General features: G+C 39.1%; 1 protein-coding gene and 1 long non-coding RNA gene across 3 annotated transcripts; one reads left to right on the forward strand and one right to left on the reverse strand.

Annotated features, from left to right (window-relative positions):
- Positions 1 to 2,583: 2,583 nt before the first annotated feature.
- LOC134803477 (uncharacterized) lies at positions 2,584 to 60,324 on the reverse strand. The gene is made up of 3 exons (XR_010145988.1): positions 60,260 to 60,324; positions 57,387 to 57,632; positions 2,584 to 2,597 (listed from the first exon to the last, which is right to left on the reverse strand). It is a non-coding gene; the product is annotated as an uncharacterized LOC134803477 (long non-coding RNA).
- LOC134803253 (transferrin-like) lies at positions 3,021 to 46,103 on the forward strand. 2 transcript variants are annotated; one of them, XM_063775985.1, is made up of 17 exons: positions 3,021 to 3,099; positions 7,563 to 7,647; positions 8,168 to 8,304; positions 8,687 to 8,835; positions 9,830 to 9,974; positions 10,683 to 10,867; positions 13,860 to 14,002; positions 19,963 to 20,135; positions 20,962 to 21,089; positions 21,648 to 21,760; positions 22,817 to 22,974; positions 40,839 to 40,981; positions 41,465 to 41,522; positions 42,058 to 42,171; positions 42,761 to 42,902; positions 43,517 to 43,603; positions 44,632 to 46,103. In XM_063775985.1, the coding sequence occupies exons 1-17, from the start codon at positions 3,036 to 3,038 to the stop codon at positions 44,972 to 44,974; spliced, it is 2,367 nt and encodes a 788-aa protein (XP_063632055.1). In that variant the 5' UTR covers positions 3,021 to 3,035; the 3' UTR covers positions 44,975 to 46,103. The 2 variants fall into 2 exon arrangements, with proteins under 2 accessions (XP_063632055.1, XP_063632056.1); XM_063775986.1 differs by lacking the exon at positions 43,517 to 43,603.
- Positions 60,325 to 68,941: the final 8,617 nt, after the last annotated feature.

Below are 68,941 nucleotides of genomic sequence, written 5' to 3' on the forward strand. Positions count from 1 at the left end.
CGAAGCTGAAGCAGGTCCGCCGTCACACTGTCTTCCCAGCGATACCTGGGCCGACCCACCCGGACGGCTACCAGTCGGTCATCCCAAGAACGCCCGATCCTCTCCCATTCTGAGTAGGTGACCGAACCGGCGAACTACTAAATGTTTCATAGATGTTAAGACGAAGCAGGAGCTGAGTTTTAAATATTTTAGGTAAATATACCCGTCTCGCTAACGGAAGCGGCACCTAAAAGTAGTGCGATAAGGACAAGGCGAAAAATCCTGCGTAAAAATCTCAAAAATCGAGGTTTCGTACTCCTCTGTTTCCTCCTCCAAAACTTAACCAATCGTAACCAAATTTGGAAATCTAAATGATTATGAAATTATCTGTGTCGGACCGTTTTGCTTTTTTGGCTAATTGATATCAGTTTTGAATGCCACGCCTCTCATTGCGGCATAGTCAATTAGGCCATTTTGGCCATTTTTGAAGGGCTCTAGCGCCTTAAAAAACAAAAATATCAAAAAAAGCAAAACGGTCCGACACAGATATTGACAATATTAATCTGTGTTGAAAAAATCATTGCTCTAGCTTCAAAAACCACGGAGGAAAACGAGGAGTACGTTTGTATGGAGAAATGACCACTCCCGTTGGCTCTTAATTAACCGTGGTATGGTGGAAGGTTGCGACTATCTCTTAAGATATCTCCCATCTACAGAAGTGTTTCTAGATTTTATCAACACTCCCGTGTGCCCTTAATATAAGGTTATGACTGTTATGAGTGCATACTTAAACATACAAGTATTTTCTCAAATATACATGGAAATATTACAGGTTTTTATGTTATATTCCTTATAAATTATTATTAATTAGTCTGTAGGACTCAGTGTCTCTCGACTCCGGGATACCAATTAAGCTACCGAGGATTAACCTCTGACAGGAATTTCGTTCATATCCTACGTAATATGCCCTTTTTAGGGTTCCGTACCCAACGGGTAAAAACGGGACCCTATTACTAAGACTCCACTGTCCGTCTGTCTGTCTGTCTGTCACCAGACTGTATCATGAACCGTGATAGCTAGACAGTTGAAATTTTCACTAATTATGTATTTCTGTTGCAGCTATAACAACAATTACTAAAAAGTACAGAACCCTCGGTGGGCGAGTTCGACTCTCACTTATCAGTTTTTTATTTATTGTGTTTATTTTATATATGCATATTATATGAAAACACCAAATAAAATTGTTTTCTTCAGTTCCTTAAACACTATTAGAGACACCAAAGTTCAGTCACAACTGCTCCTACATAAGTATAATAAAATAATAAATTCTACGACAGTATTTTACTTATCACCTTTATTACCAAAGGCATAAAGCATAGATTGAGACGCATCTCCGAGGCAGTATAAGGCGTTTTAGTTTTATTCTCTACCTCTGCATTAGTTTCACCAGAGACAAGTTACTGAAAATTACTGGTAATATTGTTTTTTATTAACAATCAGTATTCTTGTCGGAATTGGAAATAGATGCCTCAATCTCACTGTCCAAAGCCCTAGATCACGCGGCCGCGGTAGGCCTAAGAAGCGCTGGCTGGACGTCGTGACAGCGGACATGCAAGAGAACAACTCACACCTAAGGATGCCGAAGACTGGGCAAAGTTGAGAAGACTGAGCAGGAAAGCGGACCCTGGCGCTAGGCCGGGAAAACGCTAGGTTGAAGAAGAAGAAGAAGAAGACAATCAGTATTCTTGTACAATTTAACCCAAAAAAAACAACATTTATAAGGAACACAGCATAAAAAGGGGCCCACTGATTAACAGTCCGCCGGACGGTATCGGCCTGTCAGTTAGAACAAAATTTTGACAGTTCCGAAGAACTGACAGGCCGATACCATCCGGCGGACTGTTAATCAGTGGGCCCCTTAAGGTACCTTCAGATCCACAGCACCCCTCTGCTATTAATTGCACTGGAAATTAATAGCATCCCTCGTTGTCATTGTAGAGGGCGCCACTACTTACCATAGAAGGTTTGTATAAGGCTAGTGTCAAACCACGTTAACTTTACATGGGATTTCCGTGGCTAAGTGTGACAATGTCATCACAAATGGAACGACGACGTCTATGAAAATATAACGTTTATAATGACGCTTCCGCACTTAAAATTAAAAACCAATACAAATTACATTACGCAGATTTACATTTTTATAAATATTTCCTAGTGAGAAATTATTCGATACCTACTATATAGTCTACTCGACAAACTGAAAATGGTGACAAATAGAGATACTACTCCTAAAAATACGTTTGATACCTTATTGGATTCGGAATGATGTATGGAAAATGAATTTGAAGCGTAGCGTGCTAGTAATACAAAAAAATCAGAATTTATGTGGGCGCAGCACGGTTCCATTTTTATCGTCTATCACTATGCGCGTCCCTTTCGCACTTACGTACTTGTTAAAACGTGATAGGCATGGTGACAAGGGATACAAACGCGACCGTGCTACGCCGCATGGACAAAAAACGCGATAAAAAGAAGATATTTCTTTTTTCGCCAATATCTCAAAAAGTATCATTGATATTTAAGAAATTTAAATAAAATTTTATTTTTAGGAGTAGTATCTCTATTTTTCACCATTTGTTTGTCCGCCCCTCAACAAGCCAAGTCTTAATTTAATTTTTAAAGTTTATAATCTAACTAGGTGCATCTGTTATTACTGCTGTAACACAAGCTCGCGCTGTACACCGACCACCATCGTCACAGTTCAAAGTCTAGTCAAAACTGTCAATAGTTATAAACAACTCCAGTCTTTATCACCTCACTTATCTCTAGGTTTACGTAGTATATCTATCTATAGTATACATAAATATACAGTTAATCGTTATCTACTCGATATTATATCACCTACATTTACACTGAATTTCGAAATAGATAAGATAAGGGTATTAGCAAGCTGAAGTCCTGAATTTCATACATAGTAGGCCGAGATATCGCGAGCTGTAGATGGTTTTATAAAGTAGTATAAATTTAAGATTTTTTAGTACTTTAAGTGTTGTGAAATGGCGCTGAAAAGTTTTATTTTGTTGTCTATGCTCTTGGCCTTCGCGGTCGCACAAAACAGATGTAAGTACTGTATGATTTTTTTTTTTGTTGATTATGTAAGACATTTTATCTTGAAGGTTGTTGCTACTTATTGATTAGAATGATTAGAGATGGTGACTTTTGTGTATGAAAAGTTTTAAGTATAAAATATACCGGGTGTGGCCTGTAACACGAGCTAAATTTAAACTGTAGGCTGTACTCCTCAAACTGACCAACATTCGTTCAGCTACTTTTAAAAATTGTATTTTTACCACTTATTATTATTGCTTAAAGCTTGCCACTTTAAAGTGTATTTTAAGCAATAATAGTGGTTTAAAGTAATAAAGATTTATTATTATTATTCTAAGACGCAACGTATTGCAAATTTTGTTACGTTTAAAGCGTGACAAGCAACTTAATTACACTGATGATGGCGTCCATTGAAGATAATATTTAATTTGTATAAAAAAACAGGAAGTTTAAAGATCTCATAATTTTTATAAGTCACACAAAGGTGTCATCGTTTGAGGAGTATAATCTATGTTTACATTATTTACTCGTGTTACAGGACACACTCTATATAAATAAAGCCTGGCCAGGAATATATGATGACGCGCCATGTTGCGGAATTTCACCGGAACTATTTTTTTCATACTATACTGAACGGTCACCCTATAGATGAGGATAACAGCGCCCTCTTGACAATGATCATATATTACTGGTCAGGCTTTAAAGATTTATAAAGATTTAGTTTGATACAAAATTGTTGACAGAATGGATTTGTAACTATTAGATAACCAACAAAAACATTATTTGCTGCCAAACAGAATAAAACAATACGAGCAGTTAGTAGTTCAAGAACTAAATTAATGAGTAAACTATGTCTTTTATGCAAGTAAGTGCAGCATTTTTCGCTGTCTGAAATGTTGATTCTCTAAAATTTTGGTTTGGCACCGACTTCAAAAACTAAGTAATTAGTATTACCGGTTGGTTATTAATTTTCTTTTTATTTGGTATTAATTAATTTTTGGTCGACGGAATAGGGACTGGACAAGGTTAGGGGTGAGGGGTGGGGTATATAAAAAATATTTTGTGCTTTTCAGTGGGTTGGTTTTTTAAGGTTCTCTGTTAAAAAAAAGAAATGGACAAAAGTTATTTTGTTTAAATGTTTTATTTTTAATTCTTCATTAAAGTTTTATTTATAATAATCGAACCAGTGGAAATATGTCTTTGATTATGTAAATATGTATACATAATACACTACACTTTTTGGTCCTTCGAACCGGATTGATTGAAATTTTATAATCCTACAAGTTTTTTGTCACGTGATGTCAATGAGTCACTGATCGATCGACACAATAATCATGATGACGATAATTCTCCGAAAGTCTTTCATGTGCCGTCAAAATAAAAACCGGCCAAGTGCGAGTCGGACTCGCGCACGAAGGGTTCCGTACCATTACGCAAATAACAGCAAAAAAACATCACGTTTGTTGTATAGGAGCCCCACTCAAATAGGTATTTATTATATTCTGTTTTTAGTATTTGTTGTTATAGCGGCAATAGAAATACATCATCTGCTATTACGGTTCATGAGATAAAGCCTGGTGACAGACAGACAGACCGCAGACAGTCAGACGGACGGCGTCTTAGTAATAGCGTCCCGTTTTTACCCTTTAGGTACGGAACCCTAATAAAAACCGACCTATTTAAAAAAGTACCCTTGTCACAAGTCACTGACAGTCTCAACACTGACATAAACGCTAACTTTCTATGCATCTTGCTCGTACTGACATACCAGAACTTAAACCTTCTTGAACTGTTAGGCTTAGTCAATTTGTGTCCGGTCTCTATTTCTGTTTACATTCAGTACAATGGTCGTATGGTTCTTAGAAGGAAATCTTAATCATTTTACTAGTCATAAAGGCATCATACACAGTGTATTATTACCGTCTGGATCGTGATTCAGCCGCCGCGCCTAGCGTTCAATAAATGTATCGCAAACTGATAGCGATAACTGTTATCAGTGTAAAGGACAGTGTAGTTAGGTACCTACCAGTGGCGGCGCGTCAAACAAATCCATAGGCAAGCCGGGGCTAATTTGGCTTACATATTTCCTTTACAACTCTGCTCAAACGTCCATAAACAGGCAAGCCGATGGGAATCGGCTTTTATGGACGCGCCGCCACTGGTACCTACTTACTTACTGGACATGTTTGTACTGGAAATGAACTAAAAATACTAGAGGACGTTTGTTGAATTGGAATGAGCTCCCGCCGAGGTTTTCTCGAACTTTTCTTGGGAAAATTCACAAAATTGGAGTCTTCTTTGTGAACAATGCGAAAGTTAGCAAATTGGGTACATTTTACTGAAGTTTTTCGCATTTTAACCTTAACCCAAACTAAATAGTTGACCCGACTAAATAAAGTTTGGGGTTCTTAAAAAAAGGAGTGTACTGTGTACTCATAAATCTCATAATAATACAGGATGGCTAAAAAATAACTACATTCCCGTTGCCAGGGAGGTTTTGGGATTATACTGAGCAACTTTTACTATGGGATCAACCCCAATCTCGCGAAAAAAAAATTGGGCTGTTTCATACATTTTGGCTGGTCCACAATTATGGGAGAGTACATTTTTTTTCAGGATTTCGAAGTTGGTCTCATAGTAAAGGTTGCTCAGTATAATCCCGAAACCGCCCTGGCAACGGGAATGCATTATTTTTTTAGCCACCCTGTATATTACCAGCCAACGTGAAGAAACCATTTGAAACTCGCTTCAAATTAATTTGCACTCTAAAACAAAACCTTTACCTCTTTTAGGAATGAATTAATTCCCCCGTATTAATGTAACCCACCATGTAATAATTGATCCAAAGTTAACATTACTTATCGAGTTATCAACGCAAGCCGTTATCAGATTACAAATAAAGGGGAGAAGGAACGGCATTTCGCCATGTTGCTATGCAAATATATCATGTAACATAATAAATATTTCGTGGCTTATATGTTAAGTTGTGTTAAGGTAAACGTATTGGTGCTCGACGCGGTCCCAGTACATGTCATCTTGAAACTTAAGTCATTGTAAACACTGGGCATAGGTGACAGCAAGGTGTCTTCTTATATTGGGCATTAGCATGTCGAGTACTAGTACGTTTACCTTAAATGTTTTTTTCTTTTCGTTTTGCCTCCAATATACGCTCTCTACTCTCTATTCTATTCAATTCTATATATACCTACCTATTTAAAGAGTCACAAGAATCTAGCTAACATTAAAGTAACTTATACCTATCTATGTCTGCTACTATATTTTTGACGCTAAAATAAATAATTAAAATCGGCCAAGTGCGAGTCGGACTCGGGCACGGAGGGCCCCACTTAAATATTTTTATAATCGGTTTTTAGTACTTTCGTATGTAAAAATTCTACTAATCGAAAAAAAACTATTCCTTACTTTCTGGAGCAGTTATATGCAATCTTAGAAAAAAGGGCGTCTTTGACCAATGCTAAGGGCGAGCAGATCTTCTATTACTATACGAATCCCTTGCCTTACGGGATTACCTCGGCATTTTCACTTAACTGTGTACCTTTAACGGCCGGTTAGCAATAATCACTAAACTGACGGTGAATGTTCAATCCCATACATTTTGACAGGAGGTTACACGTTACTAGGGAATGCAATGCCGGGATACCATCAGAATCACGAAATACCAGGATCCCGCATGCTATTTGCGGGATTAATCCCGCTCGTAAATTAAGCGGGATCCCGCGGGATTTGCGGGATTGAGGAGCGACGTGGTTCTTACGCGTTACTACAAGGAACACGTGCTCGGGCGCGTGCTGACTGGCAAAAAGTCTTCACGGAGTCTAAATGCATCTATGGAGGAAGGGGGTAATGACACGGAAGAGCATTTCGCCCGAATTTGTCTATTTATTTCATCACACTTACACGCTTGTACAAGGTGTTATTTCGCGTAGGCGACGCGATCCGTAATTCCTAAATTTGAACCCAGGACTGTCATGTAGGTACGTCCGAAATTAGGCAGTAGTTTTATTTTTTTCCCTCTTTTTTCCTCATAGGTGTGTGTGCCACGGGTGGTACAGAAATTACGAACTCGTGTTAATTAAGCCTTTCACACTCGATCGTAAATTCTTGATTACCGTAAATTATACCGTATGCCCTTAATACAAAATGGACTATTTCTAATTTTAGTTTACTTTTTGTTTTTAACCTTCAAATTCAGTACCCATTCGTAAATTTTTTTACTAAATTGCGGGATCCCGCAAATACCAGGATCCAGCGGGATTGAAAATGACAATCCCGCGAAATACCGGGATTGAATGCCTCATGCGGGATCGCATTCCCTACACGTTACTGAAACACGACTTGTCGCGCTTTAAACAAGGTAAAATGAAATTGCCCAACTACGATATAGCGAGAAAGATGGTGCTGCCATCTACCTATTCAATTTGGTACGATTTCTTATTGTGTGCTTGTCATTTCAGATCGAGTATGTGTATCGTCAACGAGCCAGTGCCAAGCTTTGGAGCTGGGGGACTCTCAAGCCATCTGCACCCCGGTTGAATCCAGGTTAGTTATATATATATCCCGGTATGACGAGTGCAATTTGGTTTGACGTTTAACCTTTTCGACGCCGTGTCAAACACAAAAGCTGTCACTCGGACGCACGTCACCGAAGTGTCAAAACTGAAATTGAACTTTATGCATATGCACGTAGGTCTATGTTGCTCTGTGGTTTGTGACCGATTAATCCGTCTTTGGCGTTGAACCTGCGGTGCGGATATATCGGTCATTGGCGTCCAAAAGGTTAAAAACTGCTAGAACAAAGTGAGAATCGTGACGTTAGTACGGTTAGATAGATAGATAGAATACTCTTTATTGGCACACCCCAGTAAAAAGATACAAAAGAAAAGTACAATACTACAAGTACTGTAAGTACAAGTACTGTGGCTTAGGTACAAACAGCAATACTATTAACTGTCCATCGGTGGACCTTATTACAAAAGGCATAAGGACAGGAAGGCACTGGATGGACAGTTTCTGTTTTAAAATCAGTGAAATTTAACGTATTTGTCCCGATTACTTTCAGAGTGGACTGCGCGTTGCAGCTAGCGCGCGGCACAGCTGACGTGGGCTTCTTCAGCGATGAGGAGCTCCTGGTCCTTGCGCAGACGCAGCCCAGCGACCATCGCGTCATTGCCACCGTCAGGGACGTCACTAAACCAGGTCAGAGACAGACTATACGTCCAAGGGCCATTTCCCACCTCCTCATGGTCTTTCCTGGCTCGCGTCGTACAGACCGTATCGCGGGAGCCGTGTAAAGGATGACTCACGTTAGACCGGGCCGTTTCCGGGCCGGAGCTTCCGGTGCATAGTTTTCTATGGAAAGCGTCACGTGATCGCCTGTCATGTCATAGAAAAGTAAGCGCCGGAAGCTCGGGCCAGGACACGGCCCGGTCAAACGTGAGTCATCCTTAACGGTCCGGCTTTCCGTCCCCCCTACACGTTGCTTCTTGACTCCCTACAAAATTCTTTAGCTCTTTCCGCATAGTCTCTACTTACACGTTTTATTCTATCCTCACCGTACTCATTGATCAACATCTTGCAGGTGCCGTGTCCTTCCAGGCAGTGGCGGTGGTCCGCAACACACACACTAATGGACTAGATGGACTGCGTGGCAGCAAGTACTGCCACCCTGGCTTAGGCGAGGCTGCGCTGCGCTGGTCGCCGCGCGTTGAGAAAGAACTTGAGACCAGGGTAAGATTTAAGGCAAAACCGCGCTCCGATGGTCGCCGCGCGTTGTCAACGAACTTGAAACTCGAGTTAAAGAATTAAAGGACGGCAGGCAGAACTTAAGTTACTAAAAGTGGAAGCCAGTGAGTTCTACTCCCACCTGGGGCTTAGGCGAGGCTCATACCAATGAGTTTCTCGAAAATTTATTGATTGAGTTATTTATTTATTAAAAATACATATAAGCATTACAGAGCATGTCTGAGTCGCTTACATACTATTTAGTTACCAAATAAAAATATATCAATGGAATTAAATTAAATTTAAATTTTTATGTTGGAAATTGATTTTCGAAATATCATTTTTGATACGTACCTACTACGTATATTTTTTCGGTGGAGGGAATCATTGTGAGATGACCTGCATGTATCTGCAAAGAAATAAGTAGTAGTAGTAGTAGTAGTAATCACTTTATTGTACACAACACAGGTTTACAAAAATAAATTACAGTAATGGAAGTACAAAGGCGAACTTATCCCTATAAGGGATCTCTTCCAGCTAACCTTCGATTAGATGAGAGGAAAACTCCAGTCAGGTCAGATAGACAAACTTACGGGATGTACAGTAATATTTAGAAAAAGTAAACTAACGTATTGTCAACTCATAAAATACATAAATAATATTATAGAATAAAAATACATAAAATACATACTAGCATACATACATACAATACAAGAAGTGTGTAGAAAGTAGAACGGACCAATAGAAAGTACTCTCTCTAAGCGGGTGTTGTGCCTGGGGACCGAAGTCCACTGAGAGTTGTTCAGAAGTAGTATTTATAGGAATTATGTAAGCGTGATGTAGAACGTGCTAACGCCATCTGTTACAATCTTGTGGCACGACGTTGCCAGTGATAGAGGAGACGTCAAATATATAATCCTCACTCTGCATTAGACCAGCGTACTGACTTTGGGCTGGTGAAGACAGAAAAGTTGAGAAAAGTAATATATTGTTGTTTCAGGCCGCCAACACGGACCGCTGCCCAGACGCAGACTACAAGTTCAAGACAGCCGAGGAGATGGAGGTGGCCGCTCTGAGCCACTTCTTCGGAGACTCCTGCCGCCCTGGAGCCTGGAGCGCTAACGCTACCGTTGACGCCGAACTCAGTAAGTCAACATAGTCCTTCTAAGATAAATCTGCCCCGGCTAAAGGATGACTCACGTCTCTCGTTAGACCGGATCGTGTCCGGGCCGGAGCTTCCGGCGCTTACTTTTCTATGACATGACAGGCGATCACATGATGCTTTCCATAGAAAACGAACAGTCTAACGTGAGTCATACTTAAACTAAGGAATGAGGTACCACTTCAAACGTCATATCTTCATGGGCATTTGACTTTGATTTGTGGCACTCTGTCGTTTTCCGAGTAGTTTCAGAGTTATCTTGGACTGACCCATTGTACGACTGTACTGTACGTAACAGTTTAGAGGTTGACAGCTACTTGCGTAGACGGACATTAAGCTAAGTCAGCACAGAATTTGCAGCACCACGTTAAACGACAAATTTCTATGAACATAGATATTGACGCTGCAAGTGCTGCAAAACGTTTTATCGTTGCAGAATTAGTTTAGTCTCTTATATTTTCTGGGCAACTTGAGGACTTGGTTAAGTACTACGTATTCCGTTTTAGAATTCTATACCCGAAGGGTAAAACCGGGACCCTATTACTAAGACTCCACTGTCCGTCTGTCTGTTACCAGGCTGTATTTCAGGAACCGTGATAGTAAGGAACCCTCGGTGGCGAGTCCGACTCGCACGTAATTATCCGGTTTTCTACATCTATTTCAGTTTATAATTTACTGCTTTCTTCTACAGAGCGTCGGTTCCCCTCCCTCTGCGCGCTGTGCGGCCCGAACTCCTCATGCGACTACACCATCGACATGGGCGTCACTGTTGCTGGAATCAACAACAACAACGCTCACGTCAAGGCCCTGGAGTGTCTCAGGACTAGCGGTGATGTCGCTTACGTGGCGTGGCAGCATGTTCGCGAGTTCTTCACGGTAAGCTTTATCCTGTAGCTGCTGCGCACATTCCCGCGCAGGGTTGTCTGCGCGGGGAAGAAAAGTCTGCGCAATTGTCAATTCATTACTGTCATAGAGAAATAAAACTATATTTCATAAGAATTAGCATGTTTTAATCTTGGGCCCTAAAGTGGTGACCCCGCATTCAGAGCAGCACCCAGCCTTCCAAAAACATGTCTGATAACGAAACGACCGAAAAGTTCGAACCTGCAGTTTCGAGCCCGTTGCTAGAGCTCTCAGGTATCGCGACCAACATTCGTATTCCGCCAATATGGCGCGACCAAATAAGACTTTGGTTTGTGCAATTTGAATCCATCGTCGCCCCCCTCAAGAAAGGCGACCAGGCAATTGTCTATATATATGTCTGTGAAACATTTTAGGAAAATGTTCGAAGGCCGTGAGTTAATCATTTTTACGGATCATAAGCCGCTGACATACGCACTTATGAAAACGTCATCTGAGTCAGAAACTCCTCGCCGTTCCAGACAGCTGTCATTCATTAGCGAATTTACCAGCGATATCAGGCACGTAAGTGGCCAAGATAACGTGGTTGCGGACGCATTGTCACGCATCGAGACTATCACCACACCATCCGTGTTCGACTATGATAAACTCGCACAATTACAGCAGAATGACAAGTCTATCAACCATTTGTTACTAAAAAAGAATATAGAATTAAAGAAAATCATCTTGCCAAACTCAGCAGAGCCGATTTATTGTGAAGTATCTACATCAGCCATTAGACCTTACATACCTGAAGATTTACGCCGCACTGCCTTCGATACCGTGCACAATATAAGTCACCCGGGTATCAGGACTACTAGGAAGATGATACAAGAGAGGTATTTTTGGCCATCTATGAACAAGGATGTCGGCATTTGGGCCAAAACTTGTATCCAATGTCAACAATCGAAGGTTCAGCGTCATACTTACAGCAACGTCGGATGTTTCACACCGAGCGCACGTTTCCAACATATACATACTGACCTCGTCGGTCCTCTGAGTACTTCATCGGCTGGACACCGGTATTTACTCACAATTATAGACAGGACAACGCACTGGCCTGAAGCAATACCTATTCGAGATATGACTGCTGAAACTGTGGCTAAAACTATATACGAAGCATGGATCGCACGTTTTGGGTGCCCATCAACTATAACAACTGATCAAGGCCGTCAATTCGAAAGTGAACTTTTTTCATCTCTGACTAAATTACTTGGCATCGAAAGAGTACGTACAACAGCATATCACCCAGAGAGCAATGGTAAAATCGAGCGCTGGCATAGATGCCTAAAGGCAGCTCTTATGGCGCGGCTGTGTGATCGAGATAAATGGGTCGAAGAACTCCCCACTGTCCTGCTTGGACTACGCTCAGCGCTGCGCAGCGACTCTGGTGTCAGTGCAGCCCAACTTACGTATGGCTGTTCACTCCGTTTGCCAGGAGATTTCATTTCATCGTCCATTTCTGTAAATCCTGTCATAAATTTTGATTACGTCGAACAACTTCGGCAAATCATAAATGATCTCAAGCCTACGCAAAAGGTACACTCTAGCAGTAGAAGGATTTTTGTGCATCCTGATTTGCAGAATTGCGAAAATGTTTTCCTGCGTGAAGATGCAGTGCGCAAACCGCTACAAGCTCCATATAAAGGGCCCTATCCAGTATTGAAGCGTAGTGATAAAGTTTTCACAATACAATTGCCAGGACGGGTCGTCGCAGTATCCATTGACCGCTTAAAGCCCGCCTATACAGTGAATCTGAGTGAACCTGGTAATGCTAATGAACCTCCGGCAAAGTGTACTCGGTCAGGTAGAACCGTCAGGCGACCAGTACGCTTCGCTTGAGGGGGAGCCCTGTAGCTGCTGCGCACATTCCCGCGCAGGGTTGTCTGCGCGGGGAAGAAAAGTCTGCGCAATTGTCAATTCATTACTGTCATAGAGAAATAAAACTATATTTCATAAGAATTAGCATGTTTTAATCTTGGGCCCTAAATCCTCAAATATACTCTGTATCTTTAGGTACTTATAAATAAAAGTAAACAAATAATTGGTACATTTTCGGGTAGTTATAACTTATAACATTTATTGATTAACCAACCAAATACTAAACCACCTGGATCTGTCACTGAACGACCTTACTACTAACCTACATTATTTGATCATGTAATGTTTTCATCTACCCTCAACTGGCTTACGAAGTAGATAGAGTAGATTAGTAGATTTTGTTTACTCTTTTTTAAATACCTAATAAAGATACAGCCTATAGCGACCGCACGGGTTAACAAATTATAGGTACACCTAAACCTTTCTAAAGAATCACTCGGTGAAAAATGCATGAAAATCCGTTCAGTAGTTATTGAGTTTACTCGCGAACATACAAACACACAAATATACAGACGCGGTGGGGGACTTTGTTTTATAAGGTATAGGGATAATTCTCTTAATTTATTCGCAACACCGGTTGTCTATTCTTGCTCAACAATTGATCCCATCATGCACATAAGCATCAATGTCAATCCTTTCAAGAACAACAATACTAATCTAAATATATAGGATCTTGAGCACTACCTTTTATCAGCACGTGAATTTATCTGATCGCAGTTTTCATTTAATTTTGAACATATTATCTGTGAAGTCCGGAGGATCTTGATATTTGCCTATGCTTATAGTAGATAATCTCTGACTTTGATGAATTTAACTACAACGATATCCATAACTTTAACAAAAATGGTCTCTCTTTGATTTAACTGAACGGAAAGAATTGAAAACACATATTTTTGCTAAATACTTCCTAAGCCCGCTCCACACTCGTGCGCGAATCGCGGCGCCAAGCTGCGACCGCGCGCGAGTGTGGACTCGATATCTCGTGAGTGTGGAGGGCCCTCGACAGTATTAGAAGTGTTAGAATACATTAAATTGTTTTCATAAAGTATTTTAATTTGTTTTTATTTCAACATTTTACTTCCTACAGGTTCGCAACAACGACATCACTGGTAACTTCTCCCTCCTCTGCCCCAACGGCACACTGTTAGCCCTCAACACCACAAACCTTGCAAATACCAGCGCGCCATGTGCTTTCGTCTCGCAACACTGGAGCGCCATCGTTGCTACTTCGTAAGTGCTTGATCAGTCCTCTCTTGACGCCTCTGTTTCTCTTTAATGCCACAGTTTTTTGTAAACAACGATCAAGAACCCTCGTGGTTACAATTTGTCTAAAGAGCATTGCGAAAGACCGACTGGCTAACATACGCAAATTTCTTAAAACGATATGACATTTGAGGTGAAAAAAATCATTTATTTACATACAAGATATATATTTACAGTGGTATTACTAAACGAAATTAATAACTAGCTCAAATCTAAAATAGGTCCCTGAGGCATTGTACCAAGGATGCTGGCGGCATTTCCACGCTGTATCGCAATGCTGATACGTTGTGCGAGGTACCCGCCAGCTCTACGGTCACCAGTTACGTCAACCAGGCGCTTCGCGATTTCTGGTATCCAGATTCTTTTGATAGAGACCAAATACCACCCTGGCCTTAGTTGGGGCGTGGTAGCAAAATACTGTCTTCTTGTTTAGGAACCAGCAAGGTCACCTTGGTCGCAATCTTTGTTAGCCTCTGTGTGGCCTTAAGGTCGATAATTGGGTACTTTCAACTACTTAAAAGAAATTATTTTACACTGTGCACGAAATAAAGCACCAGATAATTATTAGAAAAACATAGATAGCAGCTATATAACCTATAAGATAACGCACCTATATTCTTGCTCGAATACTAAACGTATCTTTATTTTTATAAAAATTACTAAAAATTTAGTGTTTGACGTTCTTTAAGTACGTAATCTTGACATTCGCATCCGCATCCGCGGACGTTTTTAGTAGGTAGGATATTTAAAGGGTCAAAAAATCTGTATCGGCAACATCCCTGGTTCGTATCCTACCGAGTGCGCCATGTAATATTAGAATTTAAATTAACAACAACCATGTCTAGTTTGGTCTAAGATTTTCAACTAAACATACGTAGATTTAGTTTTTAATTTTTTTAGGTTAGTTATTTAATTAAATGTTTTATTATAGGTATGTGTGGGGGTTTTCAGAAAAAATGGCGCCGTTTACTTTTTTTCAAAAACCATCAACTTTTGGGTTATTTAGACTCAGAATCACGAGTACTATTGAATGAGACAAAGAAAAAAAGTTTCCCCAGTTTTTCATATAAGGGCAATGAGTAATTTTGGTCCATATCCTCAATACTTATGAAACCTATGCCAAATGATAGCTTCAATGCTATGATTTATTTCATACTATGACAGTTAAGTCGAAGTCGCGGGCCAACATGGTCTTTTTTATATAAATAAAACCCAGTACGGCAACGGTTTCACCATAGTATGTTTTATTATAATTCTATTATTATTATTAAGAAAACGACATAGGTATTAATTGTAGATATTTAATATTGTAGGTAGGTAGATACCTACATAATACCTATGTTATTTTTTGATTAATATAAATACAATGATAATAAAATGCATAACGTGTCGTTTTCTTTCTATTATGATAAAACATACTATGGTGAAACCGCGCGTTGCCGTACTGGGTTCTATTTATATAAAAAAATCGGGCAAGTGCGAGTCGGACTCGCGCACGAAGGGTTCCGTACCATATAAAAAAAAAAACAAAAAAAAAAGCAAAAAAAAACGGTCACCCATCCAAGTACTGACCACTCCCGACGTTGCTTAACTTTGGTCAAAAATCACGTTTGTTGTATGGGAGCCCCATTTAAATCTTTATTTTATTCTGTTTTTAGTATTTGTTGTTATAGCGGCAACAGAAATACATCATCTGTGAAAATTTCAACTGTCTAGCTATCACGGTTCGTGAGATACAGCCTGGTGACAGACGGACGGACGGACGGACGGACGGACGGACGGACGGACGGACGGACGGACAGCGAAGTCTTAGTAATAGGGTCCCGTTTTACCCTTTGGGTACGGAACCCTAAAAAGACCATGTTGGCCCGCGACTTCGACTTATCTGTCATAGTCTGAAATAAATGATAGCATTGAAGCTATCATTTGGCATAGGTTTTAGTCCGGTGGCCGGCTGCATGAAACAAACCTCATCAAAAAATAGAATATACCTACCCTGTAGAGGTACCTGACATTTAGTAGCTTCCAACGCACTTGGTCGGCCTAGGCTTAACCTGGCAGATTTTGTACAAATGGCAAAAACGTTGGACAAAAATTCATCAAAAAAAACCTCATCGAAAAATAGAATGAAACTTGTATGGTAGGATACCTGACCTTGAGGACAGTAAAAAAAAATTGGTCGGCCTCATCTTAGCCTGGCAGTTTTTGCAGTCCGACCAGATTTATTGGGTCACGTGAGAGCTACAATTTACCTCATCGAAAAATAGAATGAAACAAACGGATTCTAATAGCTAAAATAAGCCTGTTGACGTATGTCTTGGTCGGCCTCACCTTAACCTGGCAGTTTTTGCAGTCCGACCAAATTTATAAAAAAATCATCAAAATTTTTTTATCGAAAAATCGTAAGAAACTGGTATGGTACGATGGCTGCCTTTGAGGACAGTAAAAAAAAAGTGGTCGGCCAAATCCTGTGTTGGCAGGTTCCTGTGTCCGACCAATTTTGTGGTACCACGTGAGAGCTACAATTTTACCTCATCGAAAAATAGAATGAAACAAACGGATTATAATAGCTAAAATAAGCCTGTTGATGTATGTCTTGGTCGGCCTCACCTTAACCTGCCAGTTTTTGCAGTCCCACCAAATTTATAAAAAAAACATCAAATTTTTTTTATCGAAAAATCGTATGAAACCTGTATGGTACGATAGCTGCCTTTGAGGACAGTAAAAAAAAAGTGGTTGGCCAAATCCTGTGTTGGCAGGTTCCTGTGTCCGACCAATTTTGTGGTACCACGTGAGAGCTACAATTTACCTCATCGAAAAATAGAATGAAACAAACGGATTATAATAGCTAAAATAAGCCTGTTGACGTATGTCTTGGTCGGCCTCACCTCAACCTGGCAGTTTTTGCAGTCCGACCAAATTTATAAAAAAATCATCAAAAATTTTTTTATCGAAAATATGTATGAAACTTGTATGGTACGATAGCTGCCTTTGAGGACAGTAAAAAAAAGTGGTCGGCCAAATCCTGTTTTGGCAGGTTCCTGTGTCCGACCAATTTTGTGGTACCACGTGAGAGCTACAATTTACCTCATTGAAAAATAGAATGTAACAAACGGATTATAATACCTAAAATAAACCTGTTGACGTATGGCTTGGTCGGCCTCACCGTAGCCTGGCAGTTTTTGCAGTCCGACCAAATTTGTGGTACCACGTGACAGCTACAATTTACCTCATCGAAAAGTAATCCTAGTAGTTACCACCAGCTCGGTTTGGTGGTACCTACTGGGAATTTTTATTCCCAGTAGTTACCACTGGTAAACGGTGGGAATTTCTTTTCTACAAACCGAGCTTCGAAGGAGAAATGCTACAGTTGATGGAAAAAAGGCTGATTTGATGCAAAGATAATCACTTAATATATGTGAGGTTATCTTGTGTATTTTACCGTTTATTAAAATTTTGGAAGGCTCACGTGCAGTTTTTCCTCTTATATTACAAGTGTTCGATTGAAAACTAAGCTTTGGTGTATAGTTGTATACCTGGATCACCTGCATGTACAAGAAGGCGTTTCATATACGCCCGCCCATCAGATAGGTACACAAAGTCATGATGCGTATGGAATACAGCATGTGTGGCCAAGCCATTATGCCCTAAATTATGTACTACTTCGTTAAAACTTAGCTTACCTGTGTATTTACTCTTTCCAAAATATTTATCTTCCTTAAAATGCAGCCTACACAAACGGTCTTTGTCATTTGCCTTAGTTTTTGGTACTCAAAGCTTTTTCTCACCGATTTATGCATATCGGGTCCTTGGGAAAAAAGGGAGATCCTATAGGTATATTTCCACAATTTGTCGCACACTATTGCAGTATTGTGGAGAAAAAAAAAAACATACAACCGAATTGATAACCTCCTCCTTTGGGATTTGGAAGTTGGTTAAAAAAGGAGAATGTTTACAATTTATTGGAAACAATGTATGTGATTTGACAGTGACAGCAACTCCACTATGGAGGCGCCACCTGGCGTGATAAAATGTCAGTTATGCCTCCTCATTCTATCTGTAGTGGAAAAGTAGGATATACGATTCAAAACTTGTCAAAAATCGATGAAAACCTTTTTATTTTTGACATCTGTGGGACATCATCTCAACGTAAGTGTTACTCTGAAACCACGTCAGTAGTTAGAAAACGTTATTTAGATATTAGATAGATTTATGAATAAAATTTGAACAGAATGTTTTCTTTTTTTTTAAAGCCCTCTAAGACCTCCATGGACTCATTTACTTATGACTTTTTTCAGTTAGCATTATTAAGTTAAGTCCAAGCTGCGAAGAAACCATATTTTCAATATAGAAATTATTATTCTTTATAAATGTGGTCGGACTGCAAAAACTGCCTGGCTAAGGTGAGGCCGACCAAGACATACGTTAACAGGCTTATTTTAGCTATTATAATCCGTTTGTTTCATTCTATTTTTCGATGAGGTAAATTGTAGCTCTCACGTGGTACCACAAAATTGGTCGGACACAGGAACCTGCCAACACAGGATTTGGCCAACCACTTTTTTTTTACTGTCCTCAAAGGCAGCTATTGTACCATACAAGTTTCATACGATTTTTCGATAAATTTTTTTTGATGATTTTTGTATAAATTTGGTCGGACTGCAAAAACTGCCAGGTTAAGGTGAGGCCGACCAAGACATACGTCAACAGGCTTATTTTAGCTATTATAATCCGTTTGTTTCATTCTATTTTTCGATGAGGTAAATTGTAGCTCTCACGTGGTACCACAAAATTGGTCGGACACAGGAACCTGCCAACACAGGATTTGGCCAACCACTTTTTTTTTACTGTCCTCAAAGGCAGCTATCGTACCATACAAGTTTCATACGATTTTTCGATAAAAAATTTTTGATGTTTTTTTTATAAATTTGGTCGGACTGCAAAAACTGCCAGGTTAAGGTGAGGTCGACCAAGACATACGTCAACAGGCTTATTTTAGCTATTATAATCCGTTTGTTTCATTCTATTTTTCGATGAGGTAAAATTGTAGCTCTCACGTGGTACCACAAAATTGGTCGGACACAGGAACCTGCCAACACAGGATTTGGCCGACCACTTTTTTTTTACTGTCCTCAAAGGCAGCCATCGTACCATACCAATTTCATACGATTTTTCGATAAAAAAATTTTGATGATTTTTTTTATAAATTTGGTCGGACTGCAAAAACTGCCAGGTTAAGGTGAGGCCGACCAAGACATACGTCAACAGGCTTATTTTAGCTATTATAATCCGTTTGTTTCATTCTATTTTTCGATGAGGTAAATTGTAGCTCTCACGTGACCCAATAAATCTGGTCGGACTACAAAAACTGCCAGGCTAAGGTGAGGCCGACCACTTTTTTTTTACTGTCCTCAAGGTCAGGTATACTACCATACAAGTTTCATTCTATTTTTCGATGAGGTTTTTTTTGATGAATTTTTGTCCAACGTTTTTGCCATTTGTACAAAATCTGCCAGGTTAAGCCTAGGCCGACCAAGTGCGTTGGAAGCTACTAAATGTCAGGTACCTCTACAGGGTAGGTATATTCTATTTTTTGATGAGGTTTGTTTCATGCAGCCGGCCACCGGACTATTTCATAAGTATTGAGGATATGGACCAGACTCCATACTAAAGTACCCATGGTCCTTTTGGGTGTCAGTTTTGTAACGGTCGTTAAATCGATAGTCCCCGTGATTCTGAGTAGAAATAACCCAATAGGTGATGGATTTTCGAAAAAAAGTACCTATATGGTACACTTTTAAGTAAAAATGCCCGTATATTGAATTTGTATGCATCTGTAATCTATAATAAATAAAAATTCAATAATTGAACCCAATAAAATAATATACGGTGTCATAGACAAACTAAACATACTCTACAATTCCCAGTGCCCGAGCCAACGAGATCCAGACCAACCTCCGCACCTGGTGGCCCACAGGCAGCAACCCCTCGGACAACTCCTGGCGCTCCACGCTCTACTCAGTTCTGGTGCCGCAGTCCTCAACCGCGCATGTCACCATGGAGGATACTCTGCTGTCACCCGCCAACTTTACTCAGACTAGTAAGTCCTCATCATCATCATTCTAGCCTTCAGTCGCCCACTGCTGAGCATGGGCCTGTCTTCGTGTACGCCGCTTATCCCGGTCCTGGGCTAGTCTCATCCAAAAGTGTCCTGCGATTTTCAGAATGTCATAGTAAGTAAGTACAAAGGCCGAAGAATCCTGAAGGGAGAAATGTCAGGTCCTTAAGCACTCTAGGCCGACCATTTAACTCAGTCCTCGCCTGCGCGGTACGGGGGCGACGGGGCGGGACGACTAAGGGTGGCGGGGAAGGCGCGAGCGGCAGGCGTACGGCGCCCGCACCTTCCCCGCCCCGTCGCCCCCGCACCGCACAGGCGAGGACTGAGTTAAGCGGTCGGTCCTAGTTAAGGACCTGACATTTGAACTGGACCTTCCATCTACGCTGTTGAGCTACTTTTAAGAGAATCAACGCGCAGGAAGGAACGGAGAATTAATGTGACGTCATTAAGGTCATATTTCTCGCCTCAAAGTAATGCAGCAAACGTTTAGTTTGCATTTATAATAACGTTTTGTCTAGTTGAGGTTTTTCATGTTTTTCTCCAGACCAATAAATGATATAAAGAACAATTAGCTACATATATTTGCTGAGTCCAGTTTATTCATCTTCAACTACGGCCCGTTCTATTTCGTTGCGAAAATCTAGCGTAACGGCTTGGCAGTAGTTTTATCAGGTGCAGGTGTTTCCTTCCTATGTGGTAGTGCGGGAATATCTCTGCGGACAACTCCTCACAAGCTGAAACTCATCACAAAAACGAAAACATGCAAAGTTGCAAACCTCGAAGAAATAACCTTAACTTTGTTACACAGGCCGCCCGCTAACAAGCATCGACAGCGCAACAACCTGCGTGCCTCCTCGCGTGTGGTGCACCGTCACAGCTCAGGAGCTAGCCAAGTGCAACTGGGTGCGAGCTGCCGCTTACAGCCTGGGAATCAAGGTTTGTGAACCACTCTACACTTACAAACCTGTTCCGTTTCACGTACAGTAGGAAACGAAATGTCACCCTAAAATCCTCTTTTCCCTTCCATCCGTCGCATTTTACACACGCCGGATATCAATTCGTTTCTAAGAACTCGAAATATTAGTTGATATTTACAACTTATAAGGAAAAATTCAGAAATCTGGGTTGAAAGATTAGATGTCATTTTCATTGATTGGCCTTGAACTCAAGAGCACGCCAGATCTATCTCCACTCTATCCACCCACCGATAAGTAGGATCAACTACAGGACGGCGTCCAGTTGGTTGACTCAAGTATGCTCTTCAGTCCGATCTTCTCCCATTGTTTCGAAAAATATCCACGCACCTAGCGGCCTAGCCAAGGTGACAATCGCTTGCGCTTCGCCATCGAATCGCTTTGTGTCTCTCTATCACTCTTCCATAATAGTGTAACAGTCACAGTGCGTTTCGTTCGCTACGGAGCGTTAGCGATTGGCATGTTGTCTACGGGGCCTGATATTGTAAATCTGCTTAATACAAACGTTCTTTGTTTCCAGCCATCAATCTCATGCGTGCAACGTTCTGACACCTTCCAATGCCTGCGAGATGTGCGAGACCGCAACGTTGACTTTATAGCCACTGCCTCCAACTACGGATACCTGGCTAGACAGTAAGTGTAAATCATCTAATAGAGTGATATAAGTAAAAAAAGAGTGGTAACTCCATACATCCGTTTTCTTACCAAAACGCGCGTTATTTCGTAGTCGACATCTAACGTCAAGTAGTGGAACTATCAGTACCCCTAATGGACACCAGATGTCACAAATGTAGCTAAAGACGAAAAATGTATTAGTAAAACAATTTACAACTAATATTATAAGCAGAAGGGGTTGAAAATAGACATCCAGTTAATCCGGTTACAATATTAGCTGAAAATTGATGAGCATTAGAGTTTTTGTTCGCCAAGACATCTATTGGCAACTAGCAGTACTGATATATTCCGCTACATGTCACTATATAGATGTCGACTACGTAATAAACGCGTTATAAAATATACGCGTTTTGGTAAGAAAACTGATGTATGGAGTTACCATTCGTTCTTTAAAACATCGTAAAGTTATAATATACTTACTAGTAAAATCAGGATTCGTCCAGCTTTCAGATTTCACATCCACGTCAAATCAACAGTTGATTTTATTGCATGTTGATTCTATCAAGTGTTGATTCGATCTACTGTGGATTAATATCATTTGGTACAACCAAAACTCAACTCTGAAGTCGGGGTGGGTTGGTTTGATTGTCACCTAACTGTGGATTGCTAATACCACATTTTAACATTGTACGTATTACGTATTCGAGAACTTACGATTTTTCCACTTCGAGCAACACCGGCTTCCGACACGTCGTTTTTCCCACATCAACGATCAACACGATACGTCAAACGTCGCTTGTCGAATAGGGATTCTATAATACCTTTAAACGAGCAATTCTTGTTTATTTATTTATATACAATATTTATTATTTATATATATATTTCGGGGATCTCGGAAACGTCTCTAACGATTTCAATTAAATTTCCTATATGGTGGTTTACGGGGGCGATAAATTGATCTAGCTAGGTCTTATCTCTGGGAAAACGCGCATTTTTGAGTTTTTATATGTTTTCCGAGCAAAGCTCGGTCTCCCAGATATTATGTATTATAATTGTTTTGTGGTAAACTTACAGACACTTCAGCCTGACACCAGTGAAGCTCGTTCAGAACCTGCACTCCGATCCAAATTCCTTCTCTCGAGTAGTAGCTTTAGTGAGAAACAACTCGGACATCACCCGCTTCGAGAACCTTCGCGGCAGGAAGGCCTGCTTCCCTGAATATGGAGGAATCTGTAAGTACATATAGACCGACCGCTTAAATGAGTCCTCGCCTGCGCGGTACGGGGGCAACGGGGAAAGGTGGGTCCACACTTGTGACAATTTACCGAACATTATCCCGTGACCGTATCAGAAACACGTGTCAGTACCATTAATGTGGACGTCTTTTTGTTACAACAATTGTCACAAGCTACAGTTACGATTCAATCCATTCCGAACACTGGAAGAAACTACTGAACACAGAATAAACGGCAGGACAATGTAGGGAGTTACGATCTACTAGCCGGGGCCAGTGTGGACGCTGGTCTGTGTACTGTCACACATCTAAAGTCACGTGCTACGAGCCGATCCACCGAGAGTCGGTTTTTTCAAAGGATTTTCGCTATTGTCCGTGACTAGGAGACATCCACACTTGCATTTATGGCACGTGTCGAAGTACACCAGATGAAACAGGTACTGACATGGGGTAGGAGTGGATCACGTCGTGACGTGTGCCGGTCGGTACGTCCCCCGCCCGCACCTCGCCGCCGCGCTGTTCAATCATTCACGCAGCACACGCATGTGTGTGTGTGGGTGAGAGAGTGGTGTGTGTATGTATGTGTGTGTGAGAGAGAGAGAGAGTGTGTGTGTGTGTGTGTGTGTGTGTGTGTGTGTGTGTGTGTGTGTGTGAGAGTGTATGTGTGAGTGTTTGTGTGAGTGTTTGTGTGTAAATGTGTGTGAGAGAGCATGTGTGTGTGTGTGTCTCTGTGTGTGTGTGTGAGAGAGAGAGTGGGTGAGAGTGGTGTGTGTGTGTGTGTATGTGTGTGTGTGTGTGTGAGTGTTTATGTGTGTGTGTGTGTTAGTGAGTGTTAACGTGTGTGTATGTGAGTGTTTATGTGTGTGTGTGTGTGTGTGTGTGTGTGTGTGTGTGAGAGAGAGAGAGAGAGAGAGAGAGAGAGTGTGTGTGTGTATGTGTGTGTGTGTGTCGATGAAAGCGAGTGGTAGCGGTACGAATCCACTTCCACCGATCGTGATCTAACGTACAACCTAGATCGTCCACATTTAGCGTAACATGTCCTGTAGCGATGCCACGTAGTCCGGTCCGTCATCATGTCGTCACAAGTGTGGACCCACCTGAAGGTGCGGGCGGCAGGCGTACGGCGCCCGCACCTACCCCGCCCCCGCACGTCGACCTACCCCGGCGCCCCAGTACCGCGCAGGCGAGGACTCATTTAAGCGGTCGGTCTATAGATTCCTATTAAAGACAGTTTGCCTGACGATTGTGGCTTTAGTGAGAAACGGTTTGTACATTAGGCAGGCCTGGCTTCTCTTACCTCCTAAGGCCCACGGTCTTACCTAACTTCAGTTCGATGATTTCTTCATTTTCCAACAACGCAAAATCAACTCTATTTCCTACCCTATAGGTTCAAATTTTAGTGGCAAATTTTGTATGACATCTGGAAGTTATCACTATCACTGACACTTTTCCCTCCTGGATTTAGTGAAAAACGGCTCGAACATATCTCGCTTTGAGAACCTTCTCTCGTATACTTACATTTAGATCTTCTGTAAAGAAAGAAAGAAAGAAGAAAGAAGATGTATTTATTGCCACAGCAGCGAATACAGAACACACAATATTTAAAAAAAGAAGTTGTGACTAGTCGTATGCCTATTGCCTAGTATTGGCCTCATTTTGCATTACAAAACACATAAAATAGTAGGAAATACCTTGTAATACTAATGTCCCTTGCGGTCGCATATTTCGTTCATGATTCCATTGAATATTCTAACAATTGGAACTTGAAGCACTTGATTCCATGTTTCATTATTTATCAGATGCATTTTTGTTTAATTAATTCTTATTTTAGCTTAGAAATAAACAAAATAAGCCTTCAGAAAACAACCAACAACAAATAGTATTGAGTTGACAGTGACATTAATGACAGCTCGACGTTCCGTTACGCTGAAGCCCTAGTACAATTTCGAAACATGAAATTAAAATTCGTAAGACAAAAATAAATATTATAATAATTAACGCTCTAGATCCCAGATGGCTTAAATAATATATTTGATACTAATAAACATAAAATACTTCAATACAGAGACGATTTTCAGAAATAAACTTAAAATATCTCAAAGTAAAATAATGTTAACAAATTCGTACGTGATGTTTTCGAACGTTCTCTGCTGCCTATGTGTGCGTAGACGTCATTAAAATTAGCTCCATCTTTCTCTAAACTGCATGAATGAAAGGGACATGATTTATACTTTGCAGTAAGCAATTGTGAACGTTAATATTTAAGGAATATGGCTTAGTAAACAAAATGGAGCTTATGATCTTTCTTCTAACGTCGTTACATGCCACGAGGCTAATAACTTCTTCCTCAGTTCTGGTGCCCTGGTATTTTTGGAATAGCGTTTGTCTCTATAAGTCACTGTTATGTCACTATTGTGTCGCCGGTTATGTCACTATTGTGTCACCGTTTATGTCACCAATTTGTCGCCGATATGTCGCCGTTATGTCGCCGATGGGTCGCCATAATGTCGTGGGTCCCTAATAGGTCGCCAATACGTCGCATGTCGCCAGTACGGCGCATGTCGCCAATGGGGCCCCAGAATGTCTCATCTTGTCGCCGGCATGTCACTATTAGGACGCTAGTATGTCGCGGGACGCCAGTATGTCACCGTTTAATCGCCAATATGTCGCATAGTCGCCGGCTCGTCGCTAGAAAAAGGTATAAAAGGCGGAGCGGACCGTCGACTCGGATCATTCATTCTTCAACCATCGGACTAGCAGTGACTCTGGTTTTCGGGCGTAACGTAATACTGGTAAGTGAAGTTACTCTGCTACTTTTTCTGTGTTTGTTTTTGCTTGGAATTATCCTGGTAAATTTAAACTTAGAATTTGTGTCTGTGTTTGGTTTTACGGAGACAATATCGTCGTAACGCTGGACATGGGCTGTTGTGGAGTTTCTTTACTGCCATGTATGGGATTTTAGTTATTGTGAGGTTTCCTACACTGTGTGTTCTGAGTGCTGTCATATTATGCAGTGACAATGTCGTTGCATGGCCGGGGCTTGGAATAGTGTCTGTGTTTGGTTTTGCGGGAAGAAATTCTCGTAACGTTAAATATAGATGACAGTGTTTAAGGGAATTTCACTTTTCACTAACTCATAGTTTAATTTAGTGATAACTTAGTTTTTTAGTGTTTTTCTATGGGGTATTTTTGCTATTTTAAAAGCCAGATCATTGTTTGGACTAACAGTTTGTCCAGCTAAACATTCACTCCGCCTAACGGTGCCAAAGGATTGGATGGTTAGGAGTCTATTGCTTCAAGTTTGAGAGGACTTGGCGTCTCTTCTATATCAACATAAGAGACGAATTATCTCACTAGTCTCAAGGCCCAGCTGTTTAGACGGATGTGGGGACGTCACGTGCGCGTCATTGGGTGTAAATCCTGCCCACTGAAGTCGACAGTAATTGAGACTAGGTCTCCTATTAAATTTATTTATATATTTCTGTGCTCCGGTTCATGCTAGTGCTGGTTGCGGGGAAAGGCTACTGTCGTGACTGATATTACACTTAGTCTTTGTTGCGGCAGAGTTTCCCTCGTGATTGGTGCGTGTGTGTGCTAGGGTACTGATACTCTTATATACACGGAATAGGGCGACTTATTCTTATCCACCATGCCCGCGGGCGATAAGGAGGGAGTCAAATACACTGGCCTGTAGGTTGCCTTCTCGGTTTCGCCTGCCGAACTATACAGCTTCTCGTAGGGACCACACTTGCGTATATTACAAAGCATTAGGTCGATGGTAAGAACGAACTATGCTTTGAATGTACTAGATTAGGGACAATGGGTAGAGTTAGGGTAGAATCACACACTCATTTGTTTATTAGGGTCCTTTTTAGTTCTGGTTTATACAATTGATATGGTTGATATATATTTCTCTTTAATGGTTTAAAAATATGGTTTCTTAATCTTAAAATACGAGTGTTTAAAAGGTGAAGGGTTCATCTGCCTAAATCTTCCTAATTTCTAATTTATATGGGGATCATTAACGGCTTATAAATTTTTATTTTTCATTTCTGGTTGTCTGGTGTAGGGACGAAGTACTGAGTAATACAATCAGGTATTTACAACATAATCTCTTAATTATCAATCTGGATCTAGGAACGCAGACTATTCTGGGATTGAAGAACGGTTTGCTTTAGGTAATCTTTGTCAGGCAAGAGCAGTACAAAGGATACATTGAGTGAATACTCAATTTCGGCCTCGATTAAACATAATAATTAGTGAATAAACTCGGTACTTCGTTTATACATCTAGAAAACTAGGAATTCTGTTTAGATTATCAGCTCTGGGAAATGGGACTAAGGGATTAGCATCCCTAGCTTTTGAATATAAAAAAGATAAGTAATTATGATGACTGATGGATACTTTGACACTTCTTTTCATCATCATCTAGGTGCGCTTAGGTTACGAAGTGTTGGTCATAGCCCTTCTGGCTAAACTGGTAGGGTAGGTGTTCCGATTAATACTTGCAAATCGGACTAAGAGCTTCCAGACCTGCATCGGGCGTACGGAGCAGCACGTGTGATTAAATCACACATCGTTTAGAAGATGATAGTTAATTATAATTAATCTTGAAATGCTAGGGTGTAAAAGAGCTTATCTCAGGAGTGCTGCTTCTATGTTATCCCGGAAGCTTAATAGGTGTGGCAGGATTTTACCAACAACATTTTTATATATTTTATATCATCATATATGCTGCAATACTTAAATACATTATAGTAAATTTTACACCATCATTTACGTTGCACTAATAAATTCTGAATAATTTTCTATTTCTCTGAATAATTTTCTTTAGATTATTTCTTACTTCCATAAATAATTATCTTATTACCATAAATATCTGTTCTCAAAATCTAGGTAATAATAAATAAAGTCGAGTCCAAAATTTAGCTGATACTCATTAAAGAATTTGAGGTTACCGCGGTTCACTTCAGAGGGGTCCTAACTACTAGCTAGACGATCACATGGCCATATTTAGGGGTATATCTAAAGGGGGTGTTCATATTACGAGTAGGTAAGTAAGTAGTAAGTAGGTAAGAAGGGGCGGGAGGTACATTTTGGTGAGTCCGTGACGCAGGATGTAGTTTACCTGTGTTACTACGGTTTTTTAAGGTATATCTATGTAAAAGTAGCCTTTCAGGCTACATTTTGTTGTACGTGAAATGGAATGGGTACACTTGATTTTGGACTCTGCTTTTATTACGGGTTTAAATAAAAGTCATGAAGCATTAATTTTATTATTCAATAGTTATTATGTACACGTGGAAAGGTCTTAAATAAAAGTCATGAAACATTAAGTTTATTATTCAATAGCTACTATGTACAAAAAAAAAAAACTATTACTATACTATTACTGTAGTAAGGGTTACTATCCGCAGGCGAAAACAACGTAATTATCTTAGTCGGTTTATTTATTACAACACTAACTATGTACAATTACTCATAACTTGTGCGTGGCTGCTGTGACCTCAGCAGGGGTATGCACTTATGCAGCCAACCAAGCATTAATCTTCTCCTAACATTTAAAAACTATCGGTAATTTGCATCTCGGATATCAAGATTCTACGTTGACACGTCGTTGGCGCGTTCTATCTCGGAGGTGGCGCCATCTCTTGACGAGTTTGGTACTACATTTTTACTCGTTCTCGGCGCGCCGTAATTAGGGATTTACTTTCATATTCCTCAGCTTAATATGTTTGTCATCACTACTTTAGATCCATCTTCTTGCTTCTTTGATATCTGAAAATTAAAGTAACAGAATTAAAGCCCATGTAGTATAACATTAGCACTTATTAACGCTTATTTTAAGCGAAAAGAATCAGACTTATTTCTCGTGCGCCATAGATTAATTAAGGAATTAGCTTCATTGCAGGTACCAATAATAAATAAATATATATTCTAGGGACAATCTTTCACATATCAACTTGGCGTCGGGCTAGGCAAAGTTTGTAATGCTGGTACTAGGCGGCGCAGTACATACTTGTATAGATAAATACATACTTAGATTAACAAATAATGTCCATGACTTGGAAACGCATATTCGTGGTAGACGAGCCTTTGCCAGGCATCATTTGTAGACATACTTCAGGTTGGGTTAGGAGGCTGTTACCATAGTCTAGAGATAAGATTAGTTTACCTAAGTTAGCCTAGGATGTGGTCAGATAAGATATCTAGTTGTGTAAGCACATATACTTTAGTAGAAAAATCATGGGGGCGTGAAACTGTTCATTTCACGTAGGCTTTCTTGAAATATTAAAGAACCGGGGGCGTATTAAAAATATATACATTAGTTGTAAAATTATGGGGGCGTGTAATTGTTCATTTACACGCAGGAATACTAAGCCACTGGGGGCGTATTTCACAACTTTCATATTCTCCCATCTTAAATGTCGGCAATGCATTTGCAACCACTCTGGTTATGCGAGGGAACAGTAATCATTCACCACCGGGTAATTTGTCTGTTATTTTGCCTTCTATATCATAAAAAATAAATAGTTGTAGGTACTTATATGTCAGAACATCGGAGTTCCATCTTTGTTACATGCTTTGTTTACTGATAAGCTGTCACTATAATAAAACATCATACATCATCTAATGGTCCTACATAGGCCTGTCAATCATAGAGTAAGAGTAAGAAACAGATATTACAGATAATTCTGTTAGGTTTTATTTGCTTCACGTGTGGGTCCGAATGACAACCACACATGCTAGTAATAAGTTTAAATTTCATTAATGTACGAAAACATCATACATTTGCTACCGTAGGATAAGAAAAATGAGCATATATGTATGTATGAGCTTGGATTTGAATAGGAAATAGTATGTTAAGACTATTTTTAGGCCAATTTATGGATATGTAGGTTAAAAAAAACAGTAATAGTACATGCTGCAATCACTATTGGAGCATAAGTAGAACATACACATTGGTATGAAAGTTTATCTACATATTTTTCAGTACGGAACCCTAAGAGTCACAACCTTCATCGAGAACAGCGCTGAGATATGTATAGTTTACTGGTTATAGTTATTACTATTATTTACAAGGACTTTTGCGAGCTGCCTTGTGAACCTCATTGTCATTTTTCAAAGCCGCTCAAATAATTTCATGAAAATCATTTGAGAAATGCAACACGCCAATTAGTTGGACGAACAGCGCAAGACATATTTGTAGTATGAAGGTAGCCTGTTAACTTAGGATCACAGTACAGTTCTGCTGACGGTACTTTTTATTGTATTTTGATTGCGATCAAGTAATAGTTAGTCGGTAAGCTAGCACGCTAGTACCTACGCTCTGCAACACGTTTGCTATTTTCTTTCTTGTATTCATTGAAGGTTAGAGCGACTTTAGCAGCAAAATTCTTGAGATGCCGCCATCGAACAGGAGTGTTAAAGTATCAGCAGTCAGAGGTTCTTGGTAGCCTGGAATAAAATAGACAAGTATTAGGGAAAATTCAGAGAAAAGAGTTGAATGAGTACAGTAATAGTAGTAAAATATCAACAGTCATACACTCGAGGGGGCGCGTCATTATTTTATTAATAAACACGCTCATGAGAAATATTAGGTTTCACAAAAGTAGATTAGGCAGTAGTAAATTCTTCAAAATAAAAAAAAATAATAAATAAAAAAGTTTGAGAATCTTTGCCTTACAGGGCACATTTCCATAAAGTTAGGTCACAAATAAGCTAGATAAAGTTACTTAGTCAACAATATAATAGGTTATAAATAAGGCTAATGACAGTTTTCATATCTCCGATCGTTCTTCCGAAACCTCTTCGCTCATTTTTTTTTAAATATTAGAGTCAAATATAAGTCATGAGCTATTTTAGGCTTATAATAAGTCTAGTATTTATATAGTGCAATAAAATACCTGTCATAACTGGAGACAGTCTATAGATGTACATTGAAGGCAGGCATAGTGTTACTGCGGAGCGATGCTAGTTCTCTAGGAACGCTGGAATTGATAAAGTATAAAAGTTAGCTAGAGTAGGGTATATTTAAGAAAACCTATTTATAAGTCTCATTAAAAGTGTTTATTATTTACCACAAGTAGGGTCTTCACAGTCAAGATAAAAAAATAAATCTTTTTTATTTTTATTTTTGAGAGCTATGAAAGTTTTTCAAACTTTATTTTTTCTAGGTACATATGTTATAGTAGCTTTCTAGTAGCATGTGTGTCATACTTACTAGGGGACTGTCGAAGACTCGGAAGAACCAATGAAGGCATCAATGGGAATTTGCTCCGCTCACTGACAACTAGGTATCGGGCAAGCCATCAGAGTTGTTTTCAGTTGCTGAAAAATAACAGCCTATATTGTAAGATTTATTGCAAAAAGAGGCATATTTATGACAGGACTGGGGTTAGGCCCACATATTGTATCAAATTTACCAGAAGACTGCGGGATCCTTTTGTAAAGAAAATACATATTTATTAACAAATTTTCATTACCATGCAAGAAATCTTGTTTATTTTTAGTTGACATTATCATATAATTATATTTTTAATATATTTCGCTCTTCTAAATTCAAAAAGTTAATATTTCCGAAAAAAAATTGAGCCGGGTCATCTTTTTAGTGTTAACATTTTTCAAATTCCAAAAACAGTAGGGTCAAACTAGTGAGTCTAATAGTAGAAATATCATACTTACGTTTCACAGTTGTTTTGATTCATCGAAAATAGCAAGGGAGTCTTCACAGCAAAATTTCAACTTCTTTTCTTTCAATAACAATATATGTATACCGGGTTTCATTCTAATAAAGTTGTCAGCTTGCTGAAAAATCAAATATACTTTGTAAATCTTATTGCAGCAGAAAACATGTAGTGAAGAACAGATATTACATTGGACAGACAGCATAAAGTCAAAAATCAACATGTCTTTCCTTTAATACTGATTTTTACTTTGATCACTTTCAAATTTTCAGAAAGAAATGTGTTGCTGAACAAAGAATAAAAATAAGGCAACTCACTACATTAGGTCATCACAAGCAGAACCATACGACAACTAGGAAAGCTTTAATGTTTGTTTGTATTGAATAGGACGGAATAAAAAGCAGATTTATTGATAGATAGGTCAATTTGTGATCAATTATTTTCCACTGATTGATATTCTAATAAGTGAAACAGCTTTTAAATGGCAGTAACTTGTTTAAAGAAAGAAGAGGAATAAAATCTTACCTTTGTTTGAAGCAACAGTTTCCACATTTAAGTGCATTTCATTCACAGTATCGACAGCTAGACTCATTACACATCCTTTGTACTAGATAGTTCAAACACTAGGTCATAGTTATGGACACTAGGTTCACAGAAAAATAGTAGACGCAAGCTGAGAAAAGGGTCGGCCATGCGGCGGCGAAGCGGAGCTTTCACTTCATTCGTTTTATATTAAATTCTTCAAGGGGCTATATTTTGGAAACCATTGGGGCATTCTTGGAGGCAATCCTTGCTTGTTACATCGGGTAAAACTTGCGTCGTGGTATTTTACTGTAGGCGTTTCAATTTTGTTCTGAGCATGTTTTGAGCGATTGTCAAATGTTTAGGTATTTGATCAAAATGTCGCCGGTAACTGAGGTAATTTTAATTATTAACATCACGATTAGTTTACTTGTATTAAGGATAAATGTTTCAAAAAATAAGCATAATGGCGGATCTGAAATGACAGCAGTCAAAATTTGCCAAAGACAAAATTTCGTTTCACTCATGTTTCACTGTCAAACGTTTATAATTCAGTCTCGAATAGTGTTTCAAAACCAGTTATTCACGCCATCTATCGGAATTGTTGCTTAACAGGTCGTACTAAGAACCCGACCAAATTGAGTGGGTTGTGCTTAGTATGTTGCCAGGAGTATTAGGGCATGTTTTTGATTTTGTCGCATTGCATGGACGCACGCGCATCCGTTTACACTCTCGTTCCGTGTCTCGTTTCGCGGCTCGTCTCACCGCTTGTCTTGTACGCGATTGTAAATTGGTTATTAGTATTTGTCTATGCGTAAAAACTTGTTCACACGATCGATTTCATTTAATATTGACGATAATTAATAGATTGATTGCTAATTGTTTCTTTATAAACACAGATTGATACGGATTAATTCTTAGACAAAGAAATAAAGTAATTATGACCACTCTGGGATTATTAAAATAAAAAAAATTCTAAACATTATTTCATTCTCTTTCTGATATTTTTTTATCATGAAATATAGATGTCGTTAATAGTCTCAAAATCCATCTACAGCCTTCATGTTTACATCAAATTTTGACAATTCGGTTGGACCGGTCGGACGTTGAATGCGCAAGCTAAACAAGGAACGATTTTGCAAACAAGTTATTGTTTTATGAGAAAGTGTAGTGTTGTTTGGTTCAAAGTATGTGAAAATGAGTCCAATTTGTGATTATTTATGTGCGCGTGTGACGACATTTAGTGAATTTTGCAATTCTACGCGCCTTTCAAAGTGATGTATTTGAGCAAAAAGTTGCCAAACAATTACGACAACTACGTCGAAATTTGTGGCGATTGCTGAATATGACAACGAAGACTTGCTACAACTGTTGGACCAGGCAACCAGGACTCATTCGAGAATACAGGAAGAAAATATCTTATATACCAGACTAAAACCCATCACTGCAATCAATGCTTCAAGCATGGTTTACCTACGCGACAGTAAGCTCAACGAAGAAATACTATTGCTTCAATAAAGGTTCGAGATATAGGCGGACAAGGAGAAAACCAGGTGTAATGTAGACAATCATTGACACTCTCAACGATGGAAGATAAATAACACACTCGAAGGAACCTCTCTTCGCAAGTATGATAGAAGTCGAGGTGATTGCACAGGTCAAGGACAGTGGCGAAAGAAATAAATAGATCTTTAGGGAGTGCACAAGTGCCCATTATTCTCATTTTGCAATCACAAGAAACATAAGGTGTATGAGTGCATTTTGTAAGCAAAGTAGGTACGAAAATCATGTGGTTTTCAATTGCGGAAAAAAAAGTCGTGTAGTAACTTTATATTATAATTCCTTTATTCAATTAGGGTCTTAGGTTAGGATTTTACAATGTGAGTATAAAAGTAAAATATAAAAACACTTACAAAACATAACAAAAATATATAAACACATTATAAAAAACCATTATATTATAATGAATATTATTGTGTGCATCAGTGAGGTGTAATAGTGATTGAAAAAGTGGTGAAAATAGTGTACATCTGCAAGAAATGTGCATTCAACAAATAAACACGTAAGTAGAAAAATTTGACAAGCAAGTTAGTATGTACATATATAAAACGCATTATAGCTTGTTTACATTGTATAAAATAATGCTAAATTTGCATTAGGGTCTTTCAAGCTTTTCAATATTTGATGATTCAGTTATTAACACGTTTTCAGGAAATTCCATAATAATTTGTTCGTTGGTACATGCGTAGATATTTGCGTTATATTTTATGGGTTACCTGTTATAAATAAAATTCTTTTCTGTTAATCATTTTGTGTGTAAAACACTTGAAAAATAAAACAAAACAATAAAACACTATTATGAAAGCCATTGTTAAATTTGTCGCAACTTGTAACTCACCCGTGGTCTAGTGGATCTCAAGGTGGACAAATGTATGAAGATTATTTGAACGTGGAGTGGGTTCGAATCCCGGTGAGCAAATAAGTTTTGTTTTTTATGTTTAGTTTTTTTTTGGTTTTAATTTATTAGACTTGTTTGCAAGTTTATTAAGATACTTAGGATCCTTTTAGAACTTTATTTTATTTTATTTGTTTTAGTTCCGTGGTATGTTTTTCGTACAATATTTCTATACAAGTTATTTTGGATATGTACCTACGTGTAGTGTTATAAAACAAACTGGAGTTATGAATAAACTTACGTTCAATAGATTACTTTTACACAAGCGAATAATTGCACAATGTTTAGATAAATACTTACCTACTTACTCTTTATATCTAAGGTGGACTTATTACCTACCCAGCCCTTATAAAGCATTTGTATTTGTATTAGGAACACCTGGGTACTATTTCTTGAAATACCTGGATGTTCGCTCACGTATTTTTGATCACTCGCGCGGCATGTTTCAGAGTGCCTAGGCCTCCATTTTTAAGCGCTGACAGTGCATAAACGAGTCAGTAGGTCTCACAATAGTAATTTGAATACCATGTCTAATTGTATTGTGATTCGGGAGATTTCTTTTATAGGTACGTTAAATCAAACGGTGTGTGTTTTATGGTGTAATTAGACGTGTTAAAATATTTCCAAAACATTATAAATGTCATATTTGTTTTTTTTTTTTACTTATTTTATTTATTTATTTAAACTTTATTGCACAAAAAACCAATTAAAACGTACAAACTTAAGTCTTTTATTAAGTTATTTAACTTATTTGTGAGCATGTTTGCATTATTTTGGCTGGCCAATGAGCTAATTATATAGAGACAACGTACAAGTAGAGTCAATAATGTATGGATCTCATTACCGCTTTAGGTCAGTTTTTTATGTATTGGCTTTACCTGGTGATGGGGTATTGAGATTAGGGTCGTTTAAATGCCATACAATGTACGGTTATGGGCTTCTTATAGAGTGATAGTTAGACGTTAAAAAATAGCCGCGTGGACTGCCATGGTTTGGCAGCGGAATGGTTAAGCGCGTATCAAGTTCGACTCGTCATTGTCTGTATACTTCCGCGGTGGTTTATTGCATAGTAGGATGTCGATGCTGCGCGTTGAACGACAGTAAGAGAGCGAAAGATAGGTATTATAGAGAAATTAATCGCGGAGCGTTATCATAAAATCTAAAAACAAAAGTGCAGATTTTTTTTTATGTGCGTATCATTTGATTCTAATACTTAGTCAAAGTACTATTAACTAGTAATTACTAAATAAAAAATAAACAAACAAAATAAAATAATTAGTTGGAAAATTGAGGGATTTTAAAATCATCTGGGAATCATCTACATAAATGTTGGGATAGTGTGAGGCTAGGACAAAATGAGTATGTTTTTTTTTCTTCCTTTTCAAATGATTATGAGACAATAAATATATTTTATTTTTCTCGTTTTGATTACTAATCGATGCGTTGGCTGTCTGTAGAAATCAGTGTGAAAGTGTAATAGAGGAGGAATGAAAATGTGTGTGCATTGAGTGTTTATAGTTATGAGTCTGTGGTGATTTATGAAAGAGATGTATGATATGAGATGACGGATGTCAAGTGGATGTATGTACTTTTATTGGAAAGATTGGATTGATACAGATAGACAAAAGCTGGAGGGTAATCAAACTAGATTTGTCGGTATTTGCAGGGGAACAAACTGGGGAGGAGATGGGATACACAACTAGCCAGAAAAATCTTATCGGTAGGTTAAAATTTCGACCCATTCACAAGGGTAGTTTTTTATGGCTAGTACTACACAAGGTAATAAGACCCTTACGAAACCCACACACTCGTCTTGGGTGAGATATATCTGACACTCGACATATTTTGAGAGCCGGGAGCGTCTAAAAGGGCGAGGCTCTTTTCAATAGGTTAATTATATATTATGTTGCTTTCATCAATATAAGGTATAATAATAAGCAAATATTTAATTTGATATGGTCAATTTTTTTTTCAAACAAAAATATTTTTACTGTACCATATTGAGGTACTTACTTGTGTCAATTTTAAGTTTGTTTATATATAATAAAAAAAAAAACACCCAAACAAACTTAAAGGTTGGAGTATCTTATTCAAGTATGAGACATGCGCCAAGAAAACGTGGCTGAGGGTGATAAGGCAGTGAAATTCTGTTCGAATTTTGGCGATGGAACTTGAAAGCTTCGTACTTATAAAAAGGTCTCTTCGCTTTGCTTGGAGGGTTTTTGCTGTCTCATCAGATGCTCTTCTACGGAAGTGTACGGCGCAATTCGGGTAGAGACAAGAGTAATACTCGACGCGGCCGGGTTGAGCTAGCAAGAACGGGTTAATTAGTAGCCTGCCAGATCCACAACCTGGTATTACTGGTGAAGCGGGGTGGCTGAGGAAAGAGCTGTCACGGTTCATTGACGGAATTCTGATGAGCTAATTTCAGGGCTGAGTCACTAGCGGTCACCTAGTATTGAGACACACACTACACGTTTAGAAAAGGGGGGATATATCCGACTAATCTAGAGTAGATTGAAGTCTTTTACAAATTACTGTAGTAATTCATAAAACACTTAAATCGGGGGCGAACTGTGACTAGTCGTATGCCTATTGCCTAGTATTGGCCTCATTTTGCATTACAAAACACATAAAATAGTAGGAAATACCTTGTAATACTAATGTCCCTTGCGGTCGCATATTTCGTTCATGATTCCATTGAATATTCTAACAATTGGAACTTGAAGCACTTGATTCCATGTTTCATTATTTATCAGATGCATTTTTGTTTAATTAATTCTTATTTTAGCTTAGAAATAAACAAAATAAGCCTTCAGAAAACAACCAACAACAAATAGTATTGAGTTGACAGTGACATTAATGACAGCTCGACGTTCCGTTACGCTGAAGCCCTAGTACAATTTCGAAACATGAAATTAAAATTCGTAAGACAAAAATAAATATTATAATAATTAACGCTCTAGATCCCAGATGGCTTAAATAATATATTTGATACTAATAAACATAAAATACTTCAATACAGAGACGATTTTCAGAAATAAACTTAAAATATCTCAAAGTAAAATAATGTTAACAAATTCGTACGTGATGTTTTCGAACGTTCTCTGCTGCCTATGTGTGCGTAGACGTCATTAAAATTAGCTCCATCTTTCTCTAAACTGCATGAATGAAAGGGACATGATTTATACTTTGCAGTAAGCAATTGTGAACGTTAATATTTAAGGAATATGGCTTAGTAAACAAAATGGAGCTTATGATCTTTCTTCTAACGTCGTTACATGCCACGAGGCTAATAACTTCTTCCTCAGTTCTGGTGCCCTGGTATTTTTGGAATAGCGTTTGTCTCTATAAGTCACTGTTATGTCACTATTGTGTCGCCGGTTATGTCACTATTGTGTCACCGTTTATGTCACCAATTTGTCGCCGATATGTCGCCGTTATGTCGCCGATGGGTCGCCATAATGTCGTGGGTCCCTAATAGGTCGCCAATACGTCGCATGTCGCCAGTACGGCGCATGTCGCCAATGGGGCCCCAGAATGTCTCATCTTGTCGCCGGCATGTCACTATTAGGACGCTAGTATGTCGCGGGACGCCAGTATGTCACCGTTTAATCGCCAATATGTCGCATAGTCGCCGGCTCGTCGCTAGAAAAAGGTATAAAAGGCGGAGCGGACCGTCGACTCGGATCATTCATTCTTCAACCATCGGACTAGCAGTGACTCTGGTTTTCGGGCGTAACGTAATACTGGTAAGTGAAGTTACTCTGCTACTTTTTCTGTGTTTGTTTTTGCTTGGAATTATCCTGGTAAATTTAAACTTAGAATTTGTGTCTGTGTTTGGTTTTACGGAGACAATATCGTCGTAACGCTGGACATGGGCTGTTGTGGAGTTTCTTTACTGCCATGTATGGGATTTTAGTTATTGTGAGGTTTCCTACACTGTGTGTTCTGAGTGCTGTCATATTATGCAGTGACAATGTCGTTGCATGGCCGGGGCTTGGAATAGTGTCTGTGTTTGGTTTTGCGGGAAGAAATTCTCGTAACGTTAAATATAGATGACAGTGTTTAAGGGAATTTCACTTTTCACTAACTCATAGTTTAATTTAGTGATAACTTAGTTTTTTAGTGTTTTTCTATGGGGTATTTTTGCTATTTTAAAAGCCAGATCATTGTTTGGACTAACAGTTTGTCCAGCTAAACATTCACTCCGCCTAACGGTGCCAAAGGATTGGATGGTTAGGAGTCTATTGCTTCAAGTTTGAGAGGACTTGGCGTCTCTTCTATATCAACATAAGAGACGAATTATCTCACTAGTCTCAAGGCCCAGCTGTTTAGACGGATGTGGGGACGTCACGTGCGCGTCATTGGGTGTAAATCCTGCCCACTGAAGTCGACAGTAATTGAGACTAGGTCTCCTATTAAATTTATTTATATATTTCTGTGCTCCGGTTCATGCTAGTGCTGGTTGCGGGGAAAGGCTACTGTCGTGACTGATATTACACTTAGTCTTTGTTGCGGCAGAGTTTCCCTCGTGATTGGTGCGTGTGTGTGCTAGGGTACTGATACTCTTATATACACGGAATAGGGCGACTTATTCTTATCCACCATGCCCGCGGGCGATAAGGAGGGAGTCAAATACACTGGCCTGTAGGTTGCCTTCTCGGTTTCGCCTGCCGAACTATACAGCTTCTCGTAGGGACCACACTTGCGTATATTACAAAGCATTAGGTCGATGGTAAGAACGAACTATGCTTTGAATGTACTAGATTAGGGACAATGGGTAGAGTTAGGGTAGAATCACACACTCATTTGTTTATTAGGGTCCTTTTTAGTTCTGGTTTATACAATTGATATGGTTGATATATATTTCTCTTTAATGGTTTAAAAATATGGTTTCTTAATCTTAAAATACGAGTGTTTAAAAGGTGAAGGGTTCATCTGCCTAAATCTTCCTAATTTCTAATTTATATGGGGATCATTAACGGCTTATAAATTTTTATTTTTCATTTCTGGTTGTCTGGTGTAGGGACGAAGTACTGAGTAATACAATCAGGTATTTACAACATAATCTCTTAATTATCAATCTGGATCTAGGAACGCAGACTATTCTGGGATTGAAGAACGGTTTGCTTTAGGTAATCTTTGTCAGGCAAGAGCAGTACAAAGGATACATTGAGTGAATACTCAATTTCGGCCTCGATTAAACATAATAATTAGTGAATAAACTCGGTACTTCGTTTATACATCTAGAAAACTAGGAATTCTGTTTAGATTATCAGCTCTGGGAAATGGGACTAAGGGATTAGCATCCCTAGCTTTTGAATATAAAAAAGATAAGTAATTATGATGACTGATGGATACTTTGACACTTCTTTTCATCATCATCTAGGTGCGCTTAGGTTACGAAGTGTTGGTCATAGCCCTTCTGGCTAAACTGGTAGGGTAGGTGTTCCGATTAATACTTGCAAATCGGACTAAGAGCTTCCAGACCTGCATCGGGCGTACGGAGCAGCACGTGTGATTAAATCACACATCGTTTAGAAGATGATAGTTAATTATAATTAATCTTGAAATGCTAGGGTGTAAAAGAGCTTATCTCAGGAGTGCTGCTTCTATGTTATCCCGGAAGCTTAATAGGTGTGGCAGGATTTTACCAACAACATTTTTATATATTTTATATCATCATATATGCTGCAATACTTAAATACATTATAGTAAATTTTACACCATCATTTACGTTGCACTAATAAATTCTGAATAATTTTCTATTTCTCTGAATAATTTTCTTTAGATTATTTCTTACTTCCATAAATAATTATCTTATTACCATAAATATCTGTTCTCAAAATCTAGGTAATAATAAATAAAGTCGAGTCCAAAATTTAGCTGATACTCATTAAAGAATTTGAGGTTACCGCGGTTCACTTCAGAGGGGTCCTAACTACTAGCTAGACGATCACATGGCCATATTTAGGGGTATATCTAAAGGGGGTGTTCATATTACGAGTAGGTAAGTAAGTAGTAAGTAGGTAAGAAGGGGCGGGAGGTACAAAGTTAATCATGTAATCATGACTATGAATCATGTTGCCATGGATGACCATGATAAATAAAAGCGCTTATTCTTTAAGAATAAGAATAATAAGAAATGTTTAGTAATCTGTTCTGTACTTGTGAATAATATATTCTTTATTTTAGCCTACGTGGCGTTCGTGCGAACTGCGCAAGTGCTTGGCGTGCTGGACGACAAAGAATGCGACTACGCCAAGGCTGTGGGGGAATTCTTCGAGGGCGCCTGCGCTCCCGGCGCCCAGGACGCCTCGCACGCCCTCGGCCAGTCGGTGAGTAGCCTTCGGGCTGAATCGCACGAGCGCTTTTAAAACGCGCGTTAAAAAAACGTTTGAATGGCGCTTTTTATCAAGCGTTGTTGGATTTCCGACTTTATACGTTGGTCGTCAAATCGGATTTAGCGTGTGACGGATTCAAGCGCGTTGAAAAAGCGCTCGTTAGGAGGCCTAGAAGCACTAATAGACGGGTGTACCAGACCGCGACCTTGGTAAGGGCAAGTACGGGCCGAGGTCTGCTAGATCAAGTGGAAGATCGCCGTACATCAATGACGCAGCTATGAATGAAAGCGAGAAACAGATAGCTGATCGACAAAGGTCGCGGTCCGGTACGCCCATCTGTTACGGCATTTATCAGGCGCAAGTCGTGCTAATTCTTAGTTACTTGCCATTTTTCTCACAGCCGACATCCGGACATTTTTATCCACAAATGAATGTTTGTTTTAAGAATTGTATTAAGATGTGTCCTTCTCATTTCAGAACTACAACGTCACAAATCTCTGCACTCTTTGCAAGGCTCCTAACGCCGCTAGCAACTGTAAGATTTTTTTTTATTACTCATCTTTCTTTTGTTGTGTACTCGCGCGCGACTCCATACATCTTGCGCGACTTCATGTATGAACTCGCCCGCGAGAACGCAACTCATGCTAGACGGTCTGATGCATCTACAATTTGTACAATTTTTGAAGTGAAACTTCTTTAGCGGCACTGTGCACTTTTTGAGGTGGGGAAAAAATGTTAAACTCGAGACAGCGTAAGGCGTAAGGCGTAACCCTCTCGTTCTACCGCGCGGCAAAAATGTATGCCTGAGCCTGCTGTTTCGTTTAGGCGGCGCAAGGCGCTTGCGTGACGTCACGTGTGACGCACAATGTAATTGTGTTTTTTTATTTAAATGCCATCTAGTGAGTTTCCCTCAAACTGGTATTAATATAACTGTAGTACTCACAGTGATGTGCTTAGGAGTTTCAAGTAATGCGATGAAATAACGCTAGATGGCGTTAACCTCAATTATACATAGTGCTGCAGACATTTTGTACTAGATGGCGCTGTTATTATTTTTTTTTTTAATTTAGTTACATGCGGTTGGGACCACTCTAACAACCTGTACTTCGGCAACAACGGCTCCTTGTCTTGCTTGGCTAATAACGACGCGGACGTGATCTTCGTGGATACCACCAATATTACTGGTAAGGATCACTGAGACCGTGCACGTGGACGTAAAGTAGCTAGGTGCACGTGCACATCTACGCACACGCAGTTGCCTAGGTAGTTACTTTTCCATTCATACGTTCTCGCTTTTATACCTCTCGTACTTGTATAACCTTACAGTTTAAAGCAAAGTAGTCTTTATTAGTACCTATAGGGTATTCTCCTACTAGTCAAATCAGTTTCTTTTTTGGAACTGTCAAAACGATATGGATATGAAACATTGGTACACAATGACGTTGACGTCACGGTCAACTCATCTACTTTATTTTACATTTCTATCCGATTTATTAAATAGAACTTGTGTTTAAAAATAACTGCTATCTATGTTTTTCTAATAATTATCTGGTGCTTTATTTCATGCATGGTGTGTAATAATTTATTTTAGATACCTACAGTCAAATATCCTATTACGAAGTAAAATAAAATTGTCCGGCATTTAATTTTATTGAAACGGAAAACTCTTCCAAAGTGTTCGGCGTAACATTAGAAAGATGTAATAACGCGCTACTAGATAGCGCTACTGTCAACAGTGCTGCCATCTCTATTTCTAACCCGTAACCTCCACAGATTACCTGGCCGCCCTGAACCTGCAAGGGTCCCAGTTCCGCGCGATCTGCAGTAACAATACCTTGGCCCTCCAGAACGGAGTCAATGTGGATGAGAATTGCTTGCTGGCTTATGTGGTGGACTCCGAGGTGTTGACTAGAAGGTAAAATTTATGAAGATTTTAGTTCAAACTGGACTTTCTGTCTAGGCTATTCCGTTGAGATTTGGCTAAAGGGCATCATAAAGGGCCATAAAATTCCCAAAATTCAAGGTTTTAACACTTATGTTAGGACTGACAGGTAAAACCTATGCTAGCGTCATCTGTAAAATACTGCGATCGGCCAACCCCACTGTTGCTTCTTTCTGCAGGATGATTCTCTTGAAAGTAGTAAGGAAATTTACAGAATGAAATGCAAAATGAGGGTAAAAGCCACTAAAGAGCGACAGACAGTGAATCTTTTAAAATAAGTATAAATGGAAACCGAAACCGTGATCTTTCCTTTATTTCAAAGCATTGTGCCACCGTTAACACTTAACAGGCTCTCTGTAGAACAAAATTAATTTAGGTAGCTTGTTTTTTTTATAAAGCGCTACTCTGAGATACCTTAAGGAGATGATGGGCAGCAAATACACTCAATACTCACGGAAGCGATTAGAAATCAACTCTATTTCCTACACTATAGGTTCAAATTTCACTGGAATGTTTTGGATTCCTTGTGTGGCTGGGCCTTAGGGCTTTGAATGCGAAGTGTTCCTAGTGTAGTTTTCTCATTTAAGGGCTACTCTTAAACGCCCTGCGCGGCCGGTGAAGCCCACAAACCACACACATATCACGCACCCACCGCCACTGAGGCCGGTCTATGTGTACGTATTTAATATTCATATTGTAGCATATTTTAGATGTCGCTTGAACTAAGATTGATATATTGTGGCAGCGATTTTGTGACTGTGGCTTCCCGTTGATTCTAGGAATTTTTGGGCTGTAATGTATTGTATCTGGGGCTGGCATAATCATGTAACTGATTTAAGTCCCTAAATAATATCTAGCTCTATTTTTATATCCCAGACACCCAATTTATTGATCTTGTACAAATTTGGACCATGCAACTTTTGAAAATGACATGTCTTTTTAATACCTGGGATATGAAAACAAGGATTAATCGAATTAATAAACTAACCGAGACCTCGTAACACATACTATGAAGTAGCATTCTGTGGTTTGTTGGCGAAAGCATTGGGCCTCATTCACACGAACGCTTTATCAACGCGCGTTAAAAAAGCGTTTGAATGACACAAATCAAATGGATACATGTGTATTTATTCACTCGATGGCGGTGGCGCTTTTTATCAAGCGTTGTTGGATTTTAGACTTTACACCTTGGTAGTTAAATCGAATTTAGCGTGCAGACAGATTCAAGCGCTTTTTAACGCGCGTTGAAATAGCGCTCGTCCGAATGGGGCCTTAACATTCTTATTAACATATCTTTAGTAGACGTTCGTCTAAGCTAACTCTGCTGCGCCGACTTGAAAAAAGAAACCGTAGTAATACCACTAGAAACGTCATATCTTCATAGAAAACGAAATAATTTAGATAGACTCTAGAAAGAAAATTATAAGGTGCATATAGTCAATACTAATAAAATACGGGATACGTCAAACTTTCATAGATTTTAACCGTTTTTGGTGGCACTTTCACACTCAAAGTATACAAAGCTTGGTTCAACTATATTGTTTTAGTCTTAAACACCAATTTTGTAGTAGAAAAGGTGGCTATTTTGGAAAATGTAGGCGGAAAGATCCGATCACCTGTACAAAATTTAAATTTCGCGTTTCTTACTGACAGATATAGATTTGCTAGACTATATTGACATGGTTAATATAAACTATTTCAGACAAGACGAAGCCTACAACAGTATCAGCGCTCTCCTTGACACCCTTGAAAAGTACTTCGGCTACGCCGCCTCATCAGGCACCCAGCATGTCAACATGGAGATCTTCTCCAGCTTCGATGGCACCCGCGACTTGCTCTTCAAGAACACCGCCGTTGGCTTCTCAGAACCCACCAGAGCTACGACTAACCAGCCTGCTAAGAACTACATTGAGCTGTTCAGCCATTTGCAAGCCTGTACTGGTGCTGGCAACAACATTCCGGTCCCTGGATTGGCTAACAGGAGCTTCTATTCCATTCTGACTCTGGTTTTGTCTGCGCTGCTTACGCGTTTCATTGTTTATTAAGCTGTCAGGTCCGTTAGTCTATAAGGGGTTATTGCAACTATTTTCGTCGGCCCTCTGATGAGAGGGACAGAGATTATGTTGTTTCCCTGTCCCTCTTAGCAGCATGATAGAAGAAAGTGTCCGACGAAAGGATAGGTAATAATCCCAATAATAGTCTATTAGCTTTTTATGCAAAAAGCATCAAGTATTCTGCAGACTATCCAGGTCTTTGGCATTATTCCATATTTCAACTGCAGTCTGCACTACAGTAGGTACTTACAATTGCACAAACCAAATTTCCAGATTATAATTAATCAGAATTTCTGTACGATGCCAGAAATCGAAGATTTCTTGTTTGTATGGGACATTGATGGTATATAGAACATCGGCAATATGGATATAGACTAACGTAATCCATCGGACGTTTGCCGAGTCAAGAGTAGTGGTACTAAGACACACCAAGCTACGTTCTGTGAACGTTTGCTTGAGTAAAGATACAGGTGTGCAACTGAAAATACTTGAGTTGCGTTTCAATGAAATTTTCGATTCATTTAGAGGTCTAGTTAAGTAGCCTGGTTTGTTTTAGTTAAAGATTAGGTAGGTACAATGATTTATTTTCATTTAAGTGAGTTTTGATCTAATCAAAAGTAGGTAGACTATAGGATGCGAGTAATTTGTTTCTTTTACCTATTTTTATGTGCAATTACAGATACCTAGAACAAATTATTTTATTAATTTAATTGTTCAATTTAGAATTTTACACATCTACAGGGAACATGTATATCAAACATATATCTAATGTTACTTTAATAAGAGCTAAAATAAATGGGGTTAAAACTCCCACTGGCTCGCGGCTTATTTTTTTCAAAACACAATGGCCCACAGCGCTTCATTTTTTTTTAAATACACTTTTCTTTGTCCATACTGAATTATCACGTTGTAATACTAATTATTTACTTGGTGTACCTATTTATTGTAGTTATTTCGGTGGTAAAATATGATAGTTGAACTTGTAGGCATAATGTTTATGTTATAAGGTCTTATTTATACTTCTTTTACGATCAAAACTGCCGTTCGCTAGAAATTTATTTTAAGTAACTGTTAAGTTTAAGTACACTTTAAATATCTTCAAAATATATATAAAAAACAATACCAAATTAATATTACATATTCTGTTAACAGTTGAAATGAAATAAAATTTAAAAATAAAACCAATAAGCATCCTTACTGGAAATAGTACTTTATTTTTCGTGGGTGCAAAAACTAGATGGCGTTGTCAATTAAAGTTAAAAAGCCATCTGATAGCGATACTCTTAGTGCCATCACGATCATGGTGTAAGACATTTAATAAAATCAAGAACAGTTTTACATGAATACTTGTACTTAATTAAGAAATAAAGTGTGATTGAATTTTTATCTTTATGAATAAAGTATTTTTTGTAGAAATGTGCGTTTGATTTATTATTTGTTTTTATTATAGGGCAAAATCCAACGAACGAGAATAACAACTTTTCATTATCAAACATCGTTTTTTTTACAGTAAAATTTTGTACGTCGTGATTAATTAATTTAAATGATTTGGGAAAGTTCGCACTACACTGTTTATATACAGTGGTATTATCATATTATGTTAGTACTTATATTAATTTTACGATAATCTGTATTTGTGATTTTTTTCCTAAGAATGAGATCAAAACTAACATAACCAATAATTATTTTATTATAAACACCATCGATAATCTGCGAAGGTTGCGACACGTATCCCTACAAGCAGGGGCCGATTGCATAACAAACTACAACTAATATTACAAGCGGAACTCCTTATTTAATAAGTGAAATTAGAAAAGGAGTTCCGCAGGTAGTAAAAGGTGCGGGGCCGGCCTAAAGATTTACGGCCTCACCGGAACGTTCGTTTGGCATGTACTATAATATCAAGCCATCTATCTATTGCTGACCTGCATACGGTGTATTCGGGTGAATCCAAATACTCGAGTTTGTGGGTAATTCCGACAATGGACTATAATGATGAAATTATGAGTGAATTTTGAAATTAGTTAACCTTCTGAAGTAGTAATAGTAGTAAACTCTTTATTGTACAAAAAGACATATTAATTACAATCGGTGAGTGAAAAAATCAATCATCCCCTATTTTCCTACCCTTAAGGTTGGATTTTTTTTTCCAAATTTATATGGGACCAACTTCGGGGTATACCCTTTCCAATAAAAAAATAATTATCAAAATCGAACATCTCTGTAAAAAGTTATGCGTGGTCATACATAAAAAAAAAAAAAATATATACGCGTCGACTTGAGAACCTCCTCCGTTTTTTTTTTCGTCGGTTGAAAAAAAAATATACGCGTCGACTTGAGAACCTCCTCCGTTTTTTTTTTTCGTCGGTTGAAAAATAACATACAATAATTAGTAAGAAGTACAAAGGCGAACTTATCTCTTCGGGATACTTAATTATTTCTAGGGATGGTACGGATGCAGATTTTTTGACATCCGTGGATGCGGATGCGGATATTTAAAGGCTCACATCCGCGGATGCGGATGCGGATGCGGATGTCAAGATTAGGTACTTAGAAACGTCAAATATTACATTTTTAGTATTTTTTTATTTATAAAAAAAAACGAAGCTTAGTATTTGATCAGAAATATAGGTGCATTATACAGGGTGTCCCGTAAGTGACACGTCACAGTGACACTGGAGGAGAACCAGGCCAAGAGGACCCAAACCAACTTAACATGACCCCAGTAAAAGTGGCACGGTTTTCGAGTTATTGCCAAATTAAGGTTTTTCATGAATTTTGACCGTTTTTAACATTGTTAGTGCCAGTGTGCACTCGGAAAGGTCTCGAAGTTAGTTTTTTTTATGTGTACGGCATCATGAATAGTTAATTAAGATAACAGAATAGGTCTTTCATCGATAAACAATGTAAAATGCAAAAAAGTACTGGTATAATCTTGAATTAAATTCACAGCGAAACATTAATTTCGACTTTGACCACCAGTCGTGAAAAAAATTTACTAGTAAAGTAATGAGCAAATAACGTCAAGCTATTGAGCATGCAAGAAATAGCTCAAAATGTAGTCAATATGATGGGTGCTGAGAAAGGAGCGGCAAAGACTGCAAATCCACCACTGAGGGAGAGAACCATTTTCCATCTCTTTCTTTTAGGCATTCGGCAAATACTGAATAGGCGTTTTTTTATTTCTGTATCCAAAGTTACATAAATCTTAAAATAAATCGTTATTTTTACTAAGTAGCAACGGATTGCAGATTTCCTTGTTTTAAGTTATTTTTTATGAGGCTTACGAAAGATGATAATAATTCATATTTTATTGCAGGAAGGTACATATGTCATACCATTTTTGAATCTGCATAACATGCTCAATAGCTTGACGTTATTTGCTCATTACTTTACTAGTAATTTTTTTTCGCCACAGGTGGTCAAAGTCGAAATTAATGTTTCGCTGTGATTTTAATTTAAGATTAAACCAGTACTTTTTTGCATTTTACATTGTTTATCGATAAAATACCTATTCTGTTATCTAAACTAACTATTCATGATGCCGTACACATAAAAAAAACTAACTTCGAGACCTTTCCGAGTGCACACTGGCACTATCAATGTTAAAAACGGTCAAAATTCATGAAAAACCTTAATTTGGCAATAACTCGAAAACCGTGCCACTTTTACTGGGGTCATGTTAAGTTGGTTTGGGTCCTCTTGGCCTGGTCTACCTCCAGTGTCACTGTTGTACCTCTCGCCCCTTACTTACTTACTTACCATAATATAAACACCCCCTTTATATTTACCCCTAAAATATGGCCATGTGATCGTCTAGCTAGTAGTTAGGACCCCTCTGAAGTGAACCGCGGTAACTCAAATTCTTTAATGAATATCAGCTAAATTTTGGACTCTGGGTTTATTTATTTTTACCTAGATTTTATGAACAGATATTTATGGTAATAAATTTATGAAAGTAAGTATTAATTTAAAGAAAATCGGACTACAAAAATAGATAAATATTTAGAATTTATTAGTGTAATGTAAATGATGATGTAAAATTTACTATAATGGGTTGTCTATTGTTTGTCCGAAAATTATATAAAATAATACCCATATGCCCGAATTTTATTTACCCGAATTTAATTTGCCCGAATTGTTTGTTTACCATAAAAATGATGTGACATACTCTTTGTTTACCCGATTATTAGATTCCAGAACGTACGAGTGCCATACGTGTTGTTGTCCATATTATTAATTGTAATAATATTATTTAATAGAATATTTAACCTCACCTAACCCACTTTTCCAGTAGTATTTCTTTTCTGTAAGGGTCGCAGTTCAAACCTAACCTAACCCATTTTTCCAGTAGCATTTGGTTTCTGTAAGGGTCGCAATTAAAACCTAACCTAATTAACCCACTTTTCTGATAGTATTTCTTTTCTGTAAGGGTCGCAGTTCAAACCTAACCTAACCTACTTTTCTAGTAGCATTTATTTTCTGTATGGGTCGCAGTTCAAACCTAACCTAACCCACTTTTCCAGTAGCATTTATTTTCTGTAAGGGTTGCAGTTCAAACCTAACCTAACCCACTTTTCCAGTAGCATTACTTTTCTGTAAGGGTCGCAGTTCAAACCTAACCTAACCCATTTTTCTAGTAGTTAGCATTTGGTTTCTGTAAAAAAAAAATATTATGGCTAGTGATAATTATGGCTTACAATGATGATGACAAATGATATTATTGAAATTAATTTTATGGGAAACAAAGTTTCTGGCACGTGACTAATATAGTAAACAATAAGTATTGCATATGTAATTATGGGAAACAATATAATGGCTGTTGACTATTATGTCAAATGATATTATGGCAAATGAAATTCTGGCAAGTGGGTGTATATATGACGATATAAATATATGAAAATATTTTTGGTAACATTCATTCAACACCTATTAAGCTTCCGGGATAACATAGAAGCAGCACTCCTGAGATAAGCTCTTTTACACCCTAGCATTTCAAAGATATTTATAGTTAACTATCATCTTCTAAACTCGCTTCTAAACGATGTGTGATTTAATCACACGTGCTGCTCCGTACGCCCGATGTAGGTCTGGAAGCTCTTAGTCCGATTTGCAAGTATTAATCGGAACACCTACCCTACCAGTTTAGCCAGACGGGCTATGACCAACACTTCGTAACTTAAGCGCACCTAGATGATGATGAAAAGAAGTGTCAAAGTATCCATCAGTCATCATAATTACTTATCTTTTTTATATTCAAAAGCTAGGGATGCTAATCCCTTAATCCCATTCCCCAGAACTGATAATCTAGACAGAATTCCTAGTTCTCTAGATGTATAAACGAAGCACCAACTATGTCAACTATTATGTTTATAGAGGTCGAAATTGAGTATTCACTCAATAAATCCTTTGTACTGCTCTTGCCTGACAAAGGTTCCCTAAAGCAAATCGTTCTTTAATCCCAGAATAGTCTGCGTTCCTAAATCCAGATTGATAATTAAGAGTTTATGTTGTAAATACCTGATTGTATTACTCAGTACCTCGTTCCTACACCAGACAACCAGAAATTAAAAATAGAAATAAAATTTTATTAAACATTAATTCTTTCCCCATATAAATTAGAAATTAGAAAGATTTAGGTAGTTAAACTCTTTACCTTTTAAACACACATATTTTAGAATTAAGAAACCATATTTTAAAACCCTTAAAGATAAATATATATCAACCATTTCAAATTTATAGGCCCTAACTAAAAAAGAACGTTAATAGATATCAAACAAGTGTGTGATTCTACCCTAATCCTACCCTTTGTCCCTAATCTAGTATATTCAAAGCATAGTTCGTTCTTACCATCGACCTAATGCTTTGTAATATACGCAAGTGTTGTCCCTACGAGAAGCTGTAAAGTTCGGCAGGCGAGACCGATAAGGCAACCTACAGGCCAGTGTTTTGTGTAGCTCCCCCTTCTGCGCTCGCAAGCTAGGATGCAGAAAGTAAGCCGGCCCTATTCCGTGTATATAAGTGGATCAGTACCCTAGCACACACACATACTGATCACATGGAAAACTCTGCCGAGACAAAGACTATAAGTGTAATATCAGTCACGACAGAAGCCTTTCCCCGCAACCAGCACTAGCATGAACCGGAGCACCGAAATATATAAATAAATTTAATAGGAGACCTAGTCTCAATTACTGTCGACTTCAGTGGGCAGGATCATGGTATAATAATATACTCCGCCTGGTACTCTATTCCGAGATTCGCGTATGACCTAACTGACACGGGCCTACGTCATCATGCTGTTTACAGGTTCTCAAACTTTAAAATGTGGGAGAATTTTAACCAACGGTGAAAATTATTTTAACGGCATTAATTTTAAGTTATTCATGTAGAAACATAGTAAAATAAAACAAATTTAATGTATTAAATTAAACTTTATTTATCTATACAAGACAAACGTTTGAAAAACTAATTCACAGTTACACATTAATTACCAAGCTTACGACGTGAAAAGTTTGGAAAACACTGCGACTGCTGACACTGAGCGAGAAGGAAATAACAATTAACACGCGTTCGACAAGGATGACGGTCAGGGCATGAAGTTATCTAGATCCGAATTGTCAAATGTGACAGCGCTATCCTGTGTTGCCAGTAATGTAAACAGAATTACCCGAACGTCTGAAATTTCTTTCGTGAATCGGAAGATATTGCTAACAAATAATTAAAAATTACGTGTTATTGTAAAATTTAAGATAAAATACATATAAATGAAAATTATAAATTATAAAGAAATATTTTAACTTATTAACCATAGGTATAATGTACCCATGTAACATGTTATGTTGAAATAAAGTGGCAATGTTATTGTGACGTAGGCGCGTGTCACTCTGGGAATAGAAGACCATGTTTTATTAGACCATGGGCAGGATTTACACCCAATGACGCGCACGTGACGTCCCCACATCCATCTAAACAGCTGGGCCTTGAGACTAGTGAGATAATTCGTCTCTTATGTTGATATAAAAGAGACGCCAAGTCCTCTCAAACTTGGAGCAATAGACTCCTAACCATCCAATCCTTTGGCACCGTTAGGCGGAGTGGATGCTTAGCAGGACAAACTGTCAGTCCAAACAATGATCTGGCTTTTAAAATAGCAAAAATACCTCATAGAAAACACTAAAATAGCTAAGTTATCACAAAATTAAACTAACTCAACAGAAAGGTAAAATTCTCCCAAACACTGTCATCTATATTTAACGTTACGAGAATTTCTTCCCGTAAAACGAAACACAGACACAATTCCAAGCCCCGGCCATGCATTGACATTGTCCCTGCATAACATGACGACACTTAGAACACACAGCGTAGAGAAAACTTCACAATAACTAAAAACCCACACATGGCAGTAAAGAATCTCCACGACAGTCTAAACTTAGCGTTACGACGATCAAAATCCCCGTAAAACCAAGCACAGACACAAATTCTAAGTTTAAATTTACCAGGATAATTCTAAGTAAAAACAAACACATAGAAAAATTAGCGGAGATACTCCACTTACCAGTACTAAATTACACCCGAAAACCAGAGTCACTGCTAGTCCGGTCGAAGAATGAATGCCCAGCCAACGCTCCGCACCGGCTTTTTATACCTTTTACTATGGCGACTGAATGGCGACTGAGTGGCGACTGAGCGGCGACTGAATGGCGACTGAGCGGCGACTGAGCGGCGACTGAATGGCGACTGAACCGGCGACTGAGTGGCGACTGAGTGGCGACCGAGTGGCGACTGAATGGCGACTGAGTGGCGACTGAATCAAAACAAACATACTGGCGACTGAGTGGCGACTGAGTGGCGACTGAATGGCGACTGAGTGGCTACTGAGTGGCGACTGAGTGGCGACCGAGTGGCGACTAAATGGCGACTGAATGGCGACTGAACGGCGACTGAGTGGCGACTGAGTGGCGACCGAGTGGCGACTGAATGGCGACCGAGTGGCGACTGAATGGTGACATAACAAGATAAACATTATTCCAAAAGCACCAGGATACCAGAATTGCAGAAGAGGTTGTTTGTCTTGTAACCTACTATCGACACACAACTGACGAGTCAAGACAAACGTTTACCAAAAGTACCAGGCTACCAGAACTAAGGAAGAGGTCTTTTGCCTCGTGCCTTGTAACGAAGCTCGATTCAGGAAGAAAGATCATAAGCTGCATTTTGTTTACTAAGCCATATTCCTTAAATATTAACGTTCACAATTGCTTACTGCAAAGTATAAATCATGTCCCTTTCACTTACGCAATTTAAAGAAAGACGGAGTCATTTTTAATGGCGTCTACGCACACATAGGCAGTAGTAGATAGTCAAGTCCGAGTAGATTATGATAAAAGGGGAACGTTCGAAAACTCATCACATACGAATATGCAAGCATTATTTTAATTTGAGATATTTTAAGTTTATTTCTGAATAACGTCCCTGTATTGAAGTATTTTATGTTTGTTAGTGACAAATATATTATTTAAGACATTCGGAATTTAGAGGATTAATTATTATAATATTTTAATTATTTATTTAATATATTTAATTCAGATAACAAGATCCATACTTCATAATTTAATTAAACTAAAACTATTTCTTAAATAACTTAAATAACTAAATTAGCACCTCTATTATGCACCTTAATTATCTTACGAGTTTTAGATTCTATGTTCCGAAAATGTAGCAGGGCATCAGCGTAACGGAACGTCAAGCTGTCAATAATGTCACTGTCAACTCAATACTTATTGTTGTTGGTTGTTTTCTGGACTTCCGGTTCGAGCGCCATCTTGATGGCACGCTGCGAGATTAATTGATTCTTTTTTTGCACGTTTAACCATCATTTTGGAGTCGACGGCCGGTTGTCCACGTGTTTCTTGTAAAGCCCGCTATCGCTTTACAAGAGCTAAATCACCGTACACTGTCTTGTACTAACCGTACAATTTCAATCGTTTTACCCTGCTACTACGACCTTGACACTGGCGAAATAGCCCCAATGGGCTGAAGCCATAATTTTAAAAGAATGAATGAAATGGTTGTTTTCTGAAGGCTTATTTTGTTTATTTCTAAGCTAAAATAAGGATTAATTAAACAAAAACGCATCTGATAAATAATGAAACATGGAATCAAGTGCTTCAAGTTTCAATTGTTAGAATATTCACTGGAATCATGAACGAAATATGCGACTGCAAGGGACATTAGTATTACAAGGTATTTCCTACTATTTTATGTGTTTTGTAATGAAACATGAGGCCAATACTAGGCAATAGGCATACGACTAGTCACACTGTGACGTTTCACTTATGGGACACCCTGTATTTATAAACAGTAACTTGGCCGACTTTTCTGGATCTAGATGATTTCGTTACAGGTAATGACGAAATTACCTAGCACTTACGCCGCCGCTAAGACGTTCCTGTACCGACTTGTTCGACATGCGCATCCGCATACTTAAGCTCCGCATCTATTTTATGTGCGGATGTGGATGTTGAAAATAATGCGGATGTTCCGCGATTGCTGATGCGGATGCGGATGTTCACAACATCCCTGCTTATTTCTTCGGGTAAGTATTCGGTCTTACCCGAATATAGTTACCTACTTTATGTAAACATTTAATGCCACAATGTATGTATATAATTTATAGTTGGTCAAGTAGATCTTGTCAGTAGAAAAAGGCGGCAAATTTGAAAAATCTAGACGCGAAGGGATATCGTCTTTGAATTTCGCGCATTTTTCTACTGACAAGATTTGCTTGGCCATCTATAATTAAGCATGCTGCTGTAAAATGAGAGAGTATCTTTGATTGTATGGAAGCGGGTTAGTGTGACTCTTGATATTTTAAATAAAATCCATTCCAACGAAAACAAACACAATTATAATACCAAGCTTCCAATGGCTACGATGTCTACTAACCTTTAAGCAGGATGTACGCTAGTTTGCACCGATGCGCTAAAGTAAAATACTTAATTTATCTTAATTACACGTGTTTTAATAGATACAGACTAGAGATGGGCCGAATATGGACTTTGCCGAATACGAATTTATTCGTATGGCAAAAATACAATCGTTCATAATATGATATACGAGTATAGTATATTATAGCAGTACGCCCAATTGCTGGATCCATTGGGTGACATTGTTGTCTAGGGTGAACAAGTCCCCGGGGTTGCCCTGGTATTTGGTGAGTGGGCATTCGCGGATAATGTGGTCCATGCTCTGCACCGCAGCCCCGCATTCGCATGCTGGCGACTCTCTCCAGCCACATCTGTGCAGGAACTCACGACTTCTACCCCAACCCGTTCGTAGGCGATTTAACTGGCACCAATTTCGTCTGGGTAGTGAGAAGCCTGCTGGTTTTTCTAGAGGGTCGATGTTTGTCATTAGGTTGGCGGGCAAGTTCTCGTTCCATTCGTGGGCCCATCTCTCATTAACGTCGAAGGAGGTGTTTAAGAGTATCGAGGCAGTCTTATGTGGCGGTTGACGTGAAATCAGCCGGTTGGGTGGAGGGTTCTTGAGATCGTCGTAGGCGGGTAGATTTGGGTTGGCCAGAATCTTCTGAGCTTCTCGGACCAAAGCATGTTGCCTTCTTAAGTGCGGAGGAGCTATGTGGCTCAGCACAGGTAGCCACTCTACGGGGGTGCTCTTGATGGTTCCTGTTATGCATCTCATAGCTTGTCTCAGTTGCACATCCACCCGATGCACATGCGCACTGTTGAGCCACACCGGCGCGCAGTACTCTGCTGTTGAGTACACCAAGCTGAGGCAGGTGGTTCGAAGGACATCAGCATTTGCTCCCCAAGTAGTACCCGATAGCTTGTGCAGGATATTATTTCGGGTTTGGAGTTTCTTACCCAGCTTTTCTATATGTGGCGCGTACGTAAGGCTGCGGTCGAGGGTCACGCCCAGGTACTTAGGCGTTGGGTTGTACTGTATAGTTTTCCCTGAGAATGTTATATGAGGTTGGTACTTTACCCGCCGAATACGAATATTCGGTTCAGATCATACGAATATTCGGCCGAATATTCGGCTGGGCTAAAAAACTGCCTAAAACGTTGAAAACAAATTCATACGGGTCTGCGATCTCCAGTCCTTGTGTTTTTAACCTTTCCCTTCTGGACCGGCCGGGAATGTTTAAAAAATCGGGCAATTGCGAGTCGGACTCGCGCACGAAGGGTTCCGTACCATAATGCAAAAAACGGCAAAAAAAAACGGTCACCCATCCAAGTACTGACCCCGCCCGACGTTGCTTAACTTCGGTCAAAAATCACGTTTGTTGTATGGGAGCCCCACTTAAATCTTTATTTTATTCTGTTTTTAGTATTTGTTGTTATAGCGGCAACAGAAATACATCATCTGTGAAAATTTCAACTGTCTAGCTATCACGGTTCGTGAGATACAGCCTGGTGACAGACAGACGGACGGACGGACGGACAGCGGAGTCTTAGTAATAGGGTCCCGTTTTACCCTTTAGGTACGGAACCGTCTCATGCCTGACCGCGAAGTGCGCCAGCTAGCGTACGCTCTTAAAAAAGAATTTGTTTATTCGGTAAATATTCGGCTGTTCGAACCGAACTATTCGGCCGAATACGAACATTGAAAAATATGCCGAATACCAGAAATGTGACCGATGTCGAACATTAATAAGAGTTGCGACGATTGTATAGTAATATATTTGTGTGAAGAATAACGCATGTGATAAACTGCAGATGTGTGGAATAAATATTGTGTAGAATCGCTACTAGGTAGAGTCAAGATTGTGCTGAAATAATGACTGTGAAGAATAACGCTCGTGATAAACTTCAGCTGCGTGGAATTCATATTGTGTAGAATCGCGACTAGGTGGAAACAATAATGGCATAAACATCTCATAATCCATAATTACCGAATATTCGGCCCATCTCTAATACAGACCAATATTTTCAATATCTTTATCCGCCGCCGCCGTTGAAATTATTTTTTTCGGATCCTGTTACTGGTGCCCATGGTGTCGTTATTGTTGTTGATCGTGTGTGTTTTGTCGGTGATGTTGCTACTGTTGGTGTTTCTGGTGTTGTTGTTAATGCCGGTGTTGTAGGTGTTGGTGTTGTTGCTGTTGTTGGCGTTGTTAATACCGTTGTTTTTGATGTTGTCGATGCCGTTGTTGTTGGTGTCGGTGTTGTAGCTATTGCTGGTGCTGTTGTTGTTACTGTTGTTGTTGGTGTAGTTTGTTCGTTTATTGTTATTGAGGGTGTAGATTTTACAACTTCTTTAGTAGTTAGTTCTTCGGTAGATGTTTTGAACGTAGGTTCAGTTATTTTTTTAGTAGCTACAGTAGTAGTGGTCCGAGGTTTAGTAAAAGTAGGAGTAGATTTAGGAGTAGAAGTAGTACTTTTAGATGTAGGTGATTTTCTTGATTTTGAATCGAGCAGTTGGTTATCTGGATTTTTCAATGGTTGTTTCGTAGAAGGATCATTTGGCCTATTTAAAATTACTCGGAGGATGCTCTGCGGGATCCAGTGTCCAGGGTACTCGGACTCCACAGGGTTCGATATGAACACAAGGGGGTCATTTTTAACATCATTCTGAAGGGGAGCCGCTGCTACTATAGCAATCGCAAGTAGTAGACTGGCAAACACTGCAACATAATAACGATTATTTAATAATAATTGTAGAACCGTAATACAAACTTAATACTTAAGTACCTTATAAAATAACTAAAACTAAACCTAAGTAAAAAAAACAACGGGTTGCACTCCGGGAGTGCCGGCAGAAGTGAAAACTCAATGACATTGTAACAATTTTTCGGTCACGTGTCCGTCTTACGTCTTACGAATCTTACGGTCACGTGACCTGTCGCGAGTTTAACATTTTTTCCCCATCACAAAAAGTGCACAGCGCCGCTAAAGAAGTTTTCACTTCAATAAATATCCCTAAAACCTACCTTCAAAGCCTAGCATTCCCGCGCTGTATAGCGATGGCAATCCTTTGCCCGAGAAACCTGCCTGTGCGAGTCCCATTGTTGCCTCCCTAAATCCTACGTCCTACTCTAATGATGTGCTCATGTAGGTATAAATATATTCAAAATAATATTCCTTGCGTCTTTGACAATCTTCATGCATTTTTAGGTAAAATCGTTTTTAGGGTTCCGTAGCCAAATGGCAAAAAACGGAACCCTTATGGATTCGTCATGTCTGTCTGTCTGTCTGTCCGTCCGTATGTCACAGCCACTTTTTTCCGAAACTATAAGAACTATACTGTTGAAATTTAGTAAATAGATGTATTCTATAAACCGCATTAACATTTTCACACAAAAATAGAAAAAAAAACAAAAAATTTTGGGGGTTCCCCATACTTAGAACTGAAACACAAAAAAATTGTTTTCATCAAACCCATAGATGTGGGGTATTTATGGATAGGTCTTCAAAAATGATATTAGAAACCTCAATGTTTCTAATATCATTTTTTTTCTAAACTGAATAGTTTGCGCGAGAGACACTTCCAAAGTGGTAAAATTTGTCGCCCCCCCCCCCCCCCATGTAACTTCTAAAATAAGATAATGATAAAACTAAAAAATATATATGACGTAAGTACCATGCAAACTTCCGCCAAAAATTGGTTTGAATACTAATAGGTAATATAAATATTGGTTTTTTAATACGTCATAAATCGTAAACCGCAATTTTATTATGTTACTTGCTGCTACGGAACCCTTCATGGGCGAGTCTGACTCGCACTTGGCCGCTTTTTTTTATTATAGCGGGAAGGAGAGAGGTATCCACTTGACAAGTTGTTTCCACTTCAATTTTTTTTCTTAACTACTTAAGCTTAGTTGCATTCTAAGTTTCATACGTTCTTGATTGACAATAAATTTTAGAAATTTCGTAGGGAAATGAATCGTACAATCAATGTCAACTAGCCTACTGCATGTTTCCACAAATACATTAATAAACAATTTATTATATAATAAATATGAGGTACTTAATCATTTATTTACATACAATATATATACAGTGGTACTACTAAACTAAATTAATAACTAGCTTAAATCTAAGGCGGCATTTCCTCGCTGTATCGCAATGCTGATACGTTGTGCGAGGTAGCCGCCAGCTCTTCGGTCACCAGTTAACTACGTCAACCAGACGCTTCGCGATTTCTGCGAACAACTTATGCGCGCTGGGACCCCATGGACCTAGAGTTTCAACTCCAAATGGTACAAAATGGTACTCTCTACCGAGGCTCTTATATTTGTTACGTTTTAGAATTTCGGCGCTTTCCGCCGCTCCGCCCGCTTTTACAGTAGTCCGTTGGAGGTGGGACGATGCCAGTGTGTCTACGCAGGTAGCATCCCACACCAACATCCGTCCCAAGCTCCAAGGAACTAAGGACACTCCATCGGGCCTCTTGCCATCATCTCTGATAATGCCAGTCGGCTCAAGAAGAGCAGGCACATTGATGGTGGCAAGAGACCGACGTGTCTCAAAAAACGGCCTGCACTTTTTTGACAAGATAATCCGTGGTGTCCCAGTCGGTCCACGTCCGTGCCACAAGAGCATATGTGTGGCGTACACACCGAAACCCCGAGTCGCAAACCAGTCGCCAGTCTAAGGGAGGCCGGATCCAAGAAAGTACCAGTATTGGGCGAAGGATGGGCATGTAGCCAGTAACCGGCTTCCCGGGCTCCGACCGCCAAAAGCCTCGCGCGGTCTGGACCTGTAGGTACAGTTGTTTAGGAGAGTATTGTAAGTTAAATCACAGTAAACATTATCCCAACTCCTTTGTGAATTTGGGTTGTCTGGAAATTGTTTGCCTGGGCAAGCAATTTTAAAAGCATTTTTGGCGTCCTCAAAGCTCGCGATCTCACAGTTTGTGGGCAAAGCCCTTAAGATATTTCCTATGAGACCAGACGTGCTATGAGTGGACGCCAAAAAGGCTGGGGAAGCCACACTGGAAATTTTGCGAATTCCTAAACCTCCAAACCGAATAGGGAGGGACGCTTGAGACCAGGAAGGCTCACTTAGCTGAATGTTTAGAATCGTCTCTAAACTAATTTTGATCAAATCATCTATGGGCGACAATAAATTTTGATGTTTCCAGAAAGGACAACAGCGTGCTCCGCACGCTCAATACGTAAATTTAGGGACAAAAAGGCAGAATTTAAGAATCACAAGAGCATAATGAGGGCTAATTTCGAGTAAGCGATCCGTGTGACTTTTGAATTTAGTTAAAATTATAATTAATTAATTATTAATTTTAGGTACTTACTTATTTCTGTGCATTAATCGAGTAGTTTAAGTACTACAACATGTAATTATTAAAGAAATATAAAGTCAGCTCAAGAAATTAATGAAATAAACTGAGATTATTAATCATTAAAGCACTTACGATATTGACGAAGTTTCGGTCAATTTAGTATGTTAATGGACAATTAATGCATGAATTGAGCTGATCGAACAAACAGGCAATGTGGGTACGAGACAAGCTACAGAGACTAAACTCTAAAGGCTCGCATTCATAACCCCCACTGACGGCACGGGGTCCACACCGACTGTAGCCATGGAGGTCATGCTAAACCTTCCACCGCTTCACCAACTTACAGCAAGAGGCCACTCTCTCAGCGGTGAGGTTAGGAACCCTTAACATATAAAGGACCCCAGATCTAAAGTATGGAATAAAATATTGTTTCAGTTAAATATCTTGAGATTTTGATATTTTATAGATTTCAGAGTCCTGAACAAAAGTCTCTAGGGGTGCTACCACTGTTTCCGAGTCCCTTTCAGAGTTTCGATGATTTTGTACTAGATAACAAATTATTACGGTTTATACCTAAATAAATAACATTTTTATTTATTATTTATTTATTAATAATATCAGGTCGAGATGAAACAATAATATGTTACACAACGAAGGCCGCAAAAATATCTGACACGATCTTATTTGTAAAGCCATAAGAGCGTGTCACATATTTTTGCTGCCTTCGAAGAGTAACATATTATTGGAGGTGACTGTACATTCGTATTTCGTACAAAGGTAGGGGAACATTCAGAAAACATCAAAATAATATACATTTATACATATGTTTTGACGACCGGTCTGGCCTAGTGGGTAGTGACCGATTTAATGACGTCACAGCAACTACCCCCACCACTTTCGCGCTTGTCGTCTCATATATTTGTGTTCAGAGTATTACACTGAATGCGTCGATACCAGATTCACCCATATCCGAGACGACATGAGCGAAAATCGATTTGTAGAAAATTTTTCGTTCGCTGGCCGGTCCTCCAGTAGGGAAGTCATGATATGGATGTAGATAAAATAAAATTGATCTTACTTACAAGTTTTTTAATGAATATGGACCAGAACAGAATACCTTTTAATGAATATTTCAATGGATTTATCTACCGTTCATAGCATTGCTTACGTCACCTGTTACGTATACTGTTACTGTTGTTGATCTTTTAAATTTGGACGGTTTTGTTGATGTTGTTGGTATTTTAGGTGTTCTTGACGCCTTTGTTTTTGGTTTCGGTATTGTTGCTGTTGTTTTTGCTGCTGTTGTTAGTGTAGTTCGTGCTTTTAATGTTGTTGCGGCTTCTTGCGTAGTTAATTCTTCGGTAATTGTTTTTGACGTAGATTTAGTTATTTTTCTAGTAGCTAAAGTAGTAGTCGTTCCAGATTTGATAATAGTGGGAGTAGATTCAGGAGTAGAAGTACTTTTAGATGTAGATGATTTTCTTGATTTTAAATCGAGCATTTTGTTATCTGGATATTTCAATGGTTGTTTCGTAGAAGGATCATTTGGTCTATTTAAAATTACTTTGAGTATACTCTGCGGGATCCAATGTCCAGGGAATTTGGACTCCACAGGGTTCGATATGAACACAAGGGGGTCGTTTTTAACATCTTTCTGAATGGGAGCCGCTGCGACTACCGCAATCGCAAGTAGTAGACTGGCATACACTGCAACATAACGATAACTGAATAATGTAAAGCCTTAAATGGGGGCGCCATAAGCCTTCAGTCAGAAGTGCATATACTTGGAAAAAATCGATGCCGCTGGTGGCCCGGTGGCCGAATGGCACAGTCACCTGCCGCGATAGCAGAGGACGCTGGTTCGATTCCAGCCTGGGGCACTGGAGGCCTTGATCACTTTTTCTTAGTGTATGACATTTATTTCAGTTTATAATGTAAAGCCTGACAAGAGTCACGAGTCACCTTGCCTTTAAAATAAATTAGTATATACTACTAGTACTGAAAATACGCAATACAGTAAAGACCAAAAAAAGTATTGTCAGGGTTTAGATTTTTAAATACATTCTGCGATTTTGTATAGGTACAGTCAGCAGCAGATGCCAATCGCTTACGCTCCGTAGCGATCGAAACGCAACTGTCACTGTCGCACTAATATGGAAGAGTGATAGAGAGACATAAAGCTTTTCGTTGTCGAAGCGATAGCGATTGTAACCTTGGCTAGGCCGGCAGGTGTTCGAAATGATCTTGACGCAACTTTATTGTTAAGAGAATAAGAGCGTGTCAAGGTTACTTTGAACACCTCGCCCGCTTAGCAACTTCTGTTGCTGACTGTGGTCATGCCAAGTTTTATACCAGTAAGTACTAGCTTTCATTGATGACACTATATTTTTGAACTTTAGCACACTCCACAGTTCACATGGCTCTCCACACCGCCAAAGGCAGAAACAGATGGAGAAAGAAAGAGAAAGTGATACAAAAGGGAGGTCACCCTCAATATTGAGGAATACGACGCAAGGAGGACGATATTTTTCAAAATTCTTTGTGAAACAAGCACTTGAGCAGCACAATCAATATAATCTTGTCAACTAACCTATTGGAAATTGTAACAAATACATCAATAAACGAATTAAGAACAAAAATAGGTATTTACTTACTTCTTGCACTTTTTTTCCTTATTCGATTTTTTATCGTGTGTTAAACGAGTAGTTACTACCTACCATAAGTAATTATGAAAGAAATGTAAAATCAGATCAATTCATGCATAATTTATTGCCCATTGTAATACTAAATTGAGCGAAACTTCCGCCAATATCGTAAGTGTTTTTATGACTCATATAAATACTTGAGTATAGTCAGGGGTGCGAAACTCCTGACTTCGGTCAAACTCGGCTCCGCTCGGCTCAGCATTGCTCCGAGCAATTATTAGGGTTGGCACCACTTGACTTCCTTTTGCGTGCACGACCACAGATAAGATAATCACTTGATTTTTGACAACCCTAAATAGCCGAAAGGGATAGTGCCATATATTAGAAAGAGACATCATGATTCGACCCTGAACCGCTGCCAAACTTCGTTTTTGTACTATTAATTATTCTGTGGTATAGTTACTAATTGCAACCATTAATCAAGTATTTTTTTTACACGCCATATAAACAGATGAGTAAAGGCCGAGCCACACCGGCTGCGTGTGCAGCACGCTGCGTGGCGTGCGCTGCGTGACGTGCGCAGCACCCCTGTCACACCGGGTGACGCGCACGTCACGCAACGCATGCCACGCAGTGTGCTGCACACGCCACGCAGGCGCACGCTGCAGCTCAGTCATGCGTGCAGTAAAATAAAATACGCCTGCGACAGTACCTACATCATGTTTTTATAACTCCCGTTGCAAATGGAAGCAGCTCACCTAATGCCGCCATTGCAATTAGAGGAAAAAAATGTCTCATATTTGAATCGAGATAATTGAGAGTACATAATATTATTCACCGACGCACAATAGTTCACAATACAACAACCTTGTTTTCCAATAGTATCGTTAATACCTAACATCGATTCGTCCCACAGGCGAAATTAAATTTTTATAAGACGTATTTTTTGTAATCTTTGTGCTATGTTGTAAATATACATTCGTATTGACGAACGATTTTAATTAGTTGTTCTTTTATCACTGAATCCATATTAAAAACCAGCACGCGCACCGGCCGAGTTGTAAATAAATACAAGCGAGCTGCGCGTGTACACGCACAGCACCTATGCAGCACCGAGCTGTGCGTGTCCGAACCTGCTCGGTTCGCCCTCTCATAGGGAACGCAGTTAAACACAACGTCATCACTGCACGCAACGAAGCGACGTTGCCGCTCCGCTGCGTGGACGCGTGCACGCAGCACGCAGCCGGTTTGTCTCGTCGGAGCTGCGTTGCGTGCAAGTCACGCGTACGCGCACGTCACGCACACGTCACGCAAGCGGTGTGTCCTCTCGTATGAGTTTTCGTATTATACAACGCATCGGGACGCGTACGTGCACGTGCACGTCTACGCATACGCATCCGGTGTGGCTTGGCCTTTAATTTCATTCAATTCAGTCGGTTTCTAAACCTTTTGTGAATTGAATATGAAATGTTAACATGTTTTTAAAACTGTTCGTTAAATAATTTTATATTTTATGTTACTTTGGGCAAAGACATGACGTCAGGTGACAAGCAAAACTCACTAATTACTACCACAAGTTAATAGCCATAGTGAACCATATTAATACCTAAATAAGGTTGATTTTTGTTTAATATTTTTAGGGTTCCGTACCCAAAGGATAAAAACGGGACCCTATTACTAAGACTCCGCTGTCCGTCCGTCCGTCCGTCCGTCCGTCTGTCACCAGGCTTGTATCTCATGAACCGTGATAGCTAGGCAGTTGAAATTTTCACAGATGATGTATTTCTGTTGCCGCTATAACAACAAATACTAAAAAGTACGGAACCCTCGGTGGGCGAGTCCGACTCGCACTTGTCCGGTTTTTTCCTAATGGTACGGAACCCTTAGTGCGCGAGTCGGACTCGCACTTGGCCGGTTTTTTAGGGTTCCGTACCCAAAGGGTAAAACGGGACCCTATTACTAAGACTTCGCTGTCCGTCCGTCCGTCCGTCTGTCACCAGGCTGTATCTCACGAACCGTGGTAGCTAGACAGTTGAAATTTTCACAGATGATGTATTTCTGTTGCCGCTATAACAACAAATACTAAAAACAGAATAAAATAAAGATTTAAATGGGGCTCCCATACAACAAACGTGATTTTTGACCAAAGTTAAGCAACGTCGGGAGTGGTCAGTACTTGGATGGGTGACCGTTTTTTTTTGCTTTTTTTTTTGTTTTTTTTTTTTGCATTATGGTACGGAACCCTTCGTGCGCGAGTCCGACTCGCACTTGCCCGGTTTTTTTTAGTAATTAGTGAGTTTTGCTTGTCACTTGACGAAAGTACTATCAACGTTTGTCAACTGTCAGCATTGCGATCATAGAGAAATATAAGTAAGGAAAGAGTGGTAACTCCATAAGGTCAATGTGGCTAATTCCGTCATAGGGGCTACAGGGGCCGTCCTAGGGAATGCAAATCGGTTATTTTCGGTTATTTTTTGTATGGAAATTATCGGTTATTAACCGAAACCGCGGTTATTTCCATACAAAAAATAACCAATTTGCATTCCCTAGGCCGTCCACTAGCGTTTTTCTCAAACAAAACAACGAACAACATTGATAATTTCGTTGACAAAGTAGCAATTGCTTTTAGTTTCAGCAATCAAAAGCAAATGGTTTGTTTTCCTACGATTGAAAATCAAAGAAATAAATGCTCGTGAACGGAATAGTCCCCATGACGGAATTAGCCACATTGACCTTACATCACTTTTCTTACCAAAACCATAGAGAAAAAAATACATAGAGTGCTCACTCCATACTTCAGTTTTAGTACCAAAAAAACTATTATTTTCCTAGTCGACATCCAGCATCGAGTAGCGGAATTATCAGTACTGCTACTTGACAATAGATGTCGCGACGAACGAAAAGTCAAATTGTCAACAATTTTCAGCTAATATTATAACCGGATTAACCGGAACTCTATTTCCAACTCCTTCTGCTTGTAATATTAGTTATAAATTGTTTTAACAGAACATTTTTCGTCAGTAACGACACTTATGACATCTGGTGACAAGTAGTGGAACTGCTGTTATTAATGCCGCCAAATGCCGCTCCAATATTATTGCGGTGCTATACGACGTAAGCGCCAGCCGCCATAAGATACCTTTTCCTGTGGAAAGCGCACGAGTGTGTAGCGGGCTTAATAGCACGGAACCCTTCGTGCACGAGTCCGACTCGCACTTGGCCGGTTTTTTATAAATATCTTCGTCCAGTCGTTAGTTAGAATACATTTTATTACAAGATGTTTTCCTACTTCCCGCCTCTGGCTCCCGCCCGAGGTAGCCGATCGGCTAGTATGAATCGGGACCCCAAGTAGTATGAATCCAGACCCAAGGATGAATCCAGACCCAAGTATTAATCCGGGCCCAAACGCCTCCATGGCTTTCTTTGGCCTTTCTCGGGGTTTTATTGCCATAGACACTGCTAACCATAGACATAAGTTTTGTTTTGGTTTGTTTTTGCTGTCATAAGGCCGATTATACACTTATAAACTACACTTTGCTGAACATGAAAATCAATTTTTAAAATTATTATTATTATTTTAAATACTATAAAATTATATTAGTAGAAGTAGAATCGTTCAATAATACTTTACAATTTGTATTAGGCCCCGTTCGCACGGCAGCTTTTTCAACGCGCGTTAAAAAAGCGTTTGAATGACACAAATGGATAACCATGTATGTATTCACACGAAGGCGGTTTTTAAGCGCGGCGCTTTTTTATCGAGCACTGTTCGATTTTCGGCGTTGAGCGTTGGCGTCACATTGAATAGACCATACGGAAATCCGTGTATCTGTTCTCATAAGCGTTGAAAAAGCGCCGGCGCTGCTGTCAGTTGGCTGTCAAGTGTCAATTTTTGGTGTCAATCGTCAAGATTATTATTAGTTTCACCTTAAAAATGTCAACTTATGCTTACAAATTCCTGAAATATTCAAGCTATATTCAAATAATACGTCGTAATAGCAAATAAAGTATGGCTTTGCTTAGTTGCGTACGTGGCAGTACGACTCACAAGTGATTTTTAAGCGTTCATATGAACACAAATATTGGAAACGGTAAAAAAGCGCCAACGTCGGGTTTTAACGCAACGCTTTTTAAGCTGTCGTGCGTATGGGGCCTTGAGCCCCCTCCTCGATTTTTCAGATCTGGATGTGGAGCGGGCTTTATGTTATGGCGTTATGGCCTTATCTAGTGATACTGAAGCAATAGGGAACTTATCAACTTACTTCGTAGTTTACTATTTTCTGTGTCACTTTCGTTTTATGTACTGAAGAAAGAGATGCATGTACCGTAACCTACACACCACAAAGTGTATCGCATATCGGCATGGAGTTATAAGAAGGAGTGAACTGTCACTTTTTTTGTCATACTAAATTGAACCTTATCACAGAGCCAGAAAGACGTTCGTACCAGTACAGAGAAAACGGTCCACTTGAGATAGCAAAGGTGGGCCGCGGTGTCTCACTCGCACATGTTGCCAATGTTAAAAATATACCATTGTGGTAGTATTTATATCAATATACTACTGAAATTAAATACCTTCTTATATTATTTAAGTGCTATATTCAGAGTGTTACGGTTCTGATATCTTTTAGGAAATTTGTAAATAATTATGATGTCAATATTATTAACTGATTTAACCAAGCATGTGCACAACAATAAAAAACACTAATTTTGATATGGTAGACATTGTAGCAGTAAGTTTGAATATTAATTGTGGTATTATCTATGAAAAGGGACCTTATTGTCGATGGCGCTTACGACACTAACATCGATGAGCACAAAACGTAGTAGTTTAAAATTGGGGATTCTGGCCCATTTTAGTTATTTTGATTTCCAATTTAGCAATTAAGTTTCTTTGATTACTGGAACATTCAATGTTGCTGTCTATCCAATGCGGAGGTCAATTTATGTTATGTGACGCTGATGAACTTATCAGTCATCGGGTTTAAAGGTCCCTTTGTAGTTTTTTATAAATAACTCATAAACGGTGACCTGTAGCAAAAATGTTCTGATACATAAGTAATCTGCGTAAAATTGTCTACATTAAATATTCTATACACTTTTTCGCTAGGATCAGTATTTAAAAAAATATTTAAGGTAAAAAGTTAAATATGATCAATTGTTAATATTTTTTGTAAATAACTCGTAAACGGTGGCCTGTACCAAAAAATGTTCTGATACATAAGTAATCTACTTAAAATCTACTCACACCAGAGGATGCTGAAGACCGGACGCTTAGCTAAAACGCTAGGTTGAAGGAGAAGAATATTGATCCTAGCGAAAAAGTGTATAGAATATTTAAGGCGCTCTTATACTCGAGTTTTACGTTTTCAAAGGGGTGAAGCAGACGAGTGGTAGAACGGGCAGGCGGGCGCCCCGCGCGGCGCACCGCACCATTCCCGCGCAGCACGTCTACGTCCTTATTCTGACGACATCGGTATTCTGAATCGTCAGTTCCGGGATTTTTAGTTCGGCAATTAATATTGAAAAAGATTTATTAGTAAATTCGAATTTTGATGAGTACTTAATGAAATTAAAAACCACGAGGACAAGCGCGAGTCGGACTCGCCCACTGAGCCCACCGAGGGTTCCGTACTTTTTAGTATTTGTTGTTATAGCGGCAACAGAAATACATCATCTGTGAAAATTTCAACTGTCTAGCTATCACGGTTCGTGAGATACAGCCTGCTGACAGACGGACGGACGAACGGACGGACAGCGGAGTCTTACTAATAGGGTTCCGTTTTACCCTTTGGGTAGGGAACCCTAAAAATGGTAGGTAAGACGGTGAGGTCGGTGAGTGTACCTAAATAATTATTAATTATATGTATACAATATGAGTGTATACTTGACTGATCATGTTTTTGTAAAAATCGATTTCGACTGGCAAAACATATTACTTTTTTGGCAACCGGGTTTTTTAACCTAATTAGACCCCGCTGAATCCGAAATTGCCGGTTGATTGATCGAATTCTTGACTGGAAGTGAGATAGTTGATATTAAAGGTCCC

This window comes from Cydia splendana, chromosome 26 (genome assembly GCF_910591565.1).
Source record: "Cydia splendana chromosome 26, ilCydSple1.2, whole genome shotgun sequence".
Classification (NCBI taxonomy): Eukaryota; Metazoa; Arthropoda; class Insecta; order Lepidoptera; family Tortricidae; genus Cydia; species Cydia splendana.

Bases quoted from the DNA above. Each gene is read 5' to 3' on its own strand.
- LOC134803253 (XM_063775985.1), top strand. From the start codon at position 3,036: ATGGCGCTGAAAAGTTTTATTTTGTTGTCTATGCTCTTGGCCTTCGCG. The intron at 10,868-13,859 runs GTAAGCTTTATC...TACTTCCTACAG, and splicing joins ATGTTCGCGAGTTCTTCACG to GTTCGCAACAACGACATCAC. The intron at 43,604-44,631 runs GTACGTATTTAA...AAACTATTTCAG, and splicing joins CCACTGAGGCCGGTCTATGT to ACAAGACGAAGCCTACAACA.